Source organism: Astatotilapia calliptera, chromosome 23 (genome assembly GCF_964374335.1).
Source record: "Astatotilapia calliptera chromosome 23, fAstCal68.1, whole genome shotgun sequence".
Classification (NCBI taxonomy): Eukaryota; Metazoa; Chordata; class Actinopteri; order Cichliformes; family Cichlidae; genus Astatotilapia; species Astatotilapia calliptera.
The window spans coordinates 39,445,026-39,505,973 of record NC_137443.1 but is presented as its reverse complement, the minus strand read 5'-3'; the positions used below and the strand labels follow the sequence as shown (position 1 = coordinate 39,505,973).

General features: G+C 42.7%; 1 protein-coding gene and 1 long non-coding RNA gene across 7 annotated transcripts; one reads left to right on the top strand and one right to left on the bottom strand.

The window, feature by feature from the left end:
- Positions 1–1,164: 1,164 nt before the first annotated feature.
- LOC113016194 (sodium- and chloride-dependent GABA transporter 2-like) lies at positions 1,165–41,406 on the bottom strand. 6 transcript variants are annotated; one of them, XM_026158831.2, is made up of 15 exons: positions 41,276–41,406; positions 17,932–18,176; positions 17,632–17,766; positions 12,923–13,063; positions 12,726–12,816; positions 12,514–12,646; positions 11,087–11,221; positions 10,393–10,496; positions 9,413–9,537; positions 8,461–8,573; positions 8,225–8,362; positions 8,042–8,144; positions 4,840–4,940; positions 3,246–3,416; positions 1,165–3,145 (listed from the first exon to the last, which is right to left on the bottom strand). In XM_026158831.2, exons 2-15 carry the CDS (start codon positions 18,143–18,145, stop codon positions 3,008–3,010), a joined length of 1,842 nt encoding a protein of 613 aa, XP_026014616.2. In that variant the 5' UTR covers positions 18,146–18,176; positions 41,276–41,406; the 3' UTR covers positions 1,165–3,007. The 6 variants fall into 6 exon arrangements, with proteins under 6 accessions (XP_026014616.2, XP_026014615.2, XP_080153007.1 ...); XM_026158830.2 differs by lacking the exon at positions 41,276–41,406 and adding an exon at positions 32,814–32,948; XM_080296881.1 differs by lacking the exon at positions 41,276–41,406 and adding an exon at positions 27,042–27,262.
- On the top strand, positions 20,203–46,344 carry LOC145424080 (uncharacterized). The gene is made up of 4 exons (XR_013905034.1): positions 20,203–20,414; positions 26,182–26,205; positions 26,292–26,408; positions 43,189–46,344. It is a non-coding gene; the product is annotated as an uncharacterized LOC145424080 (long non-coding RNA).
- Positions 46,345–60,948: the final 14,604 nt, after the last annotated feature.

Genomic DNA, 60,948 nt, shown 5'->3' with positions numbered 1-60,948 from the left:
CTACTTTACACCAAGCTGTCAAGAGTATTGCGGCAAAAAGTGTGTGCATGACTATAGGATCTTTGATACAAGCCGGACCGTCAGTGCTCGTGTGGCTGAGAGCTGTCTATTTCCAGTGTATCTGCAAGTCAACGTGTCGGAGATGTGACTTTTCCTGTAAGTGCATGGGCAGGGTTTCAGATATCTAGTCCCGGGAAGTAATGTGGCCAAAATGTTTAAATTTTTTAAATACGTGTGATGAAAAAGTGCTGCAGCTGCGAGCTGGTGGCAGTGAGCCTGAGCAGAAACGAACTTTTCTCCAGCATCTTTCAAAGCATTCAGTGAAACAACGCACAGACACATGCTTTGGCTCGCATCCTTGCAGCGTCCTCCTCTCTTCTTCTCTCCCTCCCTCTTCCTCTCTCCTCTTTTGAATCTCACACACTCAGCCCACTGGATCATTTTTAATCCACATCATGTGAAACAGAGACGTATGCCAAAGCAACCATATGGACATAAACCCTCCCCCGTTTTCCCTGCACACACACACACACACACACACACACACACACACACACACACACACACACACACAGTTACATAGTAACCCGGATCACATGTGCAAGAAGGAGGCTGCATTCAGTTTTGCACGTCACCAAAACGAGATGTGTGTGTTTGTGAACCCTTCGTGCTGAGCCACGTGTGTGTGGAGGACCAACCCGCTTCCTCTGGTGGCTGTGAGGGGAGGGAATCCAATACAGTTAATTGACAAACCGAGCCTTTTACATAACCGCCGGACTCTGTCTAAGTGCTGCTGTCTGAATTCCTCCCCACCCGCTGCTGCTCTCCCTCCCTCTTTAGTCTCCATGACACCCTCTCCTCCTCCTCCTCACACACACACTCCATCTCTCCTTGACTTCTATCCTTTCACGGATGTTAAACCAGCAATTCGCATCAGGATGAGGAGAACACTAATCACGGCATTTGTTCCTTTTTCCTCCACCTCTCTCCTCACTTCTTCGCCTCCGCTCGTCCACCCTCCTTGTAGAAGCCAGGTGTGGCCTCAGCATCTGTTATCGCCCCACTGAGGGAGACCGCGACGCCTCCCGGGGCCTCCCGGCGACACACCTGCACGCACACACACGGCTTGTCACACGAACTGAATTAAACAGTCGACACAAATGCTCATGTCCACAATGTTTATATATATATATATGTATATTAATATATAGTCATTTAGAAAAGAAAATAACAGTACAGATGGAGGATTTCAAAATAAAGAGGCACATGCATACACTTGTAAACAGAGATGATGACACACTTGGATCAATCTGAAGTCAATCAGAAAGACATCCAGGTTTGAATGACAGCAGTTTCAAGTTTCCATAAGAGTCTCTTTATATCTTCGAACATACTGCATTTGAACACATCACAATTGCTCAAGAAGAAGCGTTTCCAGTGAAGAACAGGTTGTGTCCTAAAGCACATTAAGTTACTGGAGACGTCGCCTCCACTAGGCTGAACGGTGATAGAAAAAAAACAGGAAGGAAAGTAGAGTGTAAATAATTAAAACATATTCTTGATTTACATTTCAAGTCCAAACATAAGGAACTGAAGTTGTTCAACTAGGACACATTCCTTCATCGCACTCCTGGTGTTAGTTTTCTATGTCGTAAACATATCTCTACTATCATTTACACGCTGTCTTCAAAGAAGTCTACTGCGTTCACACGTTAGAGCCGCAGAGAAAATCACAATAAAGAGGTCGGAGAACTAAAAACATTTCAACTCAAAAGTGATGTACAAAATTAAAAAATAAAGTCAGATATATTTTTCTGACAAAACAGTTGCAGCAGCAGTACTGCATTACTGCATGCTGGCTGTATGCATGTTTCCCTGCAGTGCACAGCTGTTTAAATAATGCCTCAAATCTTTATAAAAACTGCACAATTGCAACAGGAAGTAACAAAAACCCCCAAAACAAAAACAACAGTAATTAACTTTTTTAACAACAAAGACGTGTGATGGATAAAAACCGATTGCTGCACTTGATCTCAAGCACTTGTGCGTTGGCAGCAATAAAAAGGACTTGACTGAATGTCTTCTCTACTTGGTCTGAGGGTAAAACGTGTTATGATCCATTCAGATGCCATGATATTGCCATCACAGAGGGTGAAGCATGAGAAAAAAAAACAACCCATCCCTATAAATTACTGCATAACACGCCTGACTCATGGAGTCATTTCAGTTTATACCTTCACCCCAATGAATCGATGCACTCTTTTAGTGGACTCCAAAGCAAAGCAGTCATGCTAACGCAAACAGTAATCTCTCAGGCTCTCATAGAGAGTATAGCTCTATGTATGTATGACTGCTGGCAAATAAAGGGAACATTAGTCCTGCGCGCAGACAGCCAGCAGAAGCTATAATTATATGGTCCTTAATTACATGAATAAACTGAGACAACAGGAAAAAAAGCAGGTAAAGAGATAACATGATTCAAAGCCAGAAGGGTGTGCTGTTTTACAATAACCAGCTCTGGCAGGCAGGGTGTGGGTCTGGTGCAAAAGATTAAACAAACTGTGTCCCAGTTCAGGGCTGGACCCTCTGTAGAAAGCTCCAACCTGAAGAAACTATTCCAATAGCAGCTAGATGGTGCGTTCAGGTAGGTCTTGTTTAGTTTTGTTTACTTTAACTGACGTTTTCACTGAACTAATTCAAAATAACCTTCTAAAGTTAAATATGTGGAAAATATATCAGCTTTATCATCTGAATGCTCCTGTAGATGAAGGCCGTTGTAGATGATGTGGATGTCCTCTGAATCCCTTCAGAGAGCCCATAATTGAAGGATCACCTTTTGAGCTGATTACAACATTTAGTCAACAAGTACAGACTGATGAGGATCCAGCCCCTCTGTTGGTATCCAGCAGCATTAGCTCTAAAGTTGACCCTCTGCCCTGACACACCCGACTGACCGAGCAGCAGCCACTGTTACATTGTTGTCAAGTGTCTGTCGGGTCATCTTGTCCTAGATGATTTCTTTTAACGGTGCCTTTGACTTCTCAGTGAGAGGCAGACTGGGGCTGGAGGGGATCGCTGACTGGTTGGAGAGGTGGTGGAAGGTCAGTGACGGGGTTTCAACGGGGCTGCACAGGATTTGGAAGCGCTGCGGGATAGAAAGGTTGCAGTTAGTTGACTGTGGATCAGCGTCATTAAAGGCACAAGACAGTTTCACATCCAACAGCAGGAAAAACACATTGTATCACCTGTGTCAGGGTTCCCGGGGTAGTGACCAGGGCGTAGATGGCCCAGATGGGAAGCAGAGAAACGGATGAGAGGGTAAGGATCCAGCCCAGCGTTGTGGCCCATACTGGAGCCACCAGTCCTTTCCCCAGGCTCAGTGGTGACCAGCGCACCAGGGAAAATATAAATGTGGCCTGAAGAGGGGAGAAAGGAGGACGGGGTAAATACTAAAGGTCTAGGCCTCTGTCAGTGCGCCCCAGGGTGGCTGTGGCTACAATGTAGCTTGCCATCACCAGTGTGTGAATGTGTGTGTGAATGGGTGGATGACTGGTTGTGTAAAGCACTTTGGGGTCCTTAGGGACTAGTAAAGCGCTATATAAATACAGTCCATTTACCATTTAGGCTTAGACATTTTAGGCCAAAAATGGTAAATCAGTGTTTCCCAGTTAAACAGCAGCAGCGATAAATACCCTCCCTGAGAGCCCTTTAATAGCAGCTGGATGTAGACGAACAGGTGGCTGTTTACTCATTCGCTGTTATGCGGTCGATGAGATGTCTCCTAATGCTCTCAATAAATATGAGACCGGGAAAGAGTCTGGCTCTGTCCAAAGGCAGTAAAACACCTCTGCTGCACAATAAAAACATGAAGTACCTCTCCCAGATTTTCATCTGTGCAAAACGTGTTTGAATTTAAATAGTTGCTGATTATATTTTTATACTAAATTACAACTACGTGGACAAAAACAAAGAAACCCCAACGACCCTGGGAAAGGTCGTAAAATAAGGATCAAACCAGAACGCAGTGGTCTCCAAAACGCTGAAGCCCCATATTTAACCTAACAAGTGAAGAAACAAAGAAGTTTCTCAACATAAGATTTCAAAGAACAAACAGATTATCATTAAATGACTCAAGGCTGAAAACCAACGATCTTTATGGTTTAAGGCAGTGCTGCATTTAAAAAAAGACACAATTCTGTAGTGGAAATCATTTCATGGGCTTAAAAATACTTGAAAATTGCAAGTTAAACCTCAGAAAGTATCTAGAAACCCTCACAACCAAACAACAACAAAACAATTCTACAAACAAGAGAGGCGATGCTGCCGTCTTTGGGCCACAGCTGATTTAAGGATGGTCTGACTAAATAAGACTGGAACTAAAAACGAGTATCTGGAGCGGGAAGTGTGTCCATAACTGCAGCTTTCTTGAATGTGTTGCTGGCATCAAATTGAAAAGCAGACTACATTTTTCCAAATAACTTTTGACATGCTGTCTTTCTTCTGTTTCAGTTGAATGTAGCCTGAAATTATTTGCATTCAGTTTCCATTTACATGTCAAACAGTGTTTCAACTCTTTTGGAAACTGCTCGCATCCAGTGCTTCTTGCGTCCTGCCAACGGAGCTCATGATTCATTTTCTGCTCTGGAGGTGGTGGAATAAAAAGCCAACCTCACTGATAGAGAGACAAACAAGTGGCACACAGATGAACCCTGATATTTTCCTGAGAGGTGGAAGGTGGAATCTGTATGAAATCCCACACCTGTGCTAATGGACATCCTACTTCACAACAAACAGCTCATAACAAAGTGGAATGCAGGTCAGCGGGTGGAGGTTACTCACAGTGCACACGATCGGGGTCAAGTATTTCCAGCACAGGTTGAAAAAAGGAAGAGGGCTGTAGCCGGTCATATCCCTGATGTTGGCGCTGAAGCGCTCTGCTCCTGTGGCCAAAACAAGAACACAGTGAGGTTTGGTTGTGGTTCAGTTCACATCATGGTTTGGCAACGGTGGCCAACTGTGCTTAGAGAACATTTTTTCTTCCTGGTATTCATCGCCAGAGCGGAAAATACAAGCAAAAAAAAAAAAAGGAGAGAAAAACAAATTATAACTGAAATCGCTGCTGCACAGGACAAACAGCCAAGCTGCTGTTTACAGCCTGTCCACGCTCATACACTGACATCACGGTGAATGACCTTTGACCTTTCAGATATGAAATGCCATTATGTTATTTTATCCTTTTGGGCAGTTGTGTGGAATTTTGTTGTAATCTTGTGATATACTGGCCAAGCTGAGGACACACACCAAACTGTCTGACTACCAACCCTCCTGAAATCCACACTAGTGCTTTTCTCGGCAGGCTTAAGAAAGTGAGCAAAATGCTATCAGTACCTACAGCTCTTTTCTTTTCTGTCTGGAGTGGTAGTAGGAGGAGCACAAACTGTCACATACTCTGCAACTTAATTCAGTTTTATTAATATATAACACAACAACCTCAAGGCGCTTTATATTGTAAGAAAAGAAACATCTACAATATTAAAAAGGAACTCCAACAATCAGACGACACCCTATCCGGTCGTTAAGTCTGACGTCACTAGCCGTGTCTGGGTCTAAACTCCGCTGCAGGTCCATATATCAAACGATCACTATGGCATTACTGAGAGTTGAAAAACTGTCTAAAGTCTTTCATCTTTAATAAAATGATCAGCGTTCTGCTCTACCAGGTGTAACAATTGAGTTTAACATCCAGGCATCCATGAAAACGGAATTTATGACATTTAATGGAGTTAGAAGTTAGCAGGGAGTTAGCTCGCTAGCTTCTATCTAAATACAATATAGCATGTCCTGACTGCGGGGTTTTGGAAACAAATTAAAACGTACAGCTTTCTTATCACTTCCAGCATAAATGAAGACAGAAAACTAAACAGCAGTGACGTTTGTAGGGTTACTGAAGTTTGGTTAGCTGGTATATAATGATGTGCTACGTGACCGCTAGCGACACAGCTATGTTAGCATAATATAAACAAGCTAACTTTTTTTTCCACTCGATAAAAGTTAACGTGAGTTTTCTCGGTGGTCAGAAACAAATGTAATCGCATGGCAGGATGCTGTAAAAGGACCAAACTTCAGCCAGGAGAACAACTGAGATAATCCATCCACAATACGAGGTTAGTCATTCATATACTGCTGCATGGGCTGGGCTGTAGTTACATCCTAAGGTTTTAAAAACTGAGCTTAAATAAATGATTAGCGGTAATAAAAGCCGAGGGAGGTCAACAGTGATCACTGACTGTTTTAGGAGCCTTTTGAGATTAAATAGAAGAAAATACATAACATTAAACATGTTAACAACACAAAAGCCATATTAAACGCAGACTACTTTAGACCCGGAAGTAGGATTCGTCACGTCATCACTGAACAACCGGATAAGGAAGCACTTGGCGACAGTGGGAAGGAAAAACTCCCTTTTAACAGGAAGAAATCTCCAGTAGAACCAGGCTCAGGGAGGGGTAGAAACAGGACAATCCACCACACTGTAATGACTTACTCAATAACCTTAAAGCAATTTTGACACATGAAAGCTGGAGAATCTCGGGAGAGTCGGATGAGGAAGTTGTCTGCAGCTTTTCTTTCAGTTCAGTTCAGTTCAGAGTGTTAGTGGTCATCAGAGTCCTTAAAAAACTGTAAATTCCCACAGCCGTAAAAAGGGGGAAAAGGTGCAGCTGAGTTGTGAACGCTGTGTCGCACAGTCCACTTAAAACCCTTCTCCTCAACTCAAGGAGAGCCATAAAAACAGGCTTTTTGGCCCTCATAAGCACCCACACCTACAAACACATTCTCTGCTGGAGTATTCAGCCTATTTTTTATCTCATGAAATGGCAACATATATATTTTCTAACACTTAAAGTCGACTGTCTAACCTCACTGAGCGTTTACTGCATTGTCCTGATGTATGCATATAAAACACTCCGTCCATTGCACTTTTAAACAAACAGTGTTTTTGTGAATGCTTCAGACCTCCATGTCTGGCTGGAGTGGGGGCTCCCTGGGGCCAGCAGACTGAGACTGAGAGGCGACAGGGCCCGGAGGCTGATTTAGGGCCCGGAGGAGACAGACAGGGGCCTGGCTAGGAGCCAGTCTCCCTACAACAGTGGGTAGCTGCAGCCATGTTAATATACTGTCTACTGCCTCTAAGTGGAATGCCGGAGGAGGGGAAGAAGTGGACAGCGAGACTGTGTGTGTGTGTGTGTGTGTTTATCAGATTTGAGGACTTATATTCATTGGTGATAAAAGTTCTTTTTATTTTCTATATAACAGCAACCAGCTTAAGATTATGTATAATCTCATTATCCTACTGCCTGAGCTCCAACTGAATTTAATTAAAGTCAGACTAGTAGAAATGACTCGGACACTATTTTTCCATTAATTTAGTGCTACATTAAAAAAAAGAAAAGAAAAGAGCAAATAAAAATCAAACAAGAAGAGAGGAGACCAAAGCAGGAAAAAGTAGTGGAGAGAGAGAAAATCAAAGAAAATTGAAAATAAGCTAAAAAATGGAAAGAAAAGAGAATTCAAAACAAGAGTGGAAACAAGATAAAGGAAAGAACCAGGAAAATAGGATGGCAAAAAATATAAGAACATTGAAAAAAGTATTTAAAAGAAAAAGGGGAAGAGGGGTTAGGGAAATGAAATGTTACACCGGAAGAGTCAGTTTGCGAAGGATCAGAAAGAGCAGTGTGGCGAGGAGAAAAAAGGGGAAGACAAGGAAAAGATTAAAATTGAAAGGAAATGAATGATTAGATTGACAAGGAGATTAGATAAAGACGGAAAAGGAGGAGAGGAAAGGGAAGGAGAAGGAAAAAAGAAGTAAAAGGGCACACAAAACAGAAGAGATGAGGAAAAAGGGAGATGATCAGAAAAGGAAGGAAAAGGAAAGGGGGAAGAAGAGAAAAAGGAATGGGAAATATAGAGTGGAGGGAAGAATCATGAGGACAGAAAACAGGTGATGAAAGGGCAAGGAGCAGGCTAGAGTTGGGATTTGTACCGTAGACCCAGCCGATGGCCAGAGACTGGAAGATGGAGAGAAGCAGCAGACTGGCTCCACTGCAGGAGAAATGGTCATAGATCTGGAACACATACAGACCGCCCTGCACCACACAGAAGAGACGACTCATTAAAAACAGGCTACTTCTCCAACACAACACATCCATCCACCGGTGTGACTTACCGGTGTGACCATGACCAGTCCAACCAGGAAGCAGACGATGCAGACAAACAGCAACAGCAGCTCTCTGCGGTGACCTCGTCTGATCAGGTGAGGGTACAGGTCAGTCACTGATGTCATCAGGGCCTCCAGGCTCACAAACTGCACGAGACACATATGTCGGCGTGTTTCCATGACACCGAACGCAACGCCAGTGGAGAGAAATTCAAAGTTTGTCGAGGGTGTTAGTCTGCATCTACCTGTGTGTCCAACCCCAGCATGATGATCATGAGGAAGAAGCAGACAGCCCAGAGTTGGGGTACTGGCATCATGGCTACAGCTCTCGGGTAGGCGATGAAGGCAAGCCCGGGTCCTGAGAAGACCATGAGACCAAAGATATTACAAACAATTAATATAAGTTTCTTCTGACATAAAATAATGGAAAATATTTACTATTTTTATCACATTATCATTTAGAGCTGAGCTCGGTTTTGTCGGAAGTTTCTTCCTTCAAAGAGAGTTTTCCCTTCCCACTGTTGCCAAGTGATTATTAATGGGTGGGTTGTCTGTGTAGCCACCACGAAGCACATCATTAAATACCAGCTGGGCCAACTTCAGTAACCCTACAAACGTCACTGCTGTTTAGTTTTCTGTCTTCATTTATGCTGGAAGTGATAGCAGAGCTGTACGTTTGAATTTTTCAGAAATCCCTCAGTCAGAACATGCTATATCATCTTTAGATGGAAACTAGCGAGCTAACTCCCTGCTAACTCCGTTAAACTTCATAAATTCTGTTTTCACGGATGCCTGGATGTTAAACTTCATTGTTACACCTGATAGAGGAGCCACACTAATCATTTTATTGAAGATGAAAGAATTTAGACAGTTTGTAACTCTCAGTGACGCCGCAGTGTTCTTATGACTTTGGGACCTGAAGCAGAGTTTGGACCCGGAGCAGGCTAATGACGTCGGACGTAAAGACCGGATTGGTATGTGTGACTAATTTTATGCTTCATTATTATTTTCACCACAAGGGCATCTTGATAAAATCTGGTTTGGGATCACTATCACTTCTGATTGTTTCACACTTCCTCCTCATGCTTTAACAGTTAAATTAAGAGTTAAATTAGCCTGTGGCACAAAACACCACAAAGTCAAAGTCTGCTGACTTATGCTGACAGTTCTGTGTCCTGAAGGAAAACAGTCTCTCACCTGATTGGGCTACGGTGCCTATGTCCACGCCTTGTTCCTCAGCCATGAATCCCAGCACCGAGAAGATGGCGAATCCTGCCAGGAAACTGGTGGCGCTGTTCAGGAGGCACAGCATAAAAGAGTCCCTGGAAAAATACATAAATACACACAAAATTAATCTGAGTTAACTAATTAGATTTCAATACAGTGCTGCCCAAAAGTCTTGAGCCACCCCTCATTTCCTTATATTTGAGTGGTAAAATCATGCAAACATACATGAAAATCCAGGATATGAGACAAAAAGGGAGTTTGTACAATTCTGACAAGCTTGAAAGTCGATATTTGATACGACCACCTTAATTCTTTATGTGAAGATGGAAGTTTTTGGCTAATAGGTCTAATAGTGAAAATGGTCGGGTACTAGGACTGGACTGAAAGTAGGTGAAAAAGCAGCCAATGTCCAAAGAAAGAACCGTGAAAGACCTTCAGAAGTCTGGAGAACTATTACTCAAAAAACTGCACAACAGTCTGGCTCCTGGTAAGCAGTATATACAGAGGGTGTCTCAAGAGTTTAGCACAGCACTGCGCTGAACACAAAAAACACCCTGTGAAAACTGAAAGACAGAACACAACCCCACTGAGGACTTGATCTGTCCTGTTACTGTAAATACAAGCCAAGAGTCAAGAGCTTGGCTCTTCCTGAGTGTGTGTGTGTGTGTGTGTGTGTGTGTGTGTGTGTGTGTGTGTGTGTGGGAGTCCTACAGTGTGGGAAACATGGCAGCGAGGGCTTTTCTTTAAGGTGTGGCTGTATCAGTGTGTTTTCTCTGTCCATTCCAGCCATTCCTGCTGGAAGCCATCTGACCAGTGGGAGCTTACATCTTACATTTCAGCAACTACAGTTTGTCTCAAGTCAAGTGGAAGAAGGAGAAGCCGTGTGGCCGACTCTGTTTTTACGTGGTTGTATGCATACATGTCTGTGTGTGTCTGACATAGTGTCTCACTTATAGCAGTCATTGTTGTATTTGTTGTAACTGCCCAGAGCTGTGAGACTTCCCAAGCAGATTCCATAAGAGAAAAATATTTGGGTACCTGCATCCATCCATACCTACAGAAACAAAGAGAAACAGAGAGCGAGAGGAGAAAGTGAAAGGACATGTTAGCCCACAAGCTCATATCTAACTGACTGATATACTTTATCAGCCTTGGCTGCTGTTTTGGGGTCAAAGGTACACCGTACAAGATGTTCTATATTACACAGTTTACAGGTAACATGACACAAACTTGGCTAATTAACAGAAACAAATAGATACTGATGCTGTCAAACCGTACCCACACGATAATAACAAACACTTTTTCACACCAGTGAAGAAGAGTTTGAAAGTCGCTTCTGAATTGATAGAGCGCAAAACCACAGCGACAATAAGATCTAATGATCTAGTGATGAAAATGTGGCACAGAGCAACAAATCAGATGTCACGTTGTAAACTACATTCAGCTTCACAACAATAATCCAATCTCCTTCCTGCTGTATGGCAGATCTGACATTTACTCACCTGACAGTGCGGCTCTCCTACCTGTAGGAGCTGCCGTATGACCTGCAAGAACGACTAGAAAAATGTCCTCCGACGTGATGCTTTTCAAAATCTGCCACCGTTTACGGACACATAAAGCGAGTGCGCGTTTGTGTTGCTGTACCTGTGGGTCAGCCAGGCGGGTAACGTTGGGTTTGAGGTAGTAGATGATTCCCTGGGTGGCTCCGGGCAGGGTGGCACCACGCACCAGCAGCACAAACAGCATTACATATGGAAAGGTGGCCGTCAGGTACACCACCTAGAATGTACACAAGAGCGTGCAGGGATGTGGTCGCAGAGACAAACAGGGAGGATGTGACTGTGATGTTCTTTAAAAAAAAAGAAAGAAAATACTACAAGAAGGAAAGTTGGAGTCTTAAAATCTGTTGACTGACGGCGGCGGAGGCACAGCAAATAAGTCCGACAAAGTGGCTGCAGTGTCGTGGCCCTTATTTCTCATCTGCTACATGAAAGGAGAATTATGTTTTGGACTTTACCGCTCCTCGAGGTTCTGTTTAAAAGACTTTATGTCACCATAAAAATGCTCCTGCCGTAGATATTTTTAAAATTTTATAAATAAATCGGTGCCATTAAATTATATGTAAGCATGTTTTGTTTATGAGGTAGGCATTTGGTTTTTTATTACTTTTTCATAGTTCCTTTGGAAACTTTTTTCTTCTCAAAAATGCATGTTGGCTATGCACTGTGTAAGAGGGAGAAAGTCACACACATTCTCCTGCTTCTACCTTTCTTTCTAAGCGACCTTTTGATTTGGAAATATGTCCAAAATCAGCCAGGCAGAGTTATAAAATCCCCTAACCTTTTCCCTACCCATGCTGGACAACATCCACCAATATTCACTCTTAAATAGTACATAAAGTACATAAAGTAGTATTCAGGACAGGCCTAGTTTCTTCATATTTTAGCAGAGAAGCCCTGTTTTTGACAAGTGAGCAAGCGCTGGCTCTGCTGCACACCATATAAATAGTTACCGAGAGGCGACCACCTCCAGTGACACCTATATTTATCTGACCCTGTGCTCTGGGGGATTGTAAAAACAGTTTTCACACAGAGGTCAAAGCAGTTCTCATGATATCCATTTTTGTGGGCACAAAATGCTGACTTTAAAATTCAAACACTAAAACTAGAAAAAGTGTCAGAAGTGGAACATTCGCAAGAGCTCAAACACTTGTTTCTATCACTTGATGTGGGTGAGCACCTGGAAACCACAGATGGAACTGTGATGCTAATGCTATGTCTAAAAACTTGCATTCAGTATGGTTACCTAAAAGTTTTCTGGTGCTACAGAAGACTAACGCTTTTCTGACATGACTGCTGAACACTTTACTGCTGAGCTTATGGGCTCAGTCCCTCATTTCGGCCAGACTCCCAAAACTTGTTGGTCACAAGTTGTTAGTCAATGAGCGTGCACTCGTCACATCTTACACCAAAGATGGATGCATCCATCTTTTACACTGTCTATGGTGGCAGCTTAGACATGTAGCTGAGACAGAGAGGGAACTTGATGAAGCTGATGTGTCGACTCCTCACCTTTCCGGTAGACTTGACTCCCTTCCAGACGCAGAAGTAGCAGATAAGCCAGACGGCGGCCAGACACAGAGCCAGCTTCCAGCTGATCGGGCCGAGCCCGTCCAAAGTGCTGGACAGGCGGAGCACCTCCCGCCTTAGAACACACGCAGCAGGTGTTAGCACCAAAACTGTTTCAAGCCTCATAATCAATACTCTAAAGATGTTACACTCACTCCCAAAACTCCATGACAGGGGAAGTGGCGTTCTCCGGCAGGCTGCTCGCGTTGGCCGTTTGGTTGTAGGAGTCAGATGAGAAACACGCTTCTGCAGGAGGACACACACAACAGACCCCAGTTTGCCTCTTAAAGTCTTTTGCATGGTAGCGTCAAATTGCAAGGATGACAGCTTCTGATTTCCTGTTTTTACTGACTCGTGTTCCACGTGTTGTTACAGTGCGACCACGGCAGCTCCGCCTGGAAGCTGTAGGACAGGTATAAGAGAGCCCAAGCCAGGATGACTATGTAGTAAACACAGCCGTGCAGGATCATCACCTGGCTAGCGTAGCCGAGACCTAAGGAGACACAACAAGTTGCAGAGAAGACAAGCGGACACGTGTGGTGAGTTATGTGAGCATGAAGAGTGGCATAAATGAGCTTCAAAGCCTCCATGAACACGCCCTCTGTTATCAGTTCCAAGTCACTTGAGTTTGAGATGAAAGCATCCCGTTACTCAGACACTCGACTTGCAGCCCACACTGAGTACATCTTCATTAGATATGAATGATAGTCTTATGAGGCCCTGAGTGGGTTACAAAGTGTAGGCTGTTTGGCTAGACAAATAGCTGTCTGTGGTATCCGGTAATGAAATTCAGGCCGCATCTGACGACGGGCACGCTAACTGCACAAACCAGCGAGGAATTCCAACAGAAGCTTTTCTTTGTCCAAGTTTGCAATAAGTACGAGGACATGTGCCCGAGGAAGTGCAGGAGTTTATTCCAGTGCTAAACACATGGCCTTCATGCAGCTAGCTGTCAACAAAAACAGAGTGTGCGCAGATATGTGTGTGTGTGTGTGTCTGTTTGTGCACGCATGCATCTGCAGGCCATTTGGGCCAGAGTGGCAAATGTTGGAACAAGAATAATTTTTCATTAAATAAAAAAAAACAAACATAGCTCCACTGACACAAACACACACATACACCAATTTCAGAGGCGGTCCAGCAGCTAGCATGCTACTAGCATTAGCTGAGATGAACAAGCGTAACTGGAACATTTGGGTCTCGTCTCTTCTACACGCTCTTTGTCCCTTTCAGCAACTTTCACACTTTCTCTAGAAACATGGCAGTTACCCTCAGGGCTGCATTGCTTTGCTAACTACTGGTTGGAATCTGTGTGGCAGGTTAAGTATTTTTTGTTTTTTTTCCCCATGCATGCCAAAGTTGCACACCCTGCTAAAGTGTTGAGCAAACACAGAAACAGCTCCGGGGCTTGTCTAAATCTGAGAAAGAAATATATGACTGTTTTGTTTTGTAAGAAGCCTCTGCTGTCACAAAAATGCCCACAAGGTGTCAACTGGCAGTGCTGAACACAAAGCTGTGAATGACAAAAGCCTCGTGTCCAGTTAAGCATTATTATTATTATTATTATTATTTTTTTTTTTTTGCAGTTTCTCTTAGTGTTTGGTAAGGTCGCAGCACTAAAACCTGCTTGGGTAGGTTATGGAGAAAAAGAAAATGAGTTTAGTTATGGTTCTTTACAAGATCAACACTACACCTTGAAAAACGTGATGTGTCCATGTGACACTGGAGATGAGAGCAGTCTCATCACAGGGTCCCTTCATATAACATAGACTTGCTCTATCCCTCACACCATCTGTCCCGTGGTTTTTTTCAACTGCTGTGTTAAAGGTGAAAGATGAACTTGTTGGGTTGTGATTGTGTGTTTGGTTAATACTTATCTGAAACTCCTCTCTTGGACAGCGAGATACAAAGAAAACAAGACACTGCATGCTGTTCTTGGTCGGCAGGGAACGTGGTGCCTTTTGCACTCTTGAGCTGTTTTAAAGCACAAGCTGAGCTCCACTCTCCACTGCACATGCACACAGCTGGCATTTTCTGATTGCAGACACACTGTTTGTACAGGTTTTGTATTAACGTGGGAGCTTTGAATGCTTGTGCCAATATGGATGAAGAATGAGAAAAAAAGGCAAGGGGTAAAACCAGAAAACAGCACTGGGCAAAAATCTTGAGCTACCCCTCAACTTCTTTATAAGTTGGTTCCAAGGAGTCAGACTTTCTGGTAATTTTTTTTAAAGTGGTCTTTAGCAATAGTTCTCCAAACTTTCTGAAGATCTTTCAAAGTTTTTCCTTGGACATTGGCTGCTTTTTCACTCATTGTTTCACTACTACTGAGAGTCACTGCTCACCTAATGCGGAGTTTTTAATGGTCAAATGCAGACCTTATTATCTCCCCAGAGAACTCACTTCGATCATACTCACAGCAGTGTATATCCCCCCCGACGCTAATGCTAGGTTGGCCATGAAAGAACTTTCTGCAGCCATTAACAAACACCAGAATAAACACCCCGAGGCTGCTTTCATTGTTGCTGGCGACTTCAACCACACCAACTTAAAGACAGTCCTCCCCAGATTCCACCAACATGTCTCCTGCCACACCAGAGGAGACAAGACTTTAGACCATGTGTATTCCAACCTGGCTGGAGCCTACAAAGCCACACCCCTCCCCCACATTGGACAATCGGACCATCTCTTCCCGTTCCTCACACCTCGGTATTCACCACTCATCCAACGTGTGAAACCTGCTGTGAGGACAATTAAAATGTGGCCAGAGGGGACAGACGCAGTGCTCCAGGACAGATTTCAAAACACAGACTGGAATATGTTCACCCACACAGACCTGGACCAGTACGCCTCATCTGTACTGGATTACATCTCCAAAACCACAGACAGTGTCACCACCCAGAAACGGATCACCATGTACCCCAACCAGAAGCCTTGGATGAACCGGGATGTTCGTCTCCTCCTGAAGGCCCGCAACACCGCCTTTAGGTCAGGAGATGCACACGCCTACAGTACAGCCAGGGCTAATCTAAAGAAGGGCATCAAAAAAGCCAAACACCATTACAAAAAGAAGGTAGAAGAACACTTCTCTAACTCCAACCCCCGACGCATGTGGCAAGGACTCCAGACCATTACAGACTACAGGACCACCAAACCCTCCCCCGCATCCTCTGATGTCTCCTTCCTCAACGAGCTCAACAACTTTTATGCTCATTTTGAGTGAGGGAACCCCACAACCACAACCAAAGCAGACATGACACCAGACCACCAACCTCTGACTCTCTCCCCCACCGATGTAGGAGCGGTGCTGAGCAGGATCAATGTCCACAAGGCTGCAGGTCCTGATGGCATCCCCGGGTGTGTTCTCAGAGCGTGTTCTGGGGAGCTTGCAGGAGTGCTGACAGACATATTCAATCTGTCCTTGGCCCACGCTGTGGTACCGGCCTGCTTCAAATCCACCTCCATCGTCCCGATACCCAAAAACTCCAACCCATCTAGCCTCAATTACCACCGCCCAGTAGCACTCACCCCCATCATCACTAAGTGCTTAGAGCAGCTGGTCCTAGCACACTTCAAATCCTGTCTCCCCCCTCACCCTGGACCCCCACCAATTCGCATACTGCCAGAACAGGAGCACAGAGGATGCCTGGACACCTGGACAACAACAACACCTACGCCAGAATGCTGTTTATAGACTTCAGTTCAGCATTCAATACAATCCACCCCTCACAACTCATCAGGAAACTGACAGACCTGGGCATCAGTTCCCTCATCTGCAAATGGTTACTGGACTTCCTGACCAACCGCCCCCAACATGTCCGGCTGGATAACTGCTGCTCATCTACAATCACGATGAACACCGGTGTACCACAAGGCTGTGTGATGAGCCCTTTCCTCTACTCCCTCTTCACCCACGACTGCAGACCTGCTGATGGTTCCAACACCATCATTAAGTTTGCACTGATGAGGCCACGGTGATTGGCCTCATCAGTGACAACGATGAGGCCGCCTACAGGGAGGAGGTGGATCGTCTGGCTGAGTGGTGCGACACAAACAACCTACTGCTTAACACCGAGAAGACCAAGGAGCTCATCGTGGACTACAGGAGGAATGCTGACCCACATCCACCCATCCACATTAAGGGGACGGCTGTGGAGCGTGTGAGCAGCTTCAAGTTCCTGGGAGTCCACATCTCCGAGGATCTCACCTGGACGACCAACTGCTCCAAGCTGGTCAAGAAGGCTCACCAGCGCCTCTTCTTCTTGAGGACTCTGAGGAAGAACCACCTGTCCTCAGACATCCTGGTGAACTTCTATCGCTGCACCATCGAGAGCATCCTGACCAACTGTATAACAGTCTGGTACGGGAACTGCTCTGCCTCGGACCGGAAGGCGTTGCAGACGGTCGTGAAAACTGTGCAGCGCATCGCCGGAGCACCACTTCCTGCCATAAAGGACATCTATAGGAAGCGGTGTCTGAAAAGGGCTGGGAAAATCATCAAAGACCCCAGACACCCATCACATGGACTCTTCACCCTCCTGCCCTCTGGGAGGCGCTACAGGAGCCTCCGGACTAAGACCACCAGGTACCGGAACAGCTTCTTCCCCACAGCTGTCAGACTCCTGAACTCTGCCTCCTGACATCTGACCCACGTTAAACTCATGGACTGAACATACACACACACCCACAACCACCTACACACACAATGGACAACTGTACCCTCAAACACACAATAATAACATGGACTGAACCACCACTCACAACCACTAGCACTTTATATAGCCTCTGTAGAAAGTATCCACATATCTCACTTATCTTAACTGCACTACTGTATAGTTCTGTGTAAATAAAACATACTGGACTGAAAAGACGCACACACATCTATTTTAAAGAGGTGCAAGCACAAACTCGTGCATGCAGTTATACAGACATTTGTCTTTGGAAGACTGAATTTGATATGCATCTAATAGTAACAATAATACATATTTGATTAAATAATGAGGAAATTTTTTTTGGCTGATATTACTGTTGGCTACATAAAACAAAAGGAAATAAGAGTACCTCCAAATAATGGGCACATATTCCTCCAGGCACTGACCCCTCCCAGGCTGGTGTACTGTCCCAGTGAGGTCTCCAGGAGGAAGAGGGGGATGCCGCACAACACCAGGAACAACAGGTAAGGTACAAAAAACACACCTGTGCCAAACATAAAAGGTGCTTTTAAGGAGCAAACCAGACCAGCTTAATCTTAATTTCAAGTCACAATGATTCTGAGAATGAGACTGGAAAAATAGGACAGGGAAAGGAGAAAAAAGAGACAAAGACACTTTAGACAATGCCAGTTTTACTTCCTCTCTTTACCTCCACCATTTTTGTAGCAGAGGTAAGGGAACCTCCAGACGTTTCCCAGACCGATGATCTGCCCGGCTACGGCCAGGAGGAACTCAGCCTTGGAGGCCCACTGGCCTCTGGCTTGTAGGCCGTCTTTGGTAGCTTCTTTTCCCATTGGCAGGCTCCCCTGGGGGAACTTGTTTAGCAGTGTCCCAGCAGGATTTGGAGGCAGTTGATCGGGCATTGCAGGTTCTGGCAGTGATACGAACACAACCCTGAATAAGGTGGAAAAGATAACGGAGACGATCAGGATGAAAGCAAATAACAGCTCACAACTAGTTCGGACTATTTGGAGCAAAAATAAAGTACAAGAAAGTAAAAGAAGGGGGCACGAAAGATCTCACATCTTCGCAGCCAAGCCTGAACGACAGGAAGCCGAGTGTGTCTGCTGGCAGTTGGTTTGGCTGCCTCACTTATCTACGATGCTTGTGTCAAGGACAAACTAATGTGGGTGTGTGTACTTTATCTGTGGACTGCAGGACTACCCCTTACTAAATGTGTCAGTTTCAACATAACTGGGAACTACTTCATACATTTAGGTGTTTTGTAAATGTACACACGGTGAAGGACATCCAACATTCAATAACTATGTCTACCTTTTACCTTAACTCCATCCATTGACTTGTAAAACTCTTTATTAATTTGTCCTTTAGTAAATTAATATAGTTATTACAGCAGCAATAAGACACTCTGCTCCTTGTTATGTTAAAAATCTCTGATATTCAGACTATTGTGACTCACCAGAGTTTATGATGATATTCTTTATTATTCTTTCATGTAGTATTAATTGAAGTAGAGCCTCTAAACTTTAGAACATTTCTTAAATATGAATTAACTGTTAAATCCCAGCAAAAGCAGTGAGGGTTACAATAGCTAAGGTTTCGTAACGTGTCGGAGACACTTCCTCGTTTACTTTGCGTAACCTAGATCCCACTCTTCCTTTCATAAACATTGTCAGGCCACGTGACCACCAAATACTGATATAACAAACACACCTAACACAGCATCTTTTCTTTTATAATCACTTCTTTTTTTAACCTTCCACCATGACTGGCCCGCTTATAACACCGAACATAAAAGCAGAAACGCTGACAATGTAACAACACATGTGTAGCTTCGGTTATCCTTGAAGTGAATGCTTTCCGTGTAACAGTTCCATGCTGAGGTTAAGCTAACGGCGGGGACCTGAGCGCTAGAGGCGGGATTAACACTCAGGATGCTCGACGAATAATGGCTGTAATTATTTCCCCGAACATGTGTCGTTACGCTCGCTTGTTATTTCACATATAATTTTAAAAATGTGTCAGAGAATTCACGGTGATATTGCCTACCTCTACGTTTCCAGTACTTCTTAATACCGCGACCACCCCTGTATACCGGCAGGGAAATGGTTTGTTCCGGGCACGAGCTGCTGTGTGAGAGACTGCTGGCCGGTGCAGCGTCTCAATCCAAATTTATACAGGCACTATGTTTGGGTCTGGTGTGGCGAGGGGATGTTAACCCGCAAGATGCAGGTTACAAAATGAAACACAAAGCATCATGGGTAATGAGTAGTGTAATTTAGCGTTGCACAACAAAAGACTTACAACACTGTTATTGGGTACCTGCTCTCCACTTCCTTATCAACCTTAAGAATCTATCGCGTGTACTAAACCCGCTCTTTCCTCCAAGTATTTTGGGTTATTTTCTGATGAATATGAGTCATGTTAGGTCGTTTCTCAGAAACCTGTTTCCCACTATGTTCTTTTGCTACCTGTATCAGTCAGAAAACTGGTCTTTCCTGCTGTTACATCCTTAGTAGTGTTGCCTGTAGGCCATTAAAAAAGCTAACATTTATTAAGCTATTTAACATATAGTAGTGATTGTGTCTTCATTATGTCAGGCTTTCATTTTGCTGCCACCCACCTCAAATTTAGATGTGATCACCCTTAGAAGTCACTTAGTTTTATTTATCCATAATATTTGAGTGATGCATAAGAATGGGTTATGCAATTCATAATAATGATAACAGCACCAAAACTAGTCAAATGAGCGGCTATTATCCACATCCTTCCACACTGTAGCTGCTTTTTCTTTCCTTGATGAAATTTGCATTCTGTGTGATGGCATAAGCTGAAATAGCAGCAATGAGGGTTTCTGGCAATGCACTGATTTCACCACATCTATCATCTGCCACACCCTTATCTCGCGCTGTACTACTTGCTGTCGCTCACAGTAGGGCTTAGGGAGATTCCTACCTAAGTGATGTCATAATTAGAGCTGGCTGAATTTTTTAAAGAGGAAAGGTTCATCAGTTGTATTACCTCTTTTGATAGAGGAGAGAAAGAGGAAGAACACAGAGGGAGGACATGTAGACGGTTGGTGTGACAGAGGAGGATGCTAGGGTTAGGGTGGGATGGAGCAACCACTGTGAGAACCTCTAAAGCGAGCGGCCAAAAGAGGAAGAAGCACAGGTAACACTGGGATGTTCAGTGAGTGTTTGTTCTTGAAAACAGTCAGTGTCAGTCGAGGCTGTGTTTTCCATCCTATTCTATAACTTCCTTAGGTTTCTCCTTTTTTATGAAAAAAAGAGTAGACCTTGCTAAGTGTTCAACTTCTACCTGCTCCTGTAAAGGTGTAGTATGTGCATAGTGTGCCAAATGTAAAATTATTGTTATGTTGCCTTCATATATCACATGGACTGTAATATTCAGGGATAGTACTTAGGCTTTTCTTTGCTCTTGTTTTCTTGATATGAATACTATACACAAAGTTAAACTAACCTAACTAAACTAACTTTCTACTATATGAATATGTTTTAGACTTTCAACAATTAGAGAAGCACAAAAGGAAACTTTGAGTATTCCAACTTAGCTAATATAATTAGCTATATTTAAATAAACAAAGTGAGGGTTGCAGTGTAAACGGTCAGTCTGCATTCACGATGTCCTCATTTTGGGCGTTGCCGTATTGCCAGTCTTTGGATTATCAATAATTAATTAGACCTCAGAGAACCTGAAGGGCTTAATAAAGGCTAGAGTTACAGTGGATGGAGTAGACAGGACTCATTCATTTCACTGTGGGCGATCGTGGCTCAAGAGTTGGGAGTTCGCCTTGTAATTGGACGGTTGCCAGTTCGAGCCCCGGCTTGGACAGTCTCGGTCGTTGTGTCCTTGGGCAAGACACTTCACCCGTTGCCTCGCCTCTGTCAGTGCACCCCAGGGTGGCTGGGGCTACAATGTAGCTTGCCATCACCAGTGTGTGAATGTGTGTGTGAATGGATGGATGACTGGATGTGTAAAGCGCTTTGGGGTCCTTAGGGACTAGTAAAGCGCTATACAAATACAGGCCATTTTACTGTTGTGACTGATTAGCTTGATTCTTTTAAAATTCTCTATTCTTGTTCATGAGGTGGTATTTTTCAATCTGCTGTACATGTCTACTAAGCAAAAGAATGAGAACACATGGGGTGAAGCATCGATTACATACTTTCTGCAGTCAACAATGTCCACCATCGCATTTTTAAGCAACTTCATTCTAGCAGTCTGAGTGCAGTCGGATTTTCTAAGCAGTTCAATTTATTCAGAATTTGGATGTCAAAATTTAAACTAACCCTAACAGTGTAGGGTACCTGAAGTAGCTGTCAGCACATTTAATTGGCTGCATCACTGGCTCACTGCTCACTCAGCTGAACAAATATAGCCTCACTTAGAAAAAATATCTGTCTTTTTTGCTTTTTCATTCAAAAGAATAACATTTGCCTCCTGAGACATATTAGGTTACACAAGGTGTATAAATCATATGCAGAATTGGTGGATATTATAAATGGAGGACATACGCACATCTTTAAGTTTAAAAACTATGGACTACAATAAGATGTGAATTAGGGACTGAACTATGAACAATAAACAGTAGTGCCACTGGACTTTTATACAGACACTTTTATGAACCAAAGAGAAAGTCAATAAGATGAAAATGAAGACAGATAACACCATCCCTGAGAAAGGAGGGTAATTTAAAAAAAGCAGAATAATCAGATGAGACAAAAAGATTTTAACTTGATGTATGTAACTTAATTAGCTATGAATTTTCCCTGGAATTCTGTAACATAAGTAATAATTTAATGAAATCTGGTCAAATAGAATTTACTTGACTGGTATATATTAAGTTTAAACCAAGCATTTGCCTTAAGGATGAATTATTTGAACGTATACACCTTTGATTTGATATATTTCAGTTACATTTTACCCCAAACTATTGCTTCATATTTATTGAGTTTGAAGAATAAATTTAGGAGTGCAAGCTCAATATAATAATTTGACATTTGCTGAAAGGAAATTTTTCCAAGAGATGAAATAAAGTAGAGAGTTGCATCTGGAACTTGTGAAGTGTTGCAGCGTTGATGAAAGCAAACATCGGTCAGTCAGGGAAAGGATCTGCTGGAAGTCAGATCAGCTGATTCAATCAGCTGACGGGGAGAAGTCTGTTTCAGGTCTTTTAAAGGGGGTTTCTGCGTATTATGGTGGAACGACTGGATTCTTCTCCATTACCTGATGTAAAGCCTGACTGAGCTCGGGCAAATCTTAACAAACTTTCTACCAATTTGTAGAAATACGAAAGACTCCATTATGCTGCATACCTATTACAACACTGGGAGTTGAGATGAGACAGCCTATACTAACTAATTACTGCAAATATAGAACGCCGTAATGAATACAAGGTGATTTTGACTGAATGCAATCAACGTACCACAAGATATGAAGACTACATTTCAAACTGACTACATCACATCCATAGACCTTTTAGAGTGGCCATAATGATCATGACTGTGTACTTTTCAAAGGTTTAGATTATATGTGTTTTAAAGGTCAGATTAGCAAACAGAGTTTACGTTTACTGAACAGTCACTGCTTGGTTTACTCTGAAGTGGGAGTAAAAAAATGTACGCATTTCAAAACAGATCAAGATAACAGAGTCACCTAGTAACGTGCAACAACAGTAACAAATGTGTTGTTTGAGTCATCACATTTTTTTTGTTCCCAGTGTTGCTGTTGAATGCAATAATCCAGGTTATTTAAGGGCAAGAACAGGACATCTTATCTTGTTTACGTCTTGTGGAATTGTATGATTATGTTGATAAAGGTTAATCATTAGACAGTAGTAGACACATATGAAGGTCTTCTGTTCTCTACTGTCCACATGAACCAAATAAAGCTGTCTAAATACAGCTACACTCACTTTGTTAGGTACACATGTTCAGTCACTCGTTAATGCAAATATCTGATCAGACAATCACACTGCAGCAAATCAGTGAAATTTGGCATCTAGACGTGCTGAAGTTCAACCTGAGCATCAGAATGGAGAAAAAAGGTGATTTAAGTGTCTTCGAATGTGGCGTGGTTGTTGGTGCCTAGGGTGAGTAATTTGGAAACTGCTGATCTGCTGGTATTTTCCCACACAAACAACTCTAGAGTTTTTACAAAATGGTCAAAAAGAGGAAACATTCAGGGAGTGCAGTTCTCTGGGTGAAAATGCTGGAGGTCAGAGGTACATGTGCGGACAGCTTTGAGCAGATAGGACTCAAATTACCTGTCGTTACAAGCAGTGTATGGAGAAGAGCATCATAATGTGCCATCTGCCCAGCCACCGCAGCAAAAACCACACTGGGTCACTGAGAACAAGAAACTGAGGCAACAGCTTAAGTGGGCTCACCAAAATTGGGCAACAGATTCTGATGATATTTCATTTCTGCTGCAACATTTGGATGATAGAGTGTGAACAACATGAAACATGGATCCATCCTGCCTTGTATTAACAGTTCAGGCTGCTGGTGGTGTAATGGTGTGGAGATATTTTCTTGGCCCCTCTGTACCAAGTGAGCATTTTAAAAATGCCACAGCCTACCTTGCTTGTTCCTGACCATGTTCATCCCATTATGACCACAGTATACCCATCTTCTGATGGCTGCTTCCAGCAAGAGAAACACCTTATTGCAAAGCTCCGATCATTTCAAACTGGTTTGTTGAAAATGACAATGAGTTCTCTGTACTCAAACAGCCTCCACAGACACCAGATTTAAATCAAATAAAACACCTCTGGGATGTTGTAGAACTAGAGATTCACATCACAGATGTGCAGCTGAGAAAACTGCATCATGATAGTGTGATGGTATGATACCAAAATGGGCCAAAATCCCTGAGGAATGATTCCAGCAGCTTGTTGAATCTATGCCATGAGGAGTTAAGGCTGTTCTGAAGGAACAGACGGTCCAATAAAGTACAAGCAAGGTGCACCTAATAAAGTTCTTACTCAAACATTTAACCCCGTTTCAGAATCACTGTGTTTTCAGCTACAATTATAAAAAGTAAAACATAAAAAGCACAATAATGCACTGACAGTTTACTTCAGTCTCCCTCATTAGTTAAAGAAATTCCCTGAAGAAAATTGCAAAGTCAAAGGTCAAGAGTTAGGAAGTGGTAAAAAAAGCATGGCAATCATACACAATGTAGAAAATCCTTAACTACATGCTTGCACCCCTCACACAGCCTCCAGATTCTTTGCGTCCAAGGGGACAAATAAAAGCCCAAAGTTAAGGGTCCTTCAATACAGTCACCGGCAAACCTGTGGCCTCTGAGAATGTGGAGCCCAGGTATGCAACTCATAGAGGCATAGCTGTGCTCTAAATGCTTTATAGCTCATTTTATTGCTGTCTTGTATCCAGGGCACTAGGTCACTGATATAGTGTACAGTGGTAGGCGTTGTGAAACTCTTGCAGCTTACTTCCAGGCTTTTTTAAAAGGCTGATTAAAGAAAGGATGAAAAATTCACAGATTCATCGTGACTGTGGGGCATCTGATTAGAGCCCTTCCACTAAACACAGTCAGAGTGAACCCATACACAGCCACTTTGTGTGTGTGTGTGTTAGTGTGTGTGTATGCGCATCACAAGCCTGGGCTTTACAGGAAAGTAGTTGCTCACATTACACAATTTGATTATCGGGTCCGTCTGCTTTGAGCCCTTCCTACGAACACAATCCGAGCACTCATATAAACCTGGTAACTGTCCAAAACACATGCAATCATAATTACAGTGAGACAGTTGCTCACGTTACTCACAAGTACTGTAAAGTGGTTGCTCATATTACACGCATGCAGCACAGGTAACAACTTCAAAAACAACAAAAACAGCAACTAAAAAAATAATTAAAACATTTTGGGACCTAATTCAGGGCCAGTGTTAGATATGTAAAACTAAAAGTTAAAGATATAAAGAGGTAGCTACTGGTATTAAAGATACCTAAACTGGTGTGAGTGGGAGCATTGACTGAAAGAAAAAAGTAATATTTTAGGATGATTTTTTTCTCACAACAGTTCCATGCAAAGCACAAATAAACACCTCTGTGTGAAAAGCTTGCAGCCTGGAAATGTCCCGTACACTGACAGAAGACAAATAACAAAACTTGGACTGCATGGCAGGCAAATACAAAAGAATTATGGGTATTGAAGTTTCAGGTACGTTTGTGTTGGGTGTGTAACTGATGCGCATATTGTGAGTGTAAACAGAGATCCTTTGATAATGTAAGGTGTCAGATTCGCTGGGCTTCCCAGCTGTAGTCACTGCTGACGTAGTGCCTGCAAAAGGTGCCCTATACAGGTATCTGACTAATATCTGACTGCTCATTCACTGGAGCTAAATTACGGTGTCGGTCACATGGTGATGTACAAATACACTATGTGTGATCATCATTGGCTCAGAGAAACAGTTACAAACATACTCTAGAAGAACTCTTGAATTAGGTTATTATAAATGGTTGGTATAAATACAGCTTATTAAGTTTGCTGTATGTTTGTAATGTAATAGGGTTAAGATTGGATTTTTGGTAGATCTGATAAAGGATTAATGTTCACAAAGCCTTGGCTAAAGGTAGATACAAGCTACACAAAATCAAAAATAAAATCTCATATATAATATTATAATGTATATATATACTGAACACTTCCTGCCTGCAGACATGAATAGCACCATCTCTACTGTGCCTCTTGATTGGTCAAATAAAGTCGAGATATAATCACTTGCTTCCATAAATAAAACCAATGCAGATTGACTTTGACAGCTTACAAAACATTTAATAAACCAAATTTAGTTAAAATAATGAGGTTTTTCTTGACAGAATTTCTTTGTAACTGATCCATTTTCTTAATCCGAATGTTTTACAACACAAGTCCATCTATGTGATTACAGTCTTCCAGCTAGCAGACCAGAAAGGTGAGTGTAATTCTTTTTTTTTGAGAGTGATTCTATTTTTCCGAGGCATTCCAGTCTGACACGTTAACAAACGCTTTAACCTTCAGGTCAGTCACACTGGAAGAAGTTAAAACGGTGATCTCGCCTCATTTGAACCCTGTCAAAGTGGAATTTTCAAGGACTCGATGCGGTCGAGATCTTCTGCTCCCCCATGTTTTAAATAGGTAAGCATTCCTGTGGCTGATACCCTTTCCTCTTTAACCTGTGTTAAAAACACACCTCATAAAAGAGGGATCATTTGAGTGTAACATATGGCCTTATGTCCACACTATAGTGGGTTCCTCTGAGGTTGGTGGTGGGCTGGATTATTTGGTGCTCATAATTGTTCCTGGAGATTTCTAAGCGCTTAAAGTAGTTCCCTCTAAGAATCAAATTATTTATATAGCGCCAAATCCCAACAACAGTCACCATAAGGCGGTTTATATTGTAAGGTGATGACCCAACAAACTAGAGAAATCCCAACAGTCAGACAGACCTATATGAGCAAGCACTTGGTGACAGCAGGAAGGAAAACATCTCTTGTAACAGAAAGAAACTTCTGTCAGAACCAAGCTCATATGGGGGCAACCATCTGCTGTGACCAGAGACAGCACATGGCTGCAGAAGAGAGCCCGTTTGAGAATAACTAATGATTAAATGGCGAGTGGTGTATAAACTCATACTAAGTGAAAAGAGCTGACAGAGGAAGAAACACTCAGTCCTTCATGGTAAGTCCCCAGTAATCTAGGTCTACTGCAGTATAACTAAGCAAGGGTCACAGATAAGTGAGTCAGGTAAGTGAGAAGAGCTATGCTCACATTCTAACCAACTTTACCACTCCGGAGGATCGCAAAGAAGACCTGGACAGTTTGCAGCAGTATATTGACGAGTGTTTTGAGCATGTTGTTATGGGGAAACCAGATAACAAGGCGCCGATTCCCTCCAGCAGCAAAGGAAAGCCGTCCTCGAAACTAAGCCACCTCAAAGACTCACTGGAGCCAGCTTCTCCACAAAACAGTGACATAGTTGACATTTTGGTGTCCATAGATAAAAAAAATAGTCCAGTTTTGACGCACGCCTGTCCCTCCTGGAAATCCTGCATAAAGATTTTCAGGATCTGCATGAGTCCATTGAGTTCAGCTAGCAGCAGTTGGAAACACGCTCAAAACGCCACCCTCAAAGAGTCAATGAAAATCCCTCAATGAGGGACCCGACTCTCAGAAGCAAACGAAAAACTCAAGGAAGCTGTCATCAAGCTCCAGGCCCGCAGCATGAGGGAGAACTTGGTGCTTTAAGGAATACCAGCAAAGGCAGAAGAAGATCCTTATGAGTCACTTCACCCAGATAGAATAGAATAGAATTCAACTTTATTGTCATTGCACATGCACAGGTACAGGGCAACGAAATGCAGTTTGCATCCATCCAGAAGTGCTTTAGTGATATAGATATATTACAATATATATTAGCAATAATATAGATATGTGAGTATATTACAGAAATGGGTCTATTATGGTATGTTATAATGTACACGGTATGAAGTATGTTGTGAATATTCTATAACTATAAGTATGTACAGGCTGTAGTGAGTACAAGCTATGTACAGGCTATGAACAGGATATAAATATGAAAAACTATACAGAATATGAAATAAATAACTTTACAGAAATCTGAGATATACAGCTATACAGAAATGGGAACTATGCAAGTTGTAAACAGTTGTAGGGTTAAAAATTATCGAATGTACAGAATGATTATTTACACAGAGCTATACAGTAGTGCAGTTAAGATAAGTGAGATATAATTCCTACAGAGGCTATATAAAGTGCTAGTGGTTGTGAGTGGTGGTTCAGTCCATGTTATTATTGTGTGTTTGAGGGTACAGTTGTCCATTGTGTGTGTGTGTATGTTCAGTCCATGTGTTAACGTGGGTCAGATGTCAGGAGGCAGAGTTTAGGAGTCTGACAGCTGTGGGGAAGAAGCTGTTCCGGTACCTGGTGGTCTTAGTCCGGAGGCTCCTGTAGCGCCTCCCAGAGGGCAGGAGGGTGAAGAGTCCATGTGATGGGTGACTGGGGTCTTTGATGATTTTCCCAGCCCTTTTCAGACACCGCTTCCTGTAGATGTCTTTCATGGCAGGAAGTGGTGCTCCGGCGATGCGCTGCGCAGTTTTCACGACCCTCTGCAACGCCTTCCGGTCCGAGGCAGAGCAGTTCCCGTACCAGACTGTTATACAGTTGGTCAGGATGCTCTCGATGGTGCAACGATAGAAGTTCACCAGGATGTCTGAGGACAGGTGGTTCTTCCTCAGAGTCGTCAAGAAGAAGAGGCGCTGGTGAGCCTTCTTGACCAGCTTGGAGCAGTTGGTCGTCCAGGTGAGATCCTCGGAGATGTGGACTCCCAGGAACTTGAAGCTGCTCACATGCTCCACAGCCGTCCCCTTAATGTGGATGGGTGGATGTGGGTCAGCATTCCTCCTGTAGTCCACGATGAGCTCCTTGGTCTTCTCGGTGTTAAGCAGTAGGTTGTTTGTGTCGCACCACTCAGCCAGACGATCCACCTCCTCCCTGTAGGCGGCCTCATCGTTGTCACTGATGAGGCCAATCACCGTGGTGTCATCTGCAAACTTAATGATGGTGTTGGAACCATCAGCAGGTCTGCAGTCGTGGGTGAAGAGGGAGTAGAGGAAAGGGCTCATCACACAGCCTTGTGGTACACCGGTGTTCATCTTGATTGTAGATGAGCAGCAGTTATCCAGCCGGACATGTTGGGGGCAGTTGGTCAGGAAGTCCAGTAACCATTTGCAGATGAGGGAACTGATGCCCAGGTCTGTCAGTTTCCTGATGAGTTGTGAGGGGTGGATTGTATTGAATGCTGAACTGAAGTCTATAAACAGCATTCTGGCGTAGGTGTTGTTGTTGTCCAGGTGTGAGAGGACAGAGTGCAGTGCGATGGAGACTGCATCCTCTGTGCTCCTGTTCTGGCGGTATGCGAATTGGTGGGGGTCCAGGGTGGGGGGGAGACAGGATTTGAAGTGTGCTAGGACCAGCTGCTCTAAGCACTTAGTGATGATGGGGGTGAGTGCTACTGGGCGGTAGTCATTGAGGCAAGATGGGTTGGAGTTTTTGGGTATCGGGACGATGGAGGTGGATTTGAATCAGGCCGGTACCACAGCGTGGGCAAAGGACAGGTTGAATATGTCTGTCAGCACTCCTGCAAGCTCCCCAGAACACGCTCTGAGAACACACCCGGGGATGCCATCGGGACCTGCAGCCTTGTGGACATTGATCCTGCTCAGCACCGCTCCTACATCGGTGGGGGAGAGAGTCAGAGGTTGGTGGTCTGGTGTCATGTCTGCTTTGGTTGTGGTTGTGGGGTTCCCTCACTCAAAACGAGCATAAAAGTTGTTGAGCTCGTTGAGGAAGGAGACATCAGAGGATGCGGGGGAGGGTTTGGTGGTCCTGTAGTCTGTAATGGTCTGGAGTCCTTGCCACATGCGTCGGGGGTTGGAGTTAGAGAAGTGTTCTTCTACCTTCTTTTTGTAATGGTGTTTGGCTTTTTTGATGCCCTTCTTTAGATTAGCCCTGGCTGTACTGTAGGCGTGTGCATCTCCTGACCTAAAGGCGGTGTTGCGGGCCTTCAGGAGGAGACGAACATCCCGGTTCATCCAAGGCTTCTGGTTGGGGTACATGGTGATCCGTTTCTGGGTGGTGACACTGTCTGTGGTTTTGGAGATGTAATCCAGTACAGATGAGGCGTACTGGTCCAGGTCTGTGTGGGTGAACATATTCCAGTCTGTGTTTTGAAATCTGTCCTGGAGCACTGCGTCCACTTGAAACTCCCAGAGGATGGAATTAAAATCATCTGCTTCCATTGTGTCCATCGTTTGGGAAATCAACAGACCCAGACCTATCATGGCCAAATTTGAACGCTTCCAGATATTTGTCAGAAAAAGGAAATACTAAATTTTTAATCATGGCATTTAAAAGGGACAAAAAACCTAAAGCAAGTTATACAAGGCAGGAATCAGCAACAACACATCTTTTGAATATCAGCAACTTAAATCATGCATACAGGAAAAATTCAGTCACAATCAACTGAGTCTGGAAATATACTGGATAACAAAATTATTAAATATCTGCAATACAAAAATGTATAAGCTATTATTTAAAATTGATGAATCATGAAGCTGGGAAGTCTAGTCTGCGCCTTGGGTGCTCCTTGTTGCCCACAGGCTCATTGGGTGGGGTGTCCAGGTGAGGGAGTATCCGTTGCTAGGTGCAGCTTGTCCCAGATCCAGGCCAGTGTTTCTTGTCACTTTGCTGTGTGTGTCTGTTGCACTTGAGTGGATGACTGGTGTTAGGTGGTGTTCCTCCCCACTACTCCCCGCTGGGTGCTGCTACCCCCTCAGTGGAATGCAGGTACTTGTTGGTACTGGGATGCGTGGCTGGATGTTCTGGCGTGGTTGTTGACCCAGTCCTCTGGTGGTCCAGGGTGGCTTTACCTCTTCCGTGTTGACGGGGGGTGGCTATGCTGGGCACCGGGCAGTTTTTGGGCGCCTGGAGCCCTGGGACCATGATCTTGGCTTTTACCAGGGTGGCAGGCCTATAGCGGGGCTGGTTGCCCATCACCTGGGGTCCTCTGGGATGCCCACCCCTTGGACGTGGGCACCCCATCTAGGGCCTCCCTCCTTCTTCTGCTGAGATGGGTGCACAGGCATCACAGAGAGTAGTGGTCTTAGGTCATTAGTACTCTTGGGGGCTGTGGATGGCCCGGTTTTCCCAGATCCTATTCCACCTGCCTCTGGCTCCTAGGGGGCGTTATTGTGTCTTCCCAACCTTATTTTCAAGTGCATTTCGTGATAAAGACACACACATACAAACACTCCACACTCTCTCTCTCACATGCACCACAAGGAGACTGTTGATTTATGTAACATATGTATGCATTTTTGAATGTTTGCAATTGAGGTGTTGTGTGTTTGTTTTCTCACAGGGGCACTTGGCAATACATTTTGCTTTTCTTGGCTCCCCCCTTTTTTCCCCCGCCTGTCCTGCCTTAGACATTGTATTAATGTATTTGCAAAAGCTGCCAAGAACAGGATTAAAAAAACTGATCACCTGATCCAACCCAACTATAAGCTTTATCAAAAAAGAACGTTTTAAGCCCAACCTTAAAAGTAGAGAGGGTATCCGTCTCCTGAGAGTTTCTTGTCTGAGAGGACAGTTGTGCGAAACAGCAGCACAAAACAATTGGGCCCAGAGTTGGGATCACTGACAGCAGTGGCTATTATAGCTGATTTAACATATGCAACCTGCAGATTTTTTCCATATTGTTTTTCTTCTTATGTAAATTATCCCAGCTTCTGCTTCATAATACCGTCTGACCTTCTTTCTCAAACCTGCTGAAATGTGGTCTGGCTTTAAAAAAGCAACAATGCAGAGATGGCTCTGCTTCACCACTGGCAGCAACACTCCACTGACAGAAAATATGTAATCAAGAGCCTCTTGGATTTAAATAACTGCTTCTGGAAATATTTTTTATATATTTTGGTGTTTTTGTGAGGTTCAAATGCAAACAATTTCTCTTCAGCTAACATTTTAAGAATCATTGCTAGGAATAACAAGACAACGTTAGAACCAGAGGTTTCCGCAGTACTTACTTACAGTTAATTAGCCTTTAGATTAAATTAACCATTTTATTTAACGTCTACAGTAAACAAGAACATTTGTGCAGTCAGTCAATGCTACAGTAAAGTTGGGGGAAATAGTGGTTGGAGACAAAATTATTACTAACTTGTGCAATGGACTTCTGATCTTGTCGCCTCTGAAATGGCTACGTCAAAGACGAGGACCAGGTCTGTAACCACTCAGTGAATTCCTGCCTTCAAAGGGACTTTGGTGCATCTTGACAGAGGCAGTTGGCTATCAGTCAGCTATTAGTTTCAGACGGGGTCAAATTGGCAATTAGTTCCAAAACTGCAAATCTGTTGCCATCTGTTGACACCCGCATACACAAAAATTCACATTAACTTTTGACATTGAGATTCCAGCCAGAATCTCATAGATTTGAAGCAGAAATCTGACATTTCTCCATGAACAGTGGTGTAGTTGCTACAGAACAGATACCAGCAAAATAACACAGGCATTTCCTAGTTATACGGGAGTATAAACACAACACATGTTGGCAACCAGTTGACTTATTGCCAAGAGATGCAAGTTGTGCTCATTACTGCAGACTGACTCAGACTGAGTCCACTGTGTAAAAATTAGACATTAATTTGCAAACCTTAGTCAGATCTGAGAGAGTGTGCTTCATCTAAAACTGAGGATTGTGGCCCACATTTTCAGACATTTTATCCAGAAAAACAATTCAAAGTGTTGCATGTAGCCCCAGAATAGTTGAATAGCAGCAGGGGAACACCTACACCTATGATATCCCAAATAGTCAAATAAGCCCTCAGCAAGATAAAGCCATCTAGTTAAAAGCAGTTATTTGCTAAAAAGGTTGATAAATTCATTTGTTAATGACTTTCCAAAATAATTTTGACATATGATTCTCAGGCAAACATCACTTCCTCCTCGTGCTGTGCTTACCTGTTTTGCAGATGTGAAGTCTCACTAAGCCTTCGAGGTAGCGCCTTAATGGTACTTGATTAATTAATTCGCTGTTCGTGTGGATAATTTTACAGAGAACTGAGTACGACCCTGTCTCTCTTTCCCCCATCCAGCCCTTTGCCTGGGATGAACTGGGCTCGCAGGGAAATCTAGGAGAGCTAAACAAACCCGGATTCCTGTTGTGCACTGAGCCTGAAACCAGGGGCTAAATGATCATATCATGGGACTTTTATAAGTCAGGATGTTGGACTCATAATGACTTATTTACTTTAAATGGCCTCAAGCATCCAGAACAGTAGGCTTTATGTGTAAACTGAATATTTTAACACTTTGGTTTGCCAGTGTGACATCCAGGAAACTAAATGCAACACTGAGGGAGCAAAGACAGAGTAGCCACTACATCATACATTACACTTTATACAAGATGCCTGGATAACATGTGATACAGCTGAACTAGTTTGAAGGTAATGGGTTATTGTTTATTTTTCCTTTGCAAAAGGAGGATAGATGTGAGTGTGGAAGCAAAGCCTTCAGCCACCAAGTCAGCTATAGAGTAATTAATCCATCTAATCTGGCTGAGGCTGCCAGACCTTCACACTCTGGACCGAGTTTGCCCCAGAGAGGAATGTAGCGATGGATTATCTCAAAACATCAAATAATAAGCCCCCCTTCTGACACCACTGACAGCAAATGAAAAGGCCCGGATTTTCCATCCCTGTGAAGAATTAAAGATATGAAGAAAACTCTGTGGGGATCTAACTTTGGCGGCAGGTTCATGAATTGACTGGATGGAGGCTGCTATTTAAAGCCTGCAAAAAATTAATAGCTTGATTAATTCCTGGTGACTTGCACCCGACATGTCTTCGCTATTGTGCACATGAAAAGTTGCAGGGTACCAGCGAAGTAATTATATCATCACAGGCCATTGCTTCCATTGCAACCTGATTTTTTATTATTTTATTACTCTTTTCTTTGCTGACTTGGCGAGGGGTTTGAATTCCATCGACGACCGTTTTATACGCCTGGACGCAAAGAGACTTAATTGAGGTTAAGCACCTTGGTCAAGGGGTTTGGAGTGCCACACTGCTGCACTGGGAAGTTTGTGAAGAGGCCCTTTAAGTCTCTGACCAACCAGAGTACAGGAAAACAGGGCAGAGCGAGGAGGCGTTTGGACAGAAACATTTGAGACAATTGCCATGCTGATTTTGTTTGTTAGAGCAAGTTGTTGATCTGACGTGAGATGGTTAAAATCATAGTTGCAGCTATAGTTCCCTTTAGTGCCACATGAGGGAATGTGGCGCAACAACCTAATGCTATAGTCAGGAAAACAGTGGTCGGAGGTCACAGCACGACCAAAATTACTGACACTGAATGCAATGAACTTGTATTCTCGTTGTCTTTCAAGTGGTTCTTTCAAAGATGGCAAGGAAAATGGCAATAAGGTAGAGCCAGTCTGCTACTGGTGTGAAATTGAAAGGGTTCAAGTTGATGGTTGCAATCTGTTTGTGATAATACTGCAATTAACTGTGATAAATCAGCAAAAATTGCAATTCTGCTACCATCTGCATAAACAGTAATTCACATTAACTACTTACAGATTTCAGAAATCTGGATGAACGTAGTTATATCTAAAGTTCGAAACAGAAACCAGAATTTCCCCACAAATAGTGATGTAGTTGATGCAGGACAATTTAACTGTAAAATATTATTTTATATAAGATTAAAGTCCGAATGCAACCAGCTGGCAGGCAGTTGAGTTGAGTGCCCTATAGCCAAGACGCGTGAGTTGTGCTTATCAGTGCAGACTGACTCAGACTAATTGCACTGTGTTAGAAATCTGTCTGGGTTTATAAATAAGATGGCAATTATATGACAATGTCTGGCTGGGAGTGCGTTCAGGTCGAGTTGCTTTGTTTGGTGACAGATTGCCTCCTATGTGGACCGTACAATAGAAAGTGTTTGCACAGAGGTTGGGAGGGTGTTGCATGACCAGCCTCTTTGTGACCAGTTGGTTGTTACAACTACTTGTAATAAAGCATATGGTTGCAAACACTGGGCAAGCACACTTCATTGGCGCGATTGACAAAATGAAAAACTAACATGCTAATAAAAAGCTACCTATATTACACAATATTTGAAATTTTCCACATTTCTGTGATGGGACATGATTAAGAACAACGCATAACAGCCTCCCTTTAGTTACAGAAGTCACTCTTAACAGAGCCAAGGTTCGTAAACACGTAACAGCATCAGTGTTGTCCTCCTGTCATTGACATCCAGTTGAACCACGGGGATCTTGGCCATTGTTTGATACAGTTCAGGGTGGGTGGGTGGGTTGGACTCAACCCGCATTACTGGTTTCAGTTATTCTTTTTAATTTTCTTGCCAACAACACATCAAAAGGACTTAATGCAAGCCAAAGTTCCAAATGGTGATGACAGAAAACCACATGTGCCAAATCCAAGTAGCTGCCTCAGCACTGTGGTAGGATCACAAGAAAGGCTTGTGGTCACCTTTGGCAGGCTTTATAAAATCCATCCAGCTAAATAGGGGCTGCAAATAACATACACACTTTAACGCAAATGACATCAGTCTATAGAAGCACACAGAGATGTGCTTCTATAGACTGATGTATAGACCACGCAGGTGGCCATGCCATTTATGGCAGTGTTTGAACAGAAAAACAATAGCATGTTGTTGCTGTTGTTAACCGACTCCTAGATAGATACAAATAAGCTGAATATTGTGGAAACAGCTATTTCTTTCTTTTTTATGGGAGGGAGGCTGGTGGTGAGGGTTAATTTTTAACATTAACATGCTGAAGTGTGAGACCTCAGTGACATGGATGTTAGACAGATCAGTTATAGGTGTTAAAACCCCTTTGCATGGCTAAGCTGCTTAACTTTGTTAAAGCACAGAGTTAAAAACAACATGCTAACTAGCATAGCATCAAAATCCCTCAAACCTCTTTTCAAAGATGTTTCTTTGTATCTGCGTCAAACTTCAGGTGCTGATTTTGTATAATTCCATCACATTACTGTTGCTGGGAATCTGACACCTTATAATTGGATATTTTGCTGTGTCATGTGGGCGTGGGGATTGTGGTTGAGCAGCAGACGGAAGCCGTCAACAAAAGAAGCATGAAAAATCCGAGTGCTGGAAGCATGTGTGTAAACCAACCTGCTTTACATGTGGCCACTCCATGAAAGACTTTTTCATGAACACTTTTAGTATAAAGCCACATCAGGACATGTGATCCAAAGTTATAAGACAGAGACGGGGTATGCAAAGCATGCCTTTGTGCTGAGAATGTAATGTTCTTATTCCTCTATGAATAAAACATCAAGAATTGCTCCTGGTGCTAGCTTCAGCTAGCTGTTTATTATTCTTTCTACCACGATAACTTCTTCTTCTACTCTGTATATCTTATTGATTCCAGAGCGCCCCCTGTGGGTAGCTTCAACAATAGCAACTATCATTACATCCCCTTTCCAAACAGGTTGGTATTATAATAAGCACAATTCCAAAGAGTAATGTTACTCTGTAACATCTGAACATTCTTGTCTAACATTCAACATGTTATAAATTGTGCAACAAACTACATTCAGTAGTGTTCTTTTTTATAACCAAAAGTTGTAGCACAAGTCAAACAAAATAAATCCAAATGTATACCTTACATCTTCCAGAATGAACCAAATGAATCCCATACAGCCCTCAAGCACATTAGAACGCTTCACCTGTGACAACTTGAACAGTCAGTAACACATAACTCAGTAGGTCTCAATTAAGTGTGAACAATTACTATTCTAAATGAATTATTATCCGTTATTTACTTGTGATTTATTATTATTATTTTTTAACAATTCTTTACCACAACAGTTCACACTTGTTCTATGAGCCTCTCTGTAGGTTTCTTAGGTCTGGTAGACCTTCTCAGTATCTCAGACATTGGGGAAGTTGAAGGAGGCTCACTGTGGTGCTCAGGGTTAGCACCTCGTTGTTCAGTTCCAGTCTCTGTGTCCTGATGTTTAACATCCTGTGTCTTTAACAGACTTCTCCGGTTTCTTCTTAACACTTGTCCATTCTCTGTCTGAACAGCAAACGATCTGGGCCCTACTTCGCTGAGAACTGTTGCTTTTTTGTCCCAGAAATCTGGACCTGCAATCCTCACAACATCTCTTTCCTGAAGCGGTTCCAGACGCCTTGCAGTTTTGTCATAGTTCCCTTTCTGTCTGTGCTTGAGTTTCATTCTTTTGTCGGTCAGCTTGTTGTCATGTGCATTGTCATTTTCCTTGGAAATGTGTGGAAGTGTGGTGCGGAGCTTGCGATGCATGAGTAGCTCAGCAGGTGATGCCCCACACTCCAGGGATGAAGCTCTGTAGCTTAGCAGAGCCAGGTAAGGGTCGGTCTTACTGTCTCTTGCTTTTTTGAACAATCTCTTTACTATTTGGACTCCTTTTTCTGCCTGTCCATTCGCTTGGGGATACAAGGGACTAGAGGTGATATGTTGAAATCCATATTGTTTTGCAAAGTCACTAAATTCTCTACAGTCATATTGTGGACCATTGTCACTGATGACACACTGTGGAATTCCATGTCTGGCAAAAAAGCCCTTCATGTGTGTGATGACTGACTGTGCTGATGTACTGGAAAGCTGTGCCACTTCTGGATAATTAGAATAGTAGTCAATCACCAAAACATAGTCCTTGCCATCCAGATGAAATAAATCCGTGCCTACCTTTTGCCATGGTGCAGTGGGTAGGTCTGCTGCCAGCATTGGCTCTTTTGTTTGTTTGTAGTGATGTTTGAGACATGTTTCACATTTCTGTATCATCTCTTCAATATCCCTGTTGATGCCTGGCCAGTAAACTGCTTCTCTCGCTCTCCTTTTACATTTCTCCACTCCAAGATGTCCTTCATGGATACGCTGAAGCATGTCTTTCCGCATGGATTGAGGGATGACAATCTGGTTTTGTCTCAGCACCAGCCCATTAGCCATGCATAAATCAGCTCGCACAGAGTAGAACCCTGGACAGACTCCTTTTGACCACCCATTCTGTATAAGGTGTGATACTTTCTGCAGCACTGGATCTTTTGTCGTCTCCTGTACAATTTGCTGCAACATGACATCTGATGCTGGGAGTGAGGCAGTTACCATGTTTACATGTGTTTCAGCCTCCTCGGCTGTAGTGCTGACTAACCTGTCACCACTTGGTGCTGGCGCTCGGGATAAAGCATCCGCGAGTACGATATATTTCCCAGGCGTGTAGATCAGCTCAAAATCATAGCGCTGCAACACCATCATCATGCGCTGAATTCTGGGTGACATGTCGTTGAGGTTCTTTTTTCTGATCGAGATGAGAGGTTTGTGATCAGTCTCTGCTGTAAAGGTTGGTAATCCATATACATAGCTGTGAAATTTTCCACACCCAAACACTAAGCCCAAAGTCTCTTTTTCAATTTGAGCATAGCGTTGTTCAGTTTCTGTCATTGATCTGGACGCATATGCTACAGGTTGCCACTTGTCTTTGTTCCTTTGGAGCAGAACTGCTCCCAAGCCATCTTTTGAGGCATCTGTTGAAATTTTTGTTGGCTTTGATGGATCAAAGAATGTCAAGACCGGCTCTGTAGTTACAGTTTCCTTCAATTTTTTCCACTCTTTCTCATGCCGGGCCGTCCACTCGAACACTGTGTTGTGCTGTAGCAGCTCCCTTAGGCATGCTGTCTTGGAGGTAAGATTAGGAATGAACTTACCCAGAAAGTTGATCATCCCCATTGCTCGCAAGACACCTTTTTTGTCAGTGGGTGCTGGCATATCCAATATGGCTTGTACCTTTGACTGATCAGGTTCCACCCCTTCACTTGTAACCTTATCTCCCAGGAAGGTCATCTCTGAAACACCAAAGAGGCACTTGTCTCTATTCAGTTTAAGTCCATTCTTGTTAACTCTCCACAAAAGTTTCTCCAGCCTTTCATCATGTTGTTGCCTTGTATTTCCCCAGACTACGAGGTCATCTATGTAGACTCTGGTGCCTTCCAGCCCTTCGATCAGGGACTCCATTGCCCTGTGGAAGATCTCTGGTGCTGATTTAATTCCAAATGGGAGCCTCAGGAAACAGTAACGCCCAAATGGCGTGTTAAAGGTAGTGTACCTGCTGCTTTCTGGGTCTAGCCTCAGCTGCCAAAATCCATGTGATGCATCCAGTTTGCTAAAAAACTTAGCTCCTGCCATTTCACTCATTATTTCCTCTCTCTTAGGGATCTGATAATGCTCTCTTTTAATATTTTCATTTAGATCTTTGGGATCAAGGCAGACTCTTAAGGCACCTGTATTCTTTTTCTTGACACAAGTGATAGAGTTCACCCAGTCTGTGGGCTCTTCCACTCGTTCAATGACACCCATTTGAGTCATTCTTTCAAGCTCTTTTTTCAAACTTGTCCGTAATGGAGCAGGCACTCTCCTTGGGGCATGCACCACAGGCACGGCATCATCCTTGAGCTGGATTTTGTAGGTGTAAGGCAATGTTCCATGTCCTTTGAAGACTGAAGGAAATTTACTGATAATGTCTGAACTTCCTTCATGCCCTTGGTGTTCCTGTCTTTTGCCTTGTTTGGCTTCTTTCATGGTGTCAGTATTAATCTGATAGATCCTCTTTACTAGTCCCAAATCCTCAGATGTTTTATCTCCTAAAAGTGACTCGTGTCCATCAGGTACGATGGTGAACAAAATGTTATGCTGTTTGCCTTTTGCTGTCACTTTAAGTCTGCATCCTCCTTTTGTTTGTATTGGCTGGTTATTGTAGGCCCTCAGCGGCGTGACTTTCTCTGTAAATCTTCTAGGCTTCTCAGTCAGTGCCTTGAAATCCTTCTCGTTGATCAAGTTAGCTTTGGCCCCTGTGTCAATTTTAAATGTTACCAATGTCCCATTGACTAACAGTGGAGCAGTCCATTTATCATCTGTGACTGAACTAACACTTTGGCCAGTGTTATGTCTTGAAGACTGTGCATTGACATCTTCTTCATGTGACACCATCTTAATGAAAAATGTTTCACTTAGATCATCACTGTCATCTGTGTCTTCCTGCACAGTGTGTACTTTTTGTCCCTTGTTTTTGGAGAGACACATTTTTGCATAATGGTTTTGTCCTTTACATTTTGCACATTTTTTTCCATATGCGGGACATTGTTTTGGTCTGTGTTTCTCTCCACATCTCTTGCAAGTGAACATTTCATTGTCACACGTTCTGTTTTTGTTGTCGTTTTTTTTTAATTTACTCCATGGCTTTCTTTTAATCGACACTGCATTCACTGCCTCATTTTCCTGTTGCGCTGCTCCTTGAACAGGCTCTCTAAACGTCAGTACATGTTGTCGTGCTAGCTCACTGGCTTGACTTATCTTTATAGCACTTTCCAGCGTTAGTTCTGTTTCTCTCAACAGTTTCTCTCGGAGCTTCTTCTCATTAGTTCCAAACACTATTTGATCTCGTATCATAGAGTCTCTGAGATCACCAAAATTGCAGGACTGAGCTTTGATCTTGAGGTCTGTGAGAAAAGTATCAAATGACTCACCCTGATGCTGTAAGCGTGAGCGAAAGACGTATCTCTCGTATGTTTCATTTTTCTTTGACAGACAGTGCTCGTCAAATTTCTTCATGACTTCATCAAAGTTATCTTTGTCCTCGGGCTGAGCAAACACAAAAGTGTTGAAGACCTCTATTGCTTCTGTGCCGGCGATGGTGAGCAGCATGGCTATTTTTCTTTCATCTGCCCGTCGATCCACTCCGACAGCTGCAATATACAGTTTGAACTGCTGTTTGAAAGTCCTCCAACTTGCATCCACGTTTCCAGTCAGTTTCAACGGACTTGGCGGTTTTATTGCATCCATCTTGTTGCGTTGCTTCTTTTTCTTAACCCGACTCCTGGTACCATGTAATGTTCTTATTCCTCTATGAATAAAACATCAAGAATTGCTCCTGGTGCTAGCTTCAGCTAGCTGTTTATTATTCTTTCTACCACGATAACTTCTTCTTCTACTCTGTATATCTTATTGATTCCAGAGCGCCCCCTGTGGGTAGCTTCAACAATAGCAACTATCATTACAGAGAATGACTCAGCTTTTTTTCTTTTCATAAGGCTGCACTGTTTCTTTTACATATCACAAGGAAATGGAAATGGAAATATTGGGTTTAATATCCTTGCTTCACCTGAGATTAAATCAAACAAATTTTCAACACACGTTAAACATCATTTTAAATTATTCTGCATCTAATTTTTTTAAATATGATATACGCAAAGACTTAGAGATGTGCCTTAAAACATGACTAAAACTAACACAATATTTAAAATGCTTCAAAATCAGAGTATCATTTATTCCAAGTGAAACTATGTAGTCACACACACACAGATACACCTGCACAGGAGAATAAATGTCTTGTACCTACCGGTTGTAACTTGACACTCGTCTCTCTGTAGTCTTGCCAGGTGCTGAACCGTAAAAAGCAGCCTGAGAGCGACAAAATATACTCAGGGATCAAGTGGGCGGAGCTTCTATCATTCAGGTGCACTAGACCTCTGCTGTTTGTCGTTGTCCTGAGCAATTAATCTGAATAAAGAGCCACAAAACGTAGAAACACCATATGAGTTTTGCAGGCTCCCAGTTCACAGTTAAACTCTCATCCTGTCCTCCGGTACACTGAGGATACTGAGGACATCACAGGTGTAGGTGCAGGAGGTGGAGCAGCAGATGAGAAGCAGTCACTGTGGGGGAAGAAGGCTTGGAACAAATAATCTGCATATGCGTCTGCGTCATGTATGTATGGGAATTGATGTAGTGGTTTTAGGGTGTGCCACTGTTTTCTAAGACTTAGAGGTTTTCATCAGCTTCTTATGTGTCAAGGTGTGGCAATATGTCAGCAATTAAATGTAATGAATCCCTTTGAAACTAGGCATTGACACTCATTCTTCAGTCAGTGGAAGGGTCTTTTGTATTGCTAAGGAACATCATTTATATTTTCAAACAGGGTTGCGTAACGACATTTTGCCTGTAGCATTTTGTAGTTAACTTTCACTGCACGGTATTTTCACGTCCTTGAAATCTTAAATGCAAATTTACGCTTTTGGACCTTTAGATTGCTACTTAATTTGAGCTATGTGATTATGATTTGATAGATTTATAGTAAAATATGAGACTGCACCGGCTAGTTAGCTGTATTTTTTGTGACCTTAAGATTTTTCGCTGGTGCGTATATGTGACGTATAGATCTTCGTCTTGTATGTGTTGGATTCGATGTTCTGGAAAAACAGTGGCACACTGTTTTCTCAGGCTTTAAGATTTTCGTGAGTTTTTCATGTGCAAAGGGGAGACGATATATCAGAAAGCATGTTTAACCCTCTCAGGCTCAAATTAAATTTTTGTTGCTAATGCACAAAAGACTACCTGCAGTGGTACTTCTGAGTAAAAAAAACTCATAAAATATGTATGTGGGGTAATCAGGTTGTTAATTTTTACTTGTTGCAAATCTGCAAGCCTGCCTTGAGAGGGTTAATACCATTAAAGCCTTTTGAAATTGCACAATGATGTTCATTGTGCAATTTCAATTGAAGAGGCTTTTGTATTCCTAAGTAACGCATGTTTTTTTTATAAAATGGGTTTCTCTAACGATATTTTTCCTGTGGCATTTTGTAGCTAAAAATGGCCGTAATTCCTTCTGTTTGACACATTATAACTTCCTTGAAATCACGAGTGATTTGATAGATTTATATTAATAAACGAGACTGCAGTATGCTTTGTGAGTTATGATTTTGAGTTGATCTGTATATGTGACCTATACATCTGTGTCTTGTGTGAACTTGCTGCAGTGGATTTGGGTGCGGCATTACTTTCTAAGCCCTTTAGAGATTTTCATGAGCTTTTCCTGTGTGAAGGCATATCTATATGTCAGCAAGTAAATTTATTTCCATTAATTCCTTTTGAAACTACATGTGTTCATTCTTCAGTCAGTGGAAGGGTCTTTTGTATTGCTAAGTAATGCCATTAATTTTTATAATACAGGGTAATATGAGATGAATCAGATATTTGGTGATAATTTGACAGGTTTACATTAAAATGAGACTCCAGGAGTTAGTTAGCTTTCTGTTTGATGATTTTATGATTTTTTTAGTTAACTTTTCAAATTAAGGATGAGCAAGTGTACCTGTTCAGTGTTATTTCTCAGCAGTGAACTTTTTAAATGAAAAGAACATTATTCCTACCACAAACGAGCAAAATTAAAAACCTAGGGTCAAAACTTGCTTAATTCAGATTGGTCTGTATTTTAAAACCTTGAGGTAAAGTGGCTTAACTTTTTCTCTATAGGGTTAGGGTCCTAGGACTGCGGTCTCCTGGACAAAGATCCTGGAATCTGCTGGAGCCACTCTCCCAGTTTGGACGTTACTGCCCTGAGAGCTGTTACCACTGTTGCTTTCAGTTTCCACATCTTCCCATCTCTTCTCTAGCTCGTCCTTCATCCCTTGGTATTTCTTCTCATGTCACCATTTCCAGATGTTGCTGTCACTCGGTATACTGTAGCTACATTCATCATTACGGTCGTCTTTCTCTTCTTGTCCACCACCACTATATCTAGCTATCACCAGTTTGTCCATCTGTATCTGGAAGTTTGGTCATTTTCAACCACCTTTAGGGTGTTTCAACACGCCAACTTAGCACAGTCTCAGCCACAGAGACTTTTTTTCCTTTGAAGATGAGATGACTGACACTTCTGCTACTGGTAAAAGATAATATTATTTGATACTGATAAAGAAAATTTCACTAAGATACAGCGCAGCCACGCTTTCCAGTGCCTCGGCAGAGAGACTGTTTAGCCTTGGGAAGCTTGTCTTCTCTCCAAAGTGGAACAGGCTCTCTGATGAGAAGTTTGAGAAGCTCATTGTTTTGAGACATAACCACTGGTTTAATGAATAGCTGTAAAGGGTTGGGGATGTGACAAATAAGAATTCTTTATATTAAAAAAAATAGAGGACATTAAAACAGGTCACTTTAACAGACATCTACTGTGAGAACAACACTTGTGTGACTTGTGTTGGACTGCCAATGGCAAACGACAGCCATGGAGTTTACATTTGTATTACCTGTTTACATTTTTATACCTTGGTTATGTTATACAGTGCACGTACTTTCTCAGTATTACATTGAAATCACTTCAGCTATTTTACTTTTGTGTGGAAGAAAATCCTTGTTCAGCCACTGATGTCTGAAGCTGTGACAGTTTACATTGCTTAAAAGCATAATTTAATTTAACAACCATTGATAGCCAGTTGCATCCTGTTGATGTGCAATAATATCGAATGTTCTAAAACAACATGTTTTATTGTATTATTTATTACAAATAGAAAATTAATTCTATCTACAATTATTAAAATTGATCTGATTGGTGTTTTATTTCACATTATCACAAAGCAACATTTGAATAGTTAATAGTTTCCTGTTAGTTCCTTCTGTGGCCATTTACTTCAGCTATATATTCAGTTTTATAACAAACAGTTGAATATATATTTTAGTATGTTCAAGTATGTTTAGTAATTTATAATTTAGTATTTTAGCAAGTTCCATTAAGAGGAGATTCAAGTTCTTTAAACATTTTTAAAGTAACACAATAGTTACTTTTCATGGTAATTGTTACTTTTATAATATTGTAACTCAGTTACTTGAAGAAATAACTATAACTGATTACTTGCCCAACACTGGTCAGGTTGGTACACAGCTGACAGCTCTATTTGACAGCTGTTAGAAATCATATTATGGCAAGAACCAATCAGCTAAGTAAAGAGCAACGACAGACCATCAATATTTTAAGAACTGAAGCTCAGTCAGTTCAGAAAATAGCTGAAACTCTGAATGTGTCCCCAAGTGCAGTTGCTACGTGGAAACTGGATGACACGAGGACTCTCAGGAAAGGAAGACCAAGAGTCACCTCTGCTGCTGAGGATAAATTCATCTGAGTCAGCAGCCTCAGAACTCGCAAGTTAGCAGCACCTCAGATTAGAGCCCAGAGCCCAGACGCTTCTCTACACCGACTGTTCAAAGGACACTGTGTGAATCAGGCCTCTATGGTCAAACAGCTGCTAAGAAAAAACTACTAAGGAAAAGCAACGAGTTTGTTTTGTTTTTGTATTTGTTTGGGCCAAGAAACACAAGAAATGGACATTAGACCAGGTTCTAACTACAAGTCCAAGTAATGCATATTAGAGGGAAGTTTCAGCCTTGGCAGAGGAAAGCAATCGCAAACAGCTCTGGTTTAATGTTACAGAGTATTCTTTCTTATTTTGCATGCCATTGCTTTTCATCTTTTCTCAAACGACTTGTCACCATGACTAGACACTTTTTCAGCTTGTCACTCACTAGCTATGAGACAAAATTAAATCACTGATGAAACTGTATTGTTATGAGGAAGAGGTGATGAATTGTCAGGTATGTCCTGCTCTGCCAGCTGTGTGGGATGCAAAATAGGACCTAACTGCCGGACTGAGAGACAAGGGACTAACTAAAGGAGGCAGCTTTACTGCTGTTACTTAAAAAACTCCCTGAAACTAGCTTCAACTCCATTCTCTCTCACTGATTCTGTGTAAGATGATTTTTTTCCTTCAGACTTCTGACAAAAAGAAAACTGAAAAGAGAAAGAGGATATCGAAAAGCAATACAGTGATGAGCGGAAATACTAATAAATATAACGCTAAATAGCTAAAAGCTACTAGTCAAGCCTTAACAATGGAGGAGAAACACTTGAATCATGTGATGTCCACGAGCATCATATTATTTCTTTCCTTTCCTTTGAAATTCAGCTTTAATTAATATCCCACTCTGCTGGCTGACATGTGGCCAAGTCGAGGGCACGTGGCCAGGAGTCAGATAATCTCACCTCGTTAGTAGTTGGGGACTACAGCTGTCTTGATGTTGAGCATTGTTCCTGAAATAAAGGTGGTTTCAGATATATACAAGGTAATGTTTCACCTACTGTTGTTCTCAGATTACATATAAGGTAGAAAAAAAATTATTGTGACTGCTTCCTTGTCATAAGGAGTCACCACAACTTGTACGTCAACATGTTTGATTTGGCAGAGTTTTACCTCGATGTCCTTCCTGATGCAAAACCACAGGGGATTTGTATCCAGCTGGAATTACATTAAAGACCTTTCACTTGCCAACTGAATGTGTTAACCACTACACTATGTAGCAACAGTTGCATATAACCTGTTACTGACAAATGCTGATTAGAGGGGCCCCTGTGAATTGTCACTAGGCAAAGTTGGACGCCATATGATCTCTAATAGATATCTACAGTATATCTTGTCTGTATCCAGTCTAGGTTTTTACAAAGTATTGTTTTTATGTCACTGTCGCCAAAGTGCTTGCTCATAGGGGGTCATATGATTGTTGGGTTTTTCTCTGTATCTATGAAGCGCCTTGAGGCGACCTTTGTTGTGATTTGGCGCTATATAAATAAAATTGAATTGAATTGAATATGTAGTTTATAATTTCTAACTTTCATATTTATAAGTAAATTTCTGTAAAAGTTTCAACCTTGGTAGAGAACTGGAGTCAAAGGCTGCTCTTGTTTAATGTTGCAGTCAAACGACTTGTCTCTGTGACTAGTCACTTTTTTCAGCTCTTCTCTCACCTCTGAGACAATATTAACTTACTGTCAAAACAGTCCTGCCAGCAGCCACAGCTAAGAGCTGTTATGAGGAAGAGGTGATGCATGGTATATGTTTGTGTCTCTCACTTGCTGTTGTTGTGGTGTGTTTTGTGGTGTAAACTGGTTGAGATCAGATCATGATATGTAAAGGAGTAAAATGTTGGTTATGACCAGGCCCATAGCAAAGACTCAAATAACAGACTACAGTGTGAAAGAAAAAACATTTTTAGTTTTGTGTATTTTGGATTTAGAAGCCAACTAGAGATGAATGAAAGATGTTCTTATGCCAGGTGAGGCAACTAGAACAGGCAGGGATGAGTCAGAAATACAAGAAAACATACAAAACCTCAAAAACACCAGAATGCTCAGGCAAACATAGAGGTCATGAACAGGAAATAGTCAGAGGTGAAGAATCCTAATGACCACATGGAATTACTGGACTACTCAACAAGTCAGTGATAAATAGACAATCTGGGGACTACAGGGGGAAACGACACAGAGTAAATATACTGAGGTGAGTAAGTGGCTGATTAAACAAAGATTGGGAAAAAGCAGAAGTAGAACCAGTCCGCGTGGCTTGTCACACTCCTCATAAAATAAACACTAACTCCTTCACACTACAGTTTATAGTGGTTAACACATTTACCCTACACGTGACAGATCCCCCGGTCTGAAACTGTGAGGTCTCGGGGATCATGAGCTAGTGCCAGGCCCAAGCCCTGAGGAATGGCAGCTTTACGTCAGGAAGGCCACCTGGTGTAAACATGCGGATCCAGAAGGTAAAGCCGAAGGTACTGTTAGTTCACAGCACAATTCATCTGATCGACGGTTTGTTGCATGTCACACATTCTAATTAAAACTGCAAAAGCGTAGCACCGGATTAGCTCACTGGGATGAGTGGGCGGCCGGCCTGGGTTCAAATCTTACCCCACGAATCTGCAAAAAAAACTGCACAATCATTGAATGTATCCCGAATCAATTTTAATAAAACAAATGTCAAAGTTAAGTATATAGAGATTCTTCATTCCACAAAAAAAAAAAAAGATATTTATTCCACTCAAATCATATCTTTAGCCTCTGTTCTAGGTCAGTTGGCCAAGTGAAGCCCGGCATGTCTCCAAACCTGTACATCATGTTAATATGCTGTTGTCTGGCATGCACAGAGGAAACCTGTCATTTTAGGGACCTCAAAACAAATATGTCATGACTAATTCAAATAGTACGTCAACAGTAGCTAGGACAAAATACTGTTCCAAAGAACTGAAAGAAATAGTAAATAAGTAAAACTTTATTTATATAACACCTTTCTAGATAAAAGATCACATAATTCTAAAAAGATGTGTTTTAAAAGAAGCTACTGAGTCCAGAGATCTTAAGCTCAGTGGGAGAGAGTTCCACAGTCTGGGAGCCACAGTGGCAAAAGCTCTGTCTCCCTTAGTTCTCAGCCTTGTATGATGAATGACAAGTAGACCCTGATTACATGACCTAAGAGCCTGCTGGGGACAAGAAGTTCAATGATGTAGGCAGGTGCTTGTCCATGAAGAGCTCTAGAAGTCAGTACGAGAATCTTGAAAGGACTGAATTCAATGGGGAGCCAGTGCAGCTGTATTAACAACGGTGTCACATGTGAATACTTAGATGTTTTGGTCAGAAGTCTTGCTGCAGCGAATAATATGTTAAAAGTGAAAACAGAAATGATACACAAAGGAAGCCAGGCAGAGGCGACAAACAACAATTCAAACTCTCTCTGTGAGGACTTCCGCATTAGATTGGATGGTTGCTCCTGTCGCTTATTAGCACGTCATCCCAAACTGTTGTGGCATGTTCATCTCCCTCCTACAGCCTGCTAATCTCAGTGCTCACAGGCTGTCTGTGCTTCTGTAAACACAGATGTGTTACACAGCTGTGTGTCTCCGGCTTCATGTGTAACTCAATCATGGATCGGTCGTTGTATAACACCGCTGATATCCATTTTTATGTGTCGAGCAGTTAAAGTTGTGATTCTTAATTGGTGGCTTTGTTGGAAGAACACTCTGTCATCAAGCCTCGCCTGTCTGACAAGCCTTTCTCTGGACTGTGGAAACGTTATGCACATGTGCACACATGCCATATGTGATTATAAAACCACGATAAGGCCTCTGTTTCACTTCTGTGATTTTCTAGAAGAGCAAGAAGGACAAAAATGCTGATTGATGGACAGTCTGTCTTTTTACTAGCCCCATCAAAACAAGCCCAACAGAGTCTAATAAAAACTCCCCTTTGTGATCTTTCTCTCTCCTTCCTTCTCAGCTTCTGCCTATTGCTTCTATTCCATTCTATTGCTTCTTCAAATCATGCTATGATTCAAAAGCTTGTAGAACCACATAACAACAAAAAACATGAGGCAGTTGTTTCCTGTATGACTTTATCAGTCTCTCACATAACTGCAGAGGAATTTTGGCCCAATCTTCTCTACAACATTGCATCATTTAATTGAGGGTTGTGGACATTTTTATATGCGCAGCTCTTTTAAGGTCCTACCACAACATTTCAACCAGATTGAAACTTCGACTTTGACTGGACCATTGCAACATTTTGTTCCCTTTTGTTCCAGTCATACTGTTGTAGATCTGTTGCTGTGCTTGTCCAAGCTTTAGCTGTTAGACAGATGGCCTTGCATTTCACTTTAGGAAAGGTGTTCATGGTCCACTTAGTGCCTGCAAGATGCTCAGGGTCCTGCAGCTGTAAAACAAGCCCAAATCATCACCCCTCCACCACCATGCGTAGCAGCTGGAATGTGTTGTTTGCGGCAATAGCATTTGTTAGTTTTTTGCTAAAAATGGTGCTGTGCATTATGAAAAAACATCTCCACTTTGTTCTGGTCTGTCCAAAGGACATTGTTCAAGAATTCTTGTGGTTTGTTCAGGTGCAACTTTGTAAACTCAAGTCATGCAGCCATGTTCTTTTTAAAGAGAAGAGGCTTTCTCCTGTCAAACCTTCTACACAAACTATAGTTGTTCAGCCTTTTTCTAATAGTGCTTTCAAGAACTTTAACATTTAACACGCTAACTGAAGCCTGTAGAGCATAAAGTGTAAAAAGCTGTTTTTCATAGAGGTATTCACACTTTGTGACGATTATTAAGTAAGCTAATGGGACCCACTCTTCCAGATAACTGGTTTTACACAAAAAACTGCTTGAAAAGCCAGTTTTGATCTCTTCAGCCAATATCCAGCCACATTTTCGACTCAGAATGTGAAAAAGGATTAAATAAGGTAAGGTATATACAATATACCAGTAGTTCCCAAACTTTTTTTGCTAGGCCCCCCTTTGTTTTACAAGAAAAATGTTCGCTTCACCATATTTTCTAGTCTTTGGCTTAGAATGAAGTTGGTTTGGAAACATATTCAGCGATGCTTCATCTCCTGCTTTGCGTTTGTGTGGGAGCCCTGTGCTAGCAGTGTCCAAGCGTTGTTTTTTTGTTTTGTTTTTTCCTTTTCAAACCACGCCCCCCCTGCAATGGCCCTGGGCCCCACAATTTGGGAAAGTCTGCAATATACAATGTAGCCATTGTTATTTATATTATATACCATGTATATAATATAAATAACTTTGTCTGAAATCAGAAATAAATAAACTGCGCTTTCCCCCTTACATAATAAGAGGGTTTAATTGATGTCAAGGTGTTCCTGTGAATTGGTGTTAAAGTGTACAGCTCTGCTAGCGGCTAGGGCGTCGAGCTAAATGTTTACATAAGTAAAAACTTGAAGCATTTGCAAAGGTCAGCATCTTAACTTAGTCTGTTATCAACTGAACATGTACTAGCACATACAACAAACAGGAAGACTACGTGGCTGCTATTTGGCCTTAAACCAAACCACTTCAGACACTAAAGTGACCAAATGGCATGAAAATCCCTAAAATCAGAAAAACAATCAACAACATTATGTATGTAGGGCAGGCTGCTTGGAAATGGCCTGAAATTTTTCCAGTGGACATTGGAACCATAACACACACATGAGATAGCAAAACATGTGATATTATGGACTTAACTGAACTGTGCACCCTTATAACCTGACCTCATTTTACCTCGTTATCACTGTATTTGACCTCCTTATTGCTATATAAGGTAAATAAAGTATTATACAGGGAGTGCAGAATTATTAGGCAAATGAGTATTTTGTGAACGACAGATGGTGTAACCCTGGGCACATCACTGTAAAAGAGCAACTCTGCAGCAGAGACATTGAGCTGTTAGCCGTTAGCATGCGTCCGTACTACCTGCCCCGGGAGTTCTCGCATGTTATCGCGATAACAGCGTATGTCCCCCCCTCGGCCAACGCGGATGCAGCCTGTGACTCTCTCCACTCTGTGGTCAGCAGACTGCAAACACAATCACCGAGAGCCCTTCTCATAATATCAGGGGACTTCAATCATGCCTCACTGGACTCCACACTGCCCACCTTCACCCAGTATGTGACCTGCCCAACCAGAGTCAATAAAACACTGGACTTACTGTATGCCAATGCAGAAGAGGCATACAGTTCATCACCTCTCCCTCCCCTGGGCAGATCTGATCACAACCTGGTGCACCTTGTCCCTGTGTATGAGCCCTTAGTGCGCAGGGAGCCACCAGCCACCCGCACAGTACAGAGATGGTCAGAGGAGAGCGAGGAGGCTCTTAAGGATTGTTTTGAGTCGACTGTGTGGGAGGTGATTTGTGATGACCACGGAGAGGACATCGACAGCCTTACTACATGCATTACTGACTATATAAACTTCTGTGTGGATAACACCGTACCTACCAGGACTGTACGGTGTTTCTCCAACAACAAACCTTGGATTACCCCAGAAATTAAAACCGTCCTCAAGCAGAAGAGGAGGGCCTTCAAATCCAGAGACAAAGAGGAGTTGAAAAGGGTGCAGAGAGAGCTGAGGGGACTGATAAGGAATGGGAAGGAGAGCTACAGGCAGAAGATGGAGAACCAGCTTCAACAAAACAACGTTGGTGAAGTCTGGAGAGGCCTCAGAACCATCTCGGGCCACAAACAGCAGAACTCTCTGCCTGGGAGGGATGTGAGATGGGCAAATGAACTGAATCATTTCTTCAACAGATTTGACTCAGCCATGAGGCAGTCTGCAACATCGGCTGCAGACTCACCCACCCCCACTGCTGCTGTTCCGCCTCAGACACTTCACACCTCCTCTATTCACCCTGCTCACTCCCCCCCACCCCCAACAACAGCATCCAATACACACTCAACACAAGGCTCCAGCCTGTCTCTCTCAACCACCCAGGTTAGGAGGGAACTGAGGAGGATTAATGGCAAGAAGGCAGCGGGTCCAGATGGCATCAGCTCGAGGGTCGTCAGGTCCTGCGCGGACCAACTGTGTGGGGTGATGGAGCACCTCTTCAACCTGAGCCTGAGGTTGGGAAGAGTCCCACAGCTCTGGAAAACCTCCTGTGTTGTACCAGTGCCAAAGACTTCATGCCCCAAGGACCTCAACAGCTACAGGCCGGTGGCTCTGACATCCCACCTGATGAAGACCCTGGAGCGGTTGGTCCTGGCTCAGCTTCGGTGCCTAATAAGCTCATCACTGGACCCACTTCAGTTTGCCTACCAGCCTGGCATTGGAGCGGATGATGCCGTCATTCACCTCCTACATCGTTCCCTCGCTCACCTGGAGACCGCTGGAAGCACTGTGAGAATCATGTTCTTTGATTTCTCCAGTGCCTTCAACACCATTCTTCCCTCGGTTCTAAAGGACAAGCTGGTGAACTCTGGAGTGGACCATCACCTCACTACCTGGATCCTGGACTACCTCACCGACCGACCACAGTATGTGAGGACTCAGGGCTGTGTGTCGGACAGGGTCGTCTGCAGTACGGGGGCCCCACAGGGAACGGTTCTGGCTCCGTTCCTCTTCACCATCTACACTGCAGACTTCTCCCACAATTCCACCCAGTGCTTCCTGCAGAAGTTCTCTGATGACTCTGCAATAGTCGGCCTCATCACTGATGGGGACGACAAGGAATACAGAGGTCTGACCCAAGACTTTGTGGACTGGTGCCAGCTGAACTACCTCCAGATCAACGCCAGTAAAACCAAGGAACTGGTGGTAGACTTCCACAGGCACAAGCATTCTCCACTGCAACCACTGAACATCCAAGGTATGGACATTGAGGCTGTGGACAGCTACAGGTACCTTGGTGTTCATCTGAACAATAGACTGGACTGGACTCATAACTCAGACGCCCTCTACAGGAAAGGGCAGAGCAGGCTGTACCTGCTGCGGAGACTCAGGTCGTTTGGAGTGGAGGGCCCACTCCTGAAGACCTTCTATGACTCTGTTGTGGCTTCTGCTATCTTTTATGGTGTGGTCTGCTGGGGCGGCAGCATCTCTGCTGGGGACAGGAAGAGACTGAACAGGGTGATCCGAAGGGCCAGCTCTGTTCTAGGATGCCCTCTGGACCCAGTGGAGGTGGTGAGTGACAGGAGAACGGCGGCTAAGCTGTCATCCCTGTTGGACAACATCTCCCACCCCATGCAGCAGACTGTGACAGCACTGAGCAGCTCCTTCAGTGGGAGACTGCGGCACCCACGGTGTGGGACGGAGAGATTTCGCAGGTCTTTCCTCCCCACTGCTGTCAGACTCCACAACAAAGACTTTAACTGAACAAACACACACATCCATACATATGCAATAATACCAAGTGCAATAATCCTTTCTGTCATCGTTGTATTTTTACTCAGTTGTATATAGTATTTGTATTTGTATTCTATTTTTATCTTATTGTATATTTATTTTATTTTATTCTACTGTATATAGTATTTTATTTTATTCTATTCTGTACAGTTGTGTACTGTATTTATTCTTATTGTATTCTAATTTTTGCCTCATAACTTTTGCACTGTCCACTTCCTGCTGTGACAAAACAAATTTCCCACGTGTGGGACTAATAAAGGTTATCTTATCTTATCTTATCTTATCTTATCTTATTTTGTCCACATCATCCTCTTCATGCATGTTGTCTTACTCCAAGCTGTATAGGCTCGAAAGCCCACTACCAATTAAGCATATTAGGTGATGTGCATCTCTGTAATGAGAAGGGGTGTGGTCTAATGACATCAACACCCTATATCAGGTGTGCATAATTATTAGGCAACGTCCTTTCCTTTGGCAAAATGGGTCAAAAGAAGGACTTGACAGGCTCAGAAAAGTCAAAAATAGTGAGATATCTTGCAGAGGGATGCAGCAGTCTCAAAATTGCAAAGCTTCTGAAGCGTGATCATCGAACAATCAAGCTTTTCATTCAAAATAGTCAACAGGGTCGCAAGAAGCGTGTGGAAAAACCAAGGCGCAAAATAACTGCCCATGAACTAAGAAAAGTCAAGCATGCAGCTGCCAAGATGCCACTTGCCACCAGTTTGGCCATATTTCAGAGCTGCAACATGACTGGAGTGCCCAAAAGCACAAGGTGTGCAATACTCAGAGACATGGCCAAGGTAAGAAAGGCTGAAAGACGACCACCACTGAACAAGACACACAAGCTGAAACGTCAAGACTGGGCCAAGAAATATCTCAAGACTGGTTTTTCTAAGGTTTTATGGACTGATGAAATGAGAGTGAGTCTTGATGGGCCAGATGGATGGGCCCGTGGCTGGATTGGTAAAGGGCAGAGAGCTCCAGTCTGACTCAGACGCCAGCAAGGTGGAGGTGGAGTACTGGTTTGGGCTGGTATCATCAAAGATGAGCTTGTGGGGCCTTTTCGGGTTGAGGATGGAGTCAAGCTCAACTCCCAGTCCTACTGCCAGTTTCTGGAAGACACCTTCTTCAAGCAGTGGTACAGGAAGAAGTCTGCATCCTTCAAGAAAAACATGATTTCCATGCAGGACAATGCTCCATCACACGCGTCCAAGTACTCCACAGCGTGGCTGGCAAGAAAGGGTATAAAAGAAGAAAAACTAATGACATGGCCTCCTTGTTCACCTGATCTGAACCCCATTGAGAACCTGTGGTCCATCATCAAATGTGGGATTTACAAGGAGGGAAAACAGTACACCTCTCTGAACAGTGTCTGGGAGGCTGTGGTTGCTGCTGCACGCAATGTTGATGGTGAACAGATCAAAACACTGACAGAATCCATGGATGGCAGGCTTTTGAGTGTCCTTGCAAAGAAAGGTGGCTATATTGGTCGCTGATTTGTTTTTGTTTTGTTTTTGAATGTCAGAAATGTATATTTGTGAATGTGGAGATGTTATATTGGTGTCACTGGTAAAAATAAATAATTGAAATGGGTATATATTTGTTTTTTGTTAAGTTGCCTAATAATTATGCACAGTAATAGTCACCTGCACACACAGATATCCCCCTAAAATAGCTAAAACTAAAAACAAACTAAAAACTACTTCCAAAAACATTCAGCTTTGATATTAATGAGTTTTTTGGGTTCATTGAGAACATGGTTGTTGTTCAATAATAAAATTATTCCTCAAAAATACAACTTGCCTAATAATTCTGCACTCCCTGTATATGCTAGTAACACTGTCAGACACTCTTCCTGTCACGGCTGCCGAGGCGAGCCGTGTGGTGTTGGAGGAAAGGAGGACCCAAAATGCAGGCGATGACTGATGATTCGAGTGACATTTATTTACAAGGTGGTGTAATGGCAAACAGGCAGTGAGGGATGACAAGTAACTAAAGAAACCTAAACTGGGAAAACTAAATAACAAACCCGAGAACACATGGGGCAGAGAGGGGAACAAAACACCATGGAACACAGACGAACCGGCAACAAGCAGGAGAACACACAGGGTTTAAATACACACAGCAGTAATCAGGGGACGAGAGACAGGAGGGCAACACAGCTGGGAGAAGTCAGAGCTGACGGGTTAGGGGAAACGTAACCTGAACACACTCACATGAGACGGGGACCTTCAGAATAAAACAGGAAACTCAGACACAGAGAACCAGACAAGACACTGAACTAAACAGACAGATTCACAAACAGACAGTGTGACACCATAGACAGACAGAACACAGAAGTGGGACCAGGGTAAGCACAGAACAGAAACCTAACAAATGGCAAATCACAACAGAATACATACTCAGAATAAACAAAACAAAAGCATAAAGAGACACAAAACATGGAGTCGGCAGACTCAGGACCATGACACTTCCTTCCCCGCGTCTTTTTCCATGTGTCGCTCATCACACGTTGCCTTATTCCTGCAGGACCATATCCTGTGACCTCCGCTCAGGGTTGGTATCTGGGACTGTCTCATTATTTGGTGTCAACACTAAATTATTCAGGACATTCCCAGACTCTGAACCAGAGGTTAGACTTCTGTGCAACACAGACACTTGTTCCTGTCAGCGGTATTTCCCAAACTTTTTTTCCACATGATGACAGTTTATTGCAAAATGGCTGCGGCAACAGAGAATTGCACTAATCTGCTTATACTGTGATACTTGAAACCATAATTTGTGGCTGTAATGGACTGGCATATTAAACAGCTGTTATTTTACCCGCTCACTGTGTGCTGATGGCAGTAAATTAGATTTTTCACTTGTTTTTTAAGGCCAAGGCAGATGCATACTTGCCTTATGTTCATACATGAGGTACTGTATTCTAAAATGAGCGAAATCCTCACTATTGCAAGTCCCTTGTAATGCAGGAAAATATGAATAAGTCAATGATTCTAAGTGTTTAAGCTTTTTGGTTCAACTCCAGTCTCTGAAATCAGCGTCACCTCATTTTTATTTGTCCCTGTCTCTCCTTGTTTAGGGTCACCGAGCTGGAATGAGGGCGGACTGACAACGATGCCGAAACCTACTTGGCACAGCGCTGTGATCACAGAGCCAGACATGAGGAAAAATATGCAAAGAAACTGGGTTGGTCAATAAAAGGCAGAGAGGAAGCAAAGAGGGGGACACTGTAGCAATAATTGTGTGGTTTTAAATAGTTTGCATCATACAATGACAATAAAACTGAAGTATGTATTGTAGAGGCAATTTCAAATCAATGTCCTAAACAAAGCAGTGGCGAACTGTCCAAGAGCACAGTGAAAGCAGCCAAACCAGATTCTGAGGCCTGAAACTACGAAGTTTTCAGTGCGGACCACACTCTCTGTTCTACATACAAATGTTGTGTCTCGAACTCTTTTGCCTTCCTCTCCTCCTCTCTTCTGGGCGGGGCAGAGCGGAAAAAGAGACAAATTAAAGAACGACAGAAAAAAAAAAGTAAAAAAAGAAATCCCCCCGCAAAACACACGTGTCTGCGCTAATCTGTCAGCTGTAATTCCTGTATTATTAAAAAGAGATACGGTCATTTGTGGTGTAATTACACCCACACCCTTTTCCCTTCTGACAGGAGGAAATGCATTCCAGGCATCTTTGCTCTGAGCGTTTACTACACTCTGACATGCTGTCACGCTTATCTGATGGTGTAGTCTCCTTCTGTCAGCCAGAGTGAGACAAAAACAGAAAACCACGGTGCCCACAGGTGAATTTCAGGAGTTGCTCCTTAGAAAAAGACACGCACACCTTCATGCCTGCAAGCACATACAAATGTAATGACAGGTTTGACAAAGCAGAGACAAATGGTTTTTCACACTTGCTCTTAGGTATCAGCATTAGTGCTGAAAGACAGTCTCCAAATCAGCCAAAGATTTGGCAGAAAATCCTGCATGGCATTCGTGTCTCAATCAGCAGTTTTATTAAGTGCTTAAAACCCATTTTATTTCGAGCCTGTTGATTAGCTATGCCTAGGCAAATGTAAAATGCAATCATGTCAATTGTTAACCCTTGAAATGAAACCTTCAGGTCTATTTGAAGTTTAGCAGAAACACATAATATAAACTTAAACATTAAAAAGTAGAAACTTAATCTGACTTTTACCAACTTAAACTTTTTGAGTTTCTCTAAAATTTCTTTTAGGGATCTCTGATCTCTCTCCTGACCTCCTCTTTACATATTGACTATTTGAACTAAAGATTTCATATATAGTTATCACCTCTTAAGGCCCATTGCCTCAAATTTTCACTTGAGGTTGTGCAGTGTGGCATACCTTAGACTTTTGTCCCTGTTTCCCTTCCTTAAGAATGGCCTCCTTGACAGATACCCTTCCACTGAGAACATTTCTGATGAACAGGCAGATAACAACAGGCAGAAACATCCAGAGAAGAGCTTTGAATGTCCTTCAAGAAGCCTCGAGAACTATTCCTGAAGACTCTTTAAAGAAATGACATGAAAGCTGCCTGAGAGAGTTCAGACTGTGCTTCCATCATGTTTGCATGAATGCAAATGCAGAATGCGGAAAAAGTTCATTTAGTTCAATCCCATCGTATCTAAATATTTAATTCTCTGTGATAATGGGGACACTACGTAAGTGCTGCTTACAGAGTTAAATTAGGCAAACACAACTTCATGAGATCCATGACTGACATGGTGTCTTGAACTTTGATATGATTGCTAACACCAAAAAAAGTCAGCTTCACACCAGTTAATCAAGATTTACCACACTGCTGTTGTTTTGTAGCATGTTTGCTGTGCCTTGAATGGAACTTTAAGCATTAAAGTTTCCTCCTTGTCATTTACAGATTGTGAGGATTGATTTGTTGCTAATAAAACGAGAGGAGAAGAACACAAGAGCACCGTGTAAACCCGCTCATAAGTAACTCGTTGATGGTGAAATGTTTATAAGTCCTCATCTGAAGAAACACAAGCTGAGATTCCTTCATTAGGAGCAGAGCCTCGTCTTGTAATGACACATTTGGATTCCTGGGCAGTAAACAAAAGGGCTGTGATCAACAAGCACGGTCGCGCTGCCAGGACACGACTCCAGCGTTTTAACATTCTTCTGGAAAAATCTGCTGATGGTAAGAAGAGCCGAAGAGAGAAGGGTGGGTGGTTGTGTCATGGAGTGAGGCATGTGTTTATACTTCTTTGGCAAGGGCAACGCTGTGTTTGCAGACTGTATGTGTTTTTAATCCCCTGCATATTTTACTGACTTTGTCGTGCAGAAAGTTCCCCCAAGAAAACATAGGATTTGTGACCCATCCACAGTGTGTCAAAGCAGCAAACTGTCAGAGGAAACATTTTAGAGGGCTGAAGGGTGGGCCCATGCCTCTGGTCCAAATCTAGGCACATAACCTCATTATCCTCTGGGACCTCATTTTTAAGAACCTTTGTGTGGTTTCTGTCCTTTTGCCTTAATCCAAGTCAGAGTTCTGGTTCATAAAAAGACCAAGTGTTTCATTTCAAAAGGGACTCCATAATAAAACCGTAACCTCCTGCATGCTGCCTGCATTATAAAACTCTTTGGTGGTGCAATCGAGGCCTTTTATCCAACATCAAAAAAAGAAACATATTCTCCACGGACTGAGTCAGGCTGAGAACCCTTTGTCATCCCTATATCCTCAGTGAGCAATGCAAACACCTGGGCAAACACATCAATATGTAAGGATCAAAGTGCCAAACCCACAGGATGTAATCGTTCAGGATGGAGGCTACATGTGAGTAATTGTTACAAGCTGAGGAGGAGAGAGAAAGGAAGATGTGGGATAATACGTTTAATACAACAGCAAACAACATATAGTTTAAGGCTTACATGAGACATTTATATTAAGCTAATTAATATATGACTAATGGGGGCCAAGCAACACACTGCCCTACCCTGAGCAATGTTTTATCCTCAGCTTCTCATTTACTGTTGTTCACACTTGTATTTTTGCACATACAGTTAGGTCCAAAACAATTCAAATGTGACTGAAGTGCTGACTTTATACTGCAATACAAGGGTGTATAATCAAAGAATAGGATTTGGAATTATGTTTTGCTGACGTTTTTTTTATAGCTGTTTTCAGAGGTTCAAAAATAATTAGTTGACTGAAAAGCAATTTTCTTGCTACCCTTTTACAAATTAGACATACGAAAAATCTGAAATTGAATCAAAGTGTTCAGTTCAGATTAGTTCAATTCAGTTTTATTTATATAGCACCAAAATTGCAATAGTAGTCACCTCAAGGAGCTTTATATTGTAAGGTAAAGACCCTACAATAATAGAGAAACCCCCCCCCAAAATCAAACTACCCCCTTTGAGAGAGCACTTGGCAATAGTGGGAAGGAAAAACTACCTTTTAACAGAAGAAACCGGAACCAGGCCGAGGAAAGGGCAGCCATTTACCACGACCCCCAGCTGCCCCTCCATGAACAGGTGAGTAAGGAAGAAACACTCGGTGCATTATGGGAAGCCCCCAGCAGCTTAGGCCTATTACATATGTATCTAAAGGAAGATTGAGGGTCATCTTTTCCAGCCCTAACAATATGTTTTATCAAAAAGTAAAGTTTTAAGCCTAATCCAAAAAGTAGAGAGGGCGTCTGTCTCCCAAACTGGGGGCTGGTTCCACAGACAATGGGAGAAACTCTGAATATATGTTCCAAACAGATGCTAATATGAGTGAAGCAGGCTATCATTAGGCTGAAAAACCAAATAAACCTAAGATAAAGGGATAGCGAAAACCTCAGAAGTAGTCAAGTTAAATGTTTGGCATATTCTTAATAAGAAGAAAGATCAGGTTCTCTCACTCAGACTCTCTTTCACCAGCTTTGAGAGCTAGGCACCGGTTGTCCACTGATGCATTTCTTTCCCCAAAATTATGGCACTTTTAAAGGCCAGGAAAACTAGGACTTTTAAGAATGCAATGTGAAATATGCAGGTTTATACATGTCGTTCTCAGATTCTCTTTTTGGGCTGCTGCTTTAGCCAGAAATCTGTCAAAGAATGGTGAAAAGTGTCCCCATACTTTTTTAGCACAGCACAGATGGATACAGCTCTTCACTTTTCTTTTCCTGAAACCAAGGGCCTCTTTCCTATCTAAGCTCATAAGACTCAGTCGAAAAGCATTCCACAACGTTAACACCTCATAAAACACCTCCGAAAAAAATGGTTTTCCTTGTGGATCGCGCTGTAGCTCCCTTGTGCTCGTTGGTGTTAGCACTGCAGCCTACATATGAAGGGTTGGCCTCCAAATGGAGCTTCTAATTACAGCAATCATGTTGCGATTGGAGGCTTCGCAGCTTTGAAAATGGGCGATGTTTTGCTCCGTCTCTTTATGTGTCACCCCGTAAACCCCACATATAGCTACTTTGAATGTGTACGTTCTCTTTGATTAACGGCTAAAAAACACGATCTATTTGTGTGCCAGCCAGTCATTTTGTGGTATGCTGCCCTCAGAGGCAAAGGGCAACAACAGAGATTGTGGGAGGAGGGAAAAAAAAGATAAAATGTGTGGATGTAAGGAGATCTGTCTGGAATGCCGTGTGAGAGAAATTGCTTGACCCAAAACCGCCGAAGTAAAGTCTCGCCTTGAGCAGACGAGACACGGAGCCAGACAGTGGGTGCAGATAGGGGATGCACACTCCACAAAAATGCTGCTTAACC

Excerpts from the sequence above, each read along its gene's own strand:
- LOC113016194 (XM_080296881.1), bottom strand. The coding sequence starts at position 27,256 with ATGTCAACTATGTCACTGTTTTGTGGAGAAGCTGGCTCCAGTGAGTCT. Across the intron at positions 13,064-17,631 it reads TATGTGCCCATTATTTGGAG|GTCTCGGCTACGCTAGCCAG; the intron begins GTACTCTTATTT and ends GTGTCTCCTTAG. Across the intron at positions 8,363-8,460 it reads TGCTGGGGTTGGACACACAG|TTTGTGAGCCTGGAGGCCCT; the intron begins GTAGATGCAGAC and ends TGTCTCGTGCAG.